The following is a 71,576-nucleotide window of genomic DNA, read 5'->3' on the forward strand; positions in this document are numbered from 1 at the left end:
GGTCTGGGAAAGTACCAGCAATCAAACTGCATTTGTATTTCTTCAGTGAAAATTGTTCACCTCAGGGGGAATGAATTAAGACCATACATGGTCTTGTCACATGAAGTCCAGTTTTGTCACTATAAGAGCTTGAGAACCTTGGTTTGCAGAGCTGTTTTTTGTTTTTGTTTTTTTTTTTCTAGAAGAATAGGTATTGAGCACCAGGTAAGTGCCTGACCCATGAGAGTCCATGGAGATCGTGGTTTACTCTCACCACTCCCCTATTTTCAAGGTCATCCTATTTTATTCTCCATGCAAGTGATTCTTAAGAATCTTAAGAAGATTCTTTTGACTGAGAGGCTAAATGATCTGCCCAGGGTTTTACAGCTAGTAAGTAGCAGGGCAGGGACCGGAACTCCAGCCTCCGGAGCTGGCACTCTCATCCCCAACCCAACACCCTCCTCCACTAGAGGAAGGAATGCAAAGAAGTAAGCAGAAAAGTTGAGGCTGTGTCTACACAAGCAAAGGTAATTGGAAAGAAGCAGGAGATTATCCAGATAACTCAGAGAGTAGCAATTTTTTTTTTTAAAGTTTCATAGTGAGGTAGCCTGTGTTTCTAGACTGGCTGTACGGGTGGGGCAAATTCTCAGGTTTATGGCCCTTCTCTGGGATCCTCTGCAAACTACCTGTGGATTCTGGGGCTCTCCCAGGAGAATCCTCCCTTCCTTGGAAGCATCCCTTGGGAGCTCCATTCATTGTTGGTTTATATGCTGGCACTTTTCATGCCTCTGAGCATGGGCTGGGTCTATGAGATCCGCACCACCCCTGGGGCGGAGCTGCGGTGCCTTCTCTTGGGCACACACTCTCCCAAGGGAGGAGAAATCTCAGCCTGTGGGGCACAGAAGGCTTCCCAGGGTTGATTTCTTAGCCAGAGACTCTTTCTTATAGCCACCCCCCATTCCACCTCCTCATGGGCAGATCTCAGGCTAGTTTGGAAAACTATAAAATGTCCACAGCTTGATAAGTAATAGTAAAAGCCTAGAGAGAGTGAGAAGAAGGGGGAGTTAGGAGGAGAAGGGAAATATCCTGAGGGGAGCTTTGGGGAGCTTTGAGAACCCCGGGCTGCCCCTTCTTAAAACTGCCTTTGCCCTTGATGAAAGAAAGCAAGGCAGCTAAGTAGGGGCAGTCACCACTTTAAGTTTGTGGGAAGTTGACACGGCCATCTTTGCAGTCAGAAAGGAGGTCAGGGCTGGGGAAGGGTCCAGTCAGCTAGGACAAGTAAGGACTGGGAAGGCATTGTGGAGGGTGGGATAGCATAAGGAAGCCTGTGCCTCTGCATCCTGCAGTGGTCAGCTGGGAGCTGGGGAAGGACAGAAGGAACAAAAACAAAACAGCCACTGTGGTCAAGTGTATGCCAATGGATGGAGAAAATTAAATCGTGCGTGTGTGTGTGTGTGTGTGTGTGTGTGTGTTCACCTTTGATGGCTGGCGGATGAGGGTGATGGAGAACAAGAATGACACTGCAGTGGGAGGCACTGTTTGGGGGTGTCGCCCTGGCCTGCTGTAGGAGGCTGGCGCACACATCTACCAACCGCTCCCCGCCGAGTCCCCCCAACCACAGGCATCTATCTGGAAGTGTATGGAACTTTTGGCGCTCTGAACTCCGTTTTGCTGAACCTCACAGTCTTCTCACCTGAGGGCACCCGCCGAGATCCGCGTGGCACAACCACGCATCTTGCCCAGATGCTCTGGGCGGGAGCCAGACGAGCACTCGCGCACCGCAGCACCCAATCCTTACTACGCTGAGGGAGCTGCGGGATGCGCCCCTACCCTGTCCTCCAGGATTCAGTACCCTCCCCCAGCGATAAGAATGAAGAGAGGTCCCCCACGAGATTCGATGTCAGCGCTGCAGTCTCCGTGGAGCCCCAGTGGGAGCAGTCGGGGATATATGAGCCAAGAGGTCCAGCCTGGAAAGTTGGGGTTCAACCTCCCGCGGATCGGCAGCTTTTGAAAGAGCGCAGACAGGCTGACGGCAGGCAGGCAGGCAGCGGCTGCGAGTGGACCTCTCTACTTCAGCAGATGCCTGGGGGATGGGGAGCGTAGAGAAGGGGGCACTGGAGAAGGTGTACCCCGCCTCCCTGCACCCCAGCCCGTAGTACAGCTTTAAAATCCTGCGGAGTTTGTCATAGGTCCGCTTCATCACGCATGCGCATAGGCAAAGTTGAGTTTTTTCCTCCCCCCCACCCCTTCCCTCTCTCTTTCTGGCCGCCTTTGGTTCTGAAACTTTAAAGATTCCCCCCCTTCGGAGAACACCAGGGGAAAAAGGAGTCCGGCGAGAGGGAGGGAGAGAGCAAGGCAGTTGGCCAGAAGGGCCGGGGGGTGGGTGGGGGGGGACGCGGTCCCAGCGGTCGGTCAGACTGTCTGCGGGGCACTGGATCGCGTGGAAAACTGCTGCGAGCTCCAGGGCGCCTCCTCCGTCATCCAGAACCTGGTTCGGTGCGGCAGCTGCCCAGCGAGCCCTTCCGCCGCCGCCACCGTGCTGGGGACCGCCCGCCGCCCGCTCTCCCGCCCCTCGGACCCGGGCGCCAAACGAGGAGGTGGGCAGTCTCACCGGCATGGACTGCGGGAGCTGAGTCGCCGCCGCGGAACCCCAAGCTCTCGCCCTTACCCGGCCCTGCGCCCGCGGTGCCCTTTCTCTTCTTCGCCCTTCGTCCAGAAAAGGCGGGGAAAAGAGGGAGATTAACACGGAGAAAAAGAAGGGGGTGAACGGGGGGGAGCTAGCGTCTCCCCTGGGGTAGTCGCCCATCGCCACCTCAGCCTACCACACAGCAAAAAGTTCCGGGGGGACTTTCACCCTTTGTGCACCCCATTTTTGCCAAACCCTAAATCGAAAGGACAAAATCTGGCGCTGACTCTTGCAGCTCACATGAAGACTTGTGCGTTTCCAGCGGCATCTCCCGGAGAAAAAGGCGTGCGCGCCTGATTGTCCTGTGGCCCAAAGCTGCAGTTGGGGTGTGTGTGCGTTTGGGTGTGTGTCTGTGTGTACACAGACGTCCACACTAACTTGTGGCTGCAGGATCAGCTCCTGGAAGCAGACGTTTCGGCCAGACCCGGAGAGGAGGAGTTGGAGATCAGGAGGCGTGGGCCGTCCGGAGTTTGCAGAATCTGTGGTGTGAATGAACTGGGGGCACCTGGGCGCACGGATCACCCCCCTTCCCCCGCCCCAGGCCAGAATTGGGTAGTGGGGCTTTTTTTTCACCCTCTTGTGAAGAATTTTTTTTATTATTTGTTGTAAAGTCTTTTGCACAATCACGCCCACATTTGGGGTTGGAAAGCCCTAATTACCGCCGTCGCTGATGGACGTTGGAAAGGGAGCGCCTCGCCGTGGAACAGTCGCCTGCGCGCCTTCGCTGGACCCGCGGCTCCCCAGTTGCGCCCTGGCCGGGCCCTGCCCTTTCTGCCCGTCTGCTTGCTTCGGAACCCGTTCAGTTCTTGGGTGCATCCCAGCGCTGTCCCAACTCGGGAGCCTAGGCCGGGGCGCCAGTGCCCGATTCCACTCCGGTTCACTGCGCCCTCCTGACGCGCCTGGGAGGACTTCTCAGCCCTGCTCCCGATCGTCCCCCCAGGCTTAACCCGGCCGCTCTGCTAGGATTCCTCGGCTGCCCTAGCTGGGGTGGCGACTTCCTCCCCTTGCCCCCTCCCCCCTCGCCATGAAGGTAGGTGTTCAGAGTGCTGCGGACTCTCGCTACTTTTTTTTCTTTACTTATTTTTTTCCCCTCTTTGGAAGTTAACTGGGTTCCCTTCATTTCTTCCTACCCCCCATTTCTCCTACCGCCTCGAGAAATAGGAACCCCAGTGTCGCTGGCAGGCACCCTTACCCCTGTCCTCCCACCTCTGGTACCTTGTCTCTGCATCCTAGGAGGTCTATTCTCGTCGTACAAATCGTTCTGCATCTTTTCACTTTGGAATAAAAGTAGAGGAGAGCTATGGCTGAAAACAGAGTGGGGTTCACAAACGTCTTCCCTTTTACCCGCAGAACCTCGAGTGCAGTTTACTATGTATATTTCAGTAACAGGATAATGATTCAATTCAACAAATATTTACCAAGCGCCCACTGCGCAGGCACCCGGAGGGTGTGTGGCCAGGCCTCCAAAAGAGGAAAGGGACTCTTTGGTTAGGAGAACCCGCAGAGGGCCTATGGGCCAAATACCCTAGAGCAGCGCACTTCCCCCACCCCCTCGATTGAGGCCAGGTTGCGGGCTAGTCTCGGAGGGGTAAACCGAGCGCTGCAGGCCCCTGTGCCTTTAAGAGTGCCTGGCTGGGGGCCAGCGCGCACCCCGGCGGGGAGGGCAAGGTCGCGTTATTAGCATTATTAGCGGCCACTGGGTGAGCTCCGGCACTTTGCAGCAGTGGTGGGGGCGGGGAGTAATGGTGGTAGTGGCTCTAATCTTGTCCTCCGGGAGAGCGCTCCTGATCCCCTGAGCCGAGTCTTACCTTGTCCTTTAGGAACTCTTGGGCCTCCGCCTTGGGAGAGTGAGCGGGGGCCAGTTTGTGAACTCGTGTTTGTTTTAATTGTCAGTTGTATGTTAAAGCCGAGTCACACACTCCGAGGGTCACTGAGAGTTCACTTTTACGAAAAGTTAACGTTTCTTTCTGCTAAATAACTTGCTGTTTTCTAAACAACTTTTCTCATCTGCCCCCCCAAACTTCGATCCTTATTTTCATTTTTCTTGCTCTTTCCCATTTTCAGTTTCTTAGAGAACAAGGTTAGAATTGGAATTAAAATGTTTCCTTAGAGAAACAACCCCTCTACCAAAAGCTTTGTTAAAAAAATATTTTAAAACCCAAATCTAGAGGTTCCACGGCCCTGTTTTACTTTCTAATCCTTGTCTGGCATCAGAGCCCCCTCTCCTTTCTCGTCTTCCTTTAAGTGGACAACTCGCTGCTTGGAAGTAACTTGGGCCCTGCGGGGGTGGGAAGGGGGTCCGCACCTCCTCAGCCCCTGCCCTCCGGCCAACATTTGCACATTCACTGCTCAACCAGCCAGATGCGGACAGCCTGAGCCGAGGGAGTTTGAGGGGACAATTCTTAGAATGCTCAGTGAAGTAAGGAGCAGACGAATGTGGTGTGTGTGTCCTAGTTGCCTTGCATGTGTGGAGAGGAATCAAAGATCTTTCTCGGGTCCTGTACAGACTAGCCTTAGTTTCCCACCCCCACCTCCGACCTTCTCAACGGAAGACCCTCCCCAGGAGGCCCAGCCCTAGCGTCCCTGGTCTTCTCCTCCCTCAACCGAGCTTTCTGGTGCACAAGGGGTTAGCACTGTGAGCGCAGATCTCGGAGCCTTACGCGCTGCCTTTTCTTCCTCTCGGTGCGGTGCCGGCTGCCCCCTGTTGTCGGCTCAGAGGTAGGACGCCTCTGAGTTGCGGTTCTTTGGGGCGGGCCGCCAGCTGCTTCCCTCTCCCTCCCGACCACCAGACCACACTCTCCCAGGAGGCCCCGTCAGAGGCCCCCAGAGGACTGGCTTCGCTGCAGCGCTGCGATACGGAAGGGGACACGGGTCTGACCCAGCAAATGGGGCTCGGCTAACTGGACGAAGGGTTGGTACCTCTTCTCCTGGGCGTAGGAAGGAGAGTGTCGCCCTAGGAGGCCTTGGGTCTGGCCTCAGCTGTCTCAGAACCAGTTCTCTCGGCTTCAGTTTCTTCGCCTATTAAAAATTAGGGGTGAAAGTACCTGTAAAGAGTGGAGGTTGGACTATATAATTGTCTTTCTCGGTTCACGAACACTGCTCCACCTCTGAACAAAGTTGAGCCTGTGCCAAGAAAGTTAGACATCCCATGTGAAAAGGTGTAAGTGGCTGTGTGTGTGTGTGTGTGTGTGTGTTCGCGCGCCTTGGTTTTTGGAGAGCCCGGTGTAGGGAGTGAACGGGGTTAGAAAACTGGACAGCCAGGCTAGACCATTCTTTCCTTTGAGCCTCTTTCTATTCAAGGACCTGCCCTGGGCTGGGAGGCCAGTGGGGTCAGAAGCTATTCGCGGTTCTTGCCTTGATTCTGGCTACGGGAGCAACCTTCCTCTCCTCTATCTGGCCATTCCTCCGCCCACCCTGCTCCATGCGCACCCACACAGGGCTGTGGACACACCCGTAGCGTGGGGCGGCCCTGGTTCCCTTGTGCCCAGGCACGAGGAGAGGGGGAGCAATGGTTTCTTTGTCTGCTCCCCAAAGCGGACCTCCTACCGGCCTCAGCTGGCCCCTTCTCCAGCTTCTCTCTGAGTACCCTGGGGTAGGACAGCTTAAGTTTGTGGCCGCAGCAGAGTTCTTCTACCAATAGTTTCTCCACCTCTTTCCTTGCTTTAGGGAAAGATCAGCTTATTTTCCACCCAGAGCAGAGATTCTTCTTACAGTTTCCTATTGTCTTTTTCGCCACTGCAGTCTGGATCAACTCTCTTCTTCCGCCTAGTTTCGGCCCTCATCATTTCCACTCTGGGGCCTAGAGGAAGAGAGTCTAGCGGAAGCGGATGCCTACAACTGAGTGGCTGAGGGTCGCTCATCCTCTTCGTTATTTCTCTTAAGCGGCCGCCTGCCAAAGACCTGGGTGCTGAATGGACTTGCCTGCGTGTCCCTGATGTTTCCATGCCCCTGAACGTCCTCTGAGTAGCTTTCCTCCGGAGATTTCCTCTCCCTCACCCTTCATCACCCTGACTCACAGGGCAGTTGATAAAGAAGGATTAGGAACACCTTCAACCCAAGGCGAGGGCTTTGGGGCAGAGATGCAAAGGTAGCCACATCATTCATTGAGAAGCTCAGGAATGAAAGCAGAACATGAGAACGTCCACGTTCCTCCCCTCCCCCCTGCGCCGAACCTCTCCGATGCCCTCAGCCCTTCTCCCCATAGCACAGGAGGGATAGATTCCCAGGTCCCTAAAGAGTTGCCTTCCCCAGCCTGAAAGTATTGGAAAACATTTAGCTCGCTCTTTGGGAAACTCAGCTTCTGATCAGAACTTTCGTTTTACCCGTGGTGTGACAGTCTCCTGAGAGGTCTCATTTCACACTGTCTCTCGGATCAGATCTCTCGGTAAACAGGCGGGGATGTTCTACCCTACAGAGTCCGTGTATTTATTAGTGAGTACGCTGTGGGTTCCTCGAGTCTCTCAAATTTATGAGGCCTTTTCTGGGTTGCACCAGGATGGAAGAGGGCCAAGGTGTTTCCGGGCAAACTCACAGGGTTAAGTGGAGACGCGACTGGAGGGGCTCTCTAGTCCAATCCCCTTTGGGACACTCTCGCCTACCTCCACCCCCAAGATAGGGAGACCCTAGTCAAGAGACAGGTTGGCCTGGCTCCCAGTTGGCCCCGGGCTCTGGGAACTGGTGGACTATCCCCGGGGGCGTAGGGCCGGGAGTGGGTTCGGTTTGTGTGGTTTTGGCTCTAACAAAGAGATCCGCTGTAATCCGCCGAATCTGTTATCAATTTCTCCGCTGCCGGCGCCCCGCCCAGCGCACCCCGCCAGCAGCGAAACTCGGAAAGTGCGCAGGGCCCGCAGCTCTCTCTCTGGGCCTCTGACTCGGAAGCACGTCGCAATGTGTGTCTGTGCACGCATATGAGTGTGTAAATGTGCACGGTGTGAGTGCGTATGAGTGTCTCTGCGCGCGGGAGCGGCGGCGGCCGGCGTTGGGGAGAGACAACTTTGCAGCCTGGGCTGCGCGCGAAGGCAGACCTTGCAGCCCACCCCCTCCCCCGCAGGAAACTTGACACTTTGGGCGGGGGTGGGGTAAAGGACAGCCCTCTCCCTCCTAAGCGGGGGAACCCCCAGATTTCCATTCTCTGGGATGCACCCCCAACTTTGCAGCGTTTTGGGGACTACTGGGCCAAGGGCGCGGAGCCCTGGTTAGCGGGCGCTGGGGACCACATAAGCATTTCCTCTCCGAGAAGCCCTGACTGTCAGGGCCAAAGGGGCGGCTCGAAGGGAAAAGCCGTGGCACTCTCCTGATCTCTTTAGCATTTCCACCGCTGCTTGGTTTCCCTCTGTCCCTTTTGCAGCGGCGCGGGTTCCAAGTCAGGTCCTTCTGCTCTCTGGAAGAGGCTCACCTCTTTTTCCTTTTTGAGGAAGGGGCTCCCTGGTGGGCTAAAAGAGACACAGCGCAGCAGGGATGTGAAAGGGGATTTTGGAAACCCGTTCCTCCCACCCTCACCCTCCGCTGCCTAGCTCCGCCGCCGCCTACAGGTGGAGAAGTCACCAGTGGGGAGGAACGGTAGCGGAAGCTTCCAGGCCAACTCCTGTCCCGCATATCCTTCAAGAAGGGAACTTTCGCCGCACAGGGCCCCCTGCCCTCTGGAATTGAGGGGCCCAGCTACAGCTCGGGAGCCAGCGCATCTCTGGCTTCGCCCGAGAACTCTTCCGCAACAGCGGGCTCTGGCCTCGAATGACACCCTTCAGGACTGACTGAAACGAATCTGAGTTGGGTTGGAGAGGCCGGGCTGGAGGCGGGGTGGCAGCGTTCCAAGGCTAGACTCGCAGTGCCGCGATGGCGAAGTGGCCGACAGCTCCCGATCAGGACCAAGGGAAACTGGAGTCCCCTTTGGCTTCTGGTCTCCTTCCTCTGAGACAGCTGCCAGGCGTGGGAGTGGGGGGGAGAGTAAAAAATCAGAATTTGGGAGAAAGTCGTGGGTAGGGGAGGGCAAGAATCCTCTCCTGGGTCAGTGGGACCCAGACTCCCTTCTTTGCTCTGGGATTTCATCCCTGCTCCCACTCTGAGGAGAGGCCTCAGACAGGGGGTGAGGGTTTGGGTGGGTGTGGGTGGGGGGCACTCCTTTCCGGTTTTCTGGGTTGGGAGAGCAGACGTCTCTCTCCGTTATCCCTTAGGCCCCCAGTCTCCTTTCCCCGCCCCAATCTGGCTGAAGAGAGTCCTAAAGGAAACTCAGGGCTGCTTTCCCCATCTGGAAATGGCTTTCCCCAAATCGGCCCGTAAACTGATTAGGAAACATACGATGTTAATTCGGAGTTGCATTTCCCAGCTGGGCACTCTCCCGCGCGTTGGTCCCCCGGGCCTCGCCCCCCATCCCTTGCCCTTCCCTCCCGCGTCCGCCCCCCACCCTCCACCCCCGCGCCGGCCACCCCGCCTCCTCCGCAGCCTCCGGCGGCAGCGCGCTCCACTAGCCTTGGAGCTCCTCTCGCCCATGGAATTAATTCTGGCTTCACTTGTTGCTCGGCCCAGGTCGGGGAGAGGACGCGGGTGGCGGCGGGTTCCCGAATGAATTACAGAGGAGGGACCCAGCACAGAAAACTAGAGGGGAGCAAGGGGGTACGGGACTCAAGCAAGCAGGAAGGAGGCAGCGCCTGGCACCAGGGCTTTGACTCGACAGCACTGAGACATGTTTGTAATCGCTGGCGTGCCCTGCGCGCAGGATCCCAGCGAAATCAGATTTCCTGGTGAGGTTGCGTGGGTGGACTAATTTGGAAAAAGCAACTGCCTATATCTTGCCATCAAAAAACTCTCGGAGGAGAAGCACAGTCAATCAACAGTAAACTTGAGAGACCCCCGGATGCTTCCGTTGTTTAAACTTGTATGCTTGAAAATTATCTGAGAGGCAATAAACATCTGCTCCTTTCTTCCCTCTCCAGAAGTCGATTGGAATATTAAGCCCAGGAGTTGCTTTGGGGACGGCTGGAAGTGCAATGTCTTCCAAGTTCTTCCTAATGGCTTTGGCCATATTTTTCTCCTTCGCCCAGGTTGTAATAGAAGCCAATTCTTGGTGGTAAGTTCATTCTATGGGCATGTTCCTTTTTTTTTTTTGGTAAAGATTCATTTGTATGATGCTGCAATATTTAAAGCTGAACAGTGAGTGTGGGTGCATTTATCTAATGCATATGTATGCAAAATATTTTATTTATATCTTCTTAAGTTAAAATTGTCTTTTAATTTTCTAATATTGTAAGGCTTATCTCCAGCTCCATAGGGAATGGGAACCTATACATCTAGGTCTTTTTCTATGAGGCCCTTGTTCAGATGTGTGCTTGTAGTACATCATGTAATAAAAGAGAACAGAAATTCACTTCTCTAATAATTATAAGCCTATCTATAAAATTTACTTCTTGCCACCTCTGGGTAGTAAAAGTGAGTTTCAACTTTTATTTTCTGTCACTTGAGGTTATTAACTTACAGAGTCTGAAGTAGGCAGAGTTCTAGAACAGCTAAACTCCAAATGGAGAAGTTTTGGGGTTTGAAATTTGATCAAAAGGGGGCTAGCTCGAAGTAGTCAAATGTTTCTAAATGGGGGTTTCTTTCTGGTGGAGGCTTTGTAGATAGACTGCAGTATATCCAGAGGATTATTTTTGACGGCATCCTGGAAATTTTTTCCCTGTAAATGAACAGCATTTTTCTGACTGTCAAACATGACTTCTGTTCACTGGATAGCCTGTCTTGGGTGCCTTACAATCACATAAGCAGCCCTTTTAAAATGTCCAGAAACGGGGTCAATTTTCTTCAGTCTGTGTACTTGTCCTTCTGTTCCTCCACCATTCAAAAGGAACTGCCATCTCCTGCCCATGCCTAATTGTGTCTACTTTCGGCATTCATATGTTTTTGAAGCAGATCAGTCTAATTTGTGGGGCAAAGTGAGTCATTTTCTCTAATGTCGGAGGCCCATCCCCACAACCACTGTTTCCCCCCTTGCTGAGTGGAATTTGGAAATGATTGTTTCAGGTATATGGCAGCAACAGGGGCAAGGGAGTGAAAATGCTAACTGAGGAGCCAGATGGCAGAATGGAGACTGCACAATACCTCCGTTTTCTGAGAGGAGTTTAAACAGAGGAGTTTTATGAAACCCTTCTCATACTTTGTCATGAGGACAAGCAGGAGAGAAAAAGCATCTGTGTGCTTAAAACTATGTATGGCTGACATGCATTCAAGGGGGCCCACCTCGAGAGTTCACGTAAATCTTGAATGCACATCTCCCCCCCTTTGCAGGTCGCTAGGTATGAATAACCCTGTTCAGATGTCAGAAGTATATATCATAGGCGCACAGCCTCTCTGCAGCCAACTGGCAGGACTTTCTCAAGGACAGAAGAAACTGTGCCACTTGTATCAGGACCACATGCAGTACATTGGAGAAGGCGCGAAGACAGGCATCAAAGAGTGCCAGTATCAATTCCGACATCGAAGGTGGAACTGCAGTACTGTGGATAACACCTCTGTTTTTGGCAGGGTGATGCAGATAGGTAGGAAACCATTTAACATATTTTAAAATTTATATTAACCTTTTTCCTAGAAAAGTCATCAGTGTTTACTTACATGCTTGGTAAAGAGGGCACCTTCCAGCTTGGGTGATGCCTTGGGATTTTTGTAATTATAGCAAATGGTATTAATTCCTGTCCCCTGGCCTGATTATAAGTCTTCTGCTTCTTTAATGGAATCGGCAGGGGAGCAACACAGACACCTTAATTTTTCTGAACACTTAATTCTTCTATAAAGCGCTTTGTTGAAAATAGAAGCAGAACCCTTATTTTGGTTTCTCATAAGGAGGTAGGGGAAGCCAAGTCATTTATACCCTTTTAATCTTCAAAACCATTGCCTGTTAGAAGTTTCTCAAGCCACAATTCAAATGGCCCAAGTATCAAACTAAAAATGATCATCTTTCAGAATGCTAGATATATTGGAAGTGAACAAGGTTTTAATTTTCCTAAAGTAGATATTGCCTGAGACTATAAAGATATATATGTTAAAAACTTTATTTTTAGTCCTCTTTAATTCTTAATTAAAGAATTTTAATTAAAAGCGATCCAATTCACCTTTGTGATTTTGGCAATTGATGTTAAAGCACATATTTGAGATCTCAACTAGAACCCTTAAAAAAAACTTTATGTGTATTGCTCACCGTCTAATTCTTGAATTTTAAATATGTTGTCGAACTTGTTCCCCCATTCGAGGAAGAGATGACATTTAAAATGGGCTGGAGTCAAAGATTTTGAAAAATCTATTTGCTTCCTGTTTGGTTCAAATAGTATAGGATACTATTTGACAGATAAGTACATTTTTTAACGTGAACATTTTAGGTTTCTTTACTTTTATGCAAATAAGTCCTCATAATTAATGTGACTAAATTGCTTCTAAAATAAGAATGAACTGAAGGTAAAAGTTGACTTAAAATTCATGAAGGGTGGATAAAATACTTTTTTACAGAAAAACTCTGCAAACTGCCTTCATTGAGAACAAAAAAGAGCTGTCAGTGGATGTTTCAGCCAGGCAGCTTCATAAACTAAAATAATACAAGACTAGAAGCCTGTCCTCTTACTGAATGGGAAAATGGCCCACAGCCTCAGCCTGCCTCGTTTCATAGGGCTTTGTCCTTTCTGTTAATGATTAAAATGTGCTAATGTATATACTGAGATCTGAATATACGGGTTAAGCTTCAGGAACACAGGAGTTTTCCCTGAGCGTGGAATGTCTTATGTAGTTAACTGGTATTTAATTCTCCTGCATTTTGCTATCATGATTGTTTTAAAAGCTTTCTAAAAATTGTATCAGGATGGTGTGTTGTCAGGTTTTCCCCCTTCGTACATATTCCTTCTAAACTGCTGTCCTCTCAAGCTGTGGGGCAACTTTTTCACATGTATATGAGTTAGCAAAAATCACACACCTCTGATGATAACTAGGAAGGAAAACTGCCCTAGGAACAGTTTTTCTGTGTAGTCACTTGCATACAGCTTTAAGATCCTCTTCTCATCTTCATAGATAGGTAGCCTGTTTTGAGTCAAAATGTTCAGAATAAGCTATCATTTAGTAAGTGAATTTGAGTACCTCTGGAGATTTATCCTAAAGGCAGTTCAAGATTCTAAGAGCCTGTTTCTTTAGGGAATGTGCAGAGATCTTGGTTCAAAGGCCCATGTTTAATTGTCCCTCAAAAGTACACTCTCAGATCTTCAGCTGCTTGGTAGTACTGTCTGGGCTGAAGGGAAGCGGGTAGGAATAGGACCATCTGACAGCCTTGTGTAGGGCCCTCTGAGATACTATTATTCAGTCGATATGATGTCTTAAGGATATGAGCGCACATGTCTCATCCTCTCTGCCAGAGGTACCCCAGTGTTTGGTGTCTCAGAGCAGAAAACTATTGTCAGGTGCCTTGTAGTGGGATGCTGATGGGGTCTTCTCTTTTGTACTTATTTCAAAAAGAGATAAAGGGAAGACAAAACCAGAATGGATGTTTATGATCCAATTCTAATGGTGGTATAGTTATATTCTCTTCTCTACTTAATGAGTATGTTTGAAAAGAATGAGCTAAGGGAAAATTTGCAACACCTTCAATGCCAAAAGGTGTATGTGTGCCCACCCCAGAGAGCTCTTAGAACACCAAGGACGTGGAGAGTAATTCTCGTCTGTGAGAATCTGACCCTGTGATGGGGCCAATGTCTGAGAAACTCAGGCTGTCACCTCCGACCCCCTCCTCAACTCATTTTTCTAAGGTGCTAATTGCCTTGGAGTCACCGTGCACAATTGCCTCATGAAGGGCCCACTCTTCATTTTGGAAACTTTCTCATTTTTCATCATGCTACCCTTTCCTTCCAGCTTTTGTCTCCATCTGTCTCTTCTTTGTTTCCATGCTGTGAAAAGATGTGTAAGGAAGGCGCCATTTTTAAGGGGTGCAGGGACCCAAGTGGATGTAGCTTTCTCACAGAGACAAACCTAACTGAACCAGCAATCTTCCAACCAGGAAGATGGAATCCTCAGGCTATCAGCTGAAGGATACCTTTTTCCCTGGTTAGCTTAGAAAGTTCTACCAGGTTTGTATTCTGGGACAAAAGAAAAAAAAAGGGAAATACTCAAGATAGACTTATGAAAAAAGCAGCATTTATGCTTTGATAAAAGGCCTTTTATGCTCTGTATACTCCAAGGAAAGTGCCTTATTTTCCTCTGTCCTAGAGGATGGTTTCATCTCTTCTTCCTCTAGCTACAACCTTTTTATTCCACAAGTGTCCCATCCAGGGCCACATCATTTTCTGTATTATCAGCGTTAATCCTCAGTTAATCCTCAAATAACTCCCTAGAAGCTCTATGTTCTCCTCATTCCTTTCTACTCCCCAGACCATCTCTGGCTCTCTAATTAGATAGATGTAAGGCAGGCACCACAAGAGTTTTCTGAATGCTTCTGCCAACCACCAGCCCCCATCATCCAGTCATTCATATTTTAAAATTCGGGAAAGGGAGGGTCTATGGTAAATCAGAACCATCACAATTCCTGGAAGGGGGTACTACAAATGTCTGTGACTGAAGTGTGTAGCAGAAATCCAAGCGGGGGTTGCTGGCACCTCCATCCTAATGCAGAATGTCTGGGGCGTAGTCCTATCTTCAGCTATTCTCCCCCAGCTCCTCAAAAGAGATTGTTAGCAAGCTCTCAAGTCAGTATAGGAGAAACTCATTCTGGTACAGGAATTTCAGCACCAGAAGGAGCCTTTATTTCCTAGGCATCTAGTTCAATAACCTTATTTTACAGTTGAGGAAAGTGAGCCCCCCCCCCCCCCCATCCTACCCCTATGCGCCCAGCTTCAGCTGGCAGAGGGTTAACCCTTTCTCTCTCAAAGTACACTTTTATTAAGTGGCTTCTTGTTAACATTAAGAATGTCTCCATGTAACAAGTAGAGTTTAGGGTAATCTATGATCACCTACATTTTTCTCCTTATAAATATGGCTCCAAGATATTCTTTACAAGTTTTGAGAAGGAGAAAAAATCTTTTTTTCCTTTTTTTCCTAGGTTGTGTTTTTTTCCTTTTTCCTGTCCTTCTAACACTTTGAGGCAAAGGCTACGGGGGAATGGGCATAGGATGGTTGCAGAAGTGCCATTGAAGAACTATAGGCTGTTTTCAAAGTAGACATTCCTATTCTTGAATGAGAAACATCAGGTCAATCAGCATGGGGTTTAAGAAGAGGCAAATGTCATTTATAACTTAATGAACCGGTTTACAATTGACACTGGGAAAGTAGGGAGCTTGGTCCTGAGACAGACTTTGTGTTGCATGGGGAAGAGGGAGGACACGTTACAACTGCCAAAGGAGAAAGGGTGTGAGGCAAAAACTGGTGTGACGGAAACTGGTATGGCTGCGGGCAGTTTCCGGTCCCCTGACTTTCAGAGTTTCTATAAGCCTAGCAAATTCTATGCTCCTGCCCTATATATAATTGAAATGAAAATAATACCAAACATTAAAATAAGTGCAGGGAAATCTACCCAGATTCTGAGTTTTCCTTCAATGACTTCTTTCATGTGCATTTTTTTGAAATTGAAGTTTTGACTATTTTCAAAGAGGTTATGGAGAAAATCAATCCTGCCCTGCTCCAAATCCTGCCATAGGCCGCTGAACGTCAGAGCCATGGCCGGAGGGCTCTGCTACTCTTTTGTTATTTGCTGCTTCTGTTCAGGGTGCTGGAGGGTCTCTCTTGGCTTCCCCTCCATGTAGCCCGGCCTGGGACTGCGCTAGGGCCACCTCCTTCTTGGTCCCCATCAGGGAGGCTGTGCGGTGGCTGGGCTCTGCCTGCCGCCACCCTCGGGGCCCAGACCCCGCGCGTGGGGCAGGCAGCCTAGTGACCCTGCGTCCTCGCCCGCAGGCAGCCGCGAGACGGCCTTCACCTACGCCGTGAGCGCCGCGGGGGTGGTGAACGCCATGAGCCGCGCGTGCCGCGAGGGCGAGCTGTCCACCTGCGGCTGCAGCCGCGCCGCGCGCCCCAAGGACCTGCCGCGGGACTGGCTCTGGGGCGGCTGCGGAGACAACATCGACTACGGTTACCGCTTCGCCAAGGAGTTCGTGGACGCGCGCGAGCGGGAGCGCATCCACGCCAAAGGCTCCTACGAGAGCGCGCGCATCCTCATGAACCTGCACAACAACGAGGCGGGCCGCAGGGTGAGTGCCCACCCCCTGTCTGCCCCCGGCCACCTCCTGCCTCTCCCTAGCCCTCTGCATGGATCTGTCTCAGTGTCTCCTGTTGCACCTGCTTCTCTCTCCTGTCTTCCTGTCTTCCCCATCTCTTTTCCTGTTTCTCTCTCCTTCCCTTCCTTCCTTCCTTGTCTGTCCCTTATCTTTCCCTCTCTGTCTTTCTCCCCATCCTTTTTTTCTCTTTTATGCAGGCCTTCCTGGAGAGGGGTGCACAGCCTAGGAGGAGCTCCTGGGGGTTACTTCATCCCACTGTCACACCCCCACCTCCACACCCGTCCTCCCACCAAGGTGCTCAGGCAGTTGTCTGAGAAAGATCTTTCCCTGCCTTTTAAATTAGTCCCTAGTGCCACTGGCTGGAGGAGCCTGAAAATAAAAAAACGTTAATAACTTTCTCCCTAGATCAAGTCTGTGGTTGGGCTTGGATTTGGCCCAGTGGGTGCCCAGCTGAGAAAGCCCTCAGCCCACCTTCCAGGCCTTCCTGTTCCCCTCCAGTCTTTCCCCCAGTTCCTCTTTGTCATTAGATAGCAAGCCTGTTGGACTCAGGGTTTTGCTTTGTTTAGTTTTGTTTTCTTTTAAAAGGCTTTTCTAGGAAAACCTTTAGCAATGTGGAATTTTATAGGTTTGACCACCAGGCCAGTCACAGGGTGGCTCTGGAGAGAAGGGAGAGCAGCCGGAGTGCCCTGAGAGGCTATCTTTGCAGCCCTCTCCCCAGTTCCCGCTGTTGCCTTCCCCTGGTGGACATATGAAAAGCTACTTCTCGATAGTTAAAAAGACCCTTTTTTCCCCCTGTGGTTAAACACATGGCACTTTATGGCTACTTTAAAATGAAGGGGTGAAAACTTTTCTTAACTTTGGCAGCATTGAAAACTAGGGCCATTATTTTTTTCACAGAACCCAAGGTAGGTGCCAGGAACTTTCTGGTCAGACATTTTACTCTTCTGTATTTTGGGGTAAGAAAGAAGGAAGATAATCACAGGGTAAACCACAGAGGATGGGAAGGAGCCTAAGAACCTTCTCCCCCCACCCCCATTTGAAAGATTGGGAAACTGAGGCCTAGAGAACCAGGTTGTGACAATGGAAGGAAATTAAGAGATTGAAATATACGCCTAGGTGCGTTTTTATTAAATTCATGCATCTCAGCTTAGGAGTGAAGAATTGGTGGTTTTGGGAATAGAGACAGCTAGGGTAGAATCTGGTGTTATTTTCTATCTCTTGTTTTCTGTTTCTATTCCCACATTTCCACATCTGTTAAATGGTCATGGCAGTATTACCACTTGGGGTTACTGTAAGGACCAAATGAGATCATGTAGTAGGTTGAACCATATGAAGTTGCCAACACTTAACTCTTTTTGACCTACAAAATAATGATTTCTTAAGGTTTTAGTTTAGTGTTGGTTGTAGTAAATGCTTGATAAATACCTACTAAACATTATGCACAAAGGATATAGACACGTCAAAGATTGTGTAGCTAATTCCAACTAAGTTATCTTCTTCTCAAGTTTGATGTTAAACATTTGGAGCTGTCTAGGAAGGATTAAACTTTGTAGAATTTTGCCTGTGCAACCCTGAGGCATTAGATAATTGGGAAGGATGTATGATGTCCCCTTTCTTACTCCCATTGCCCTGGTGCCTGCAGTAGGCCTTGACTCTCTCTCCTGACTATGGAAGACATGAAGCCATGTATTGGGGGTCAGCCGTACTCTCTGGAAGCCTGTGAGACCTTGCTTCCACCCTCATCAGGGACATATGACTTGGCTTCATGTATATGCTGTGCTTAGTGCCTCACATATTAAATGCCTGTAGAACAGAGATGTGTCTGACTTTTCTGGGTCCTATCTAGGACTGTTTTCATACAGTAGAACCTCCATAATTGACTGCCTCCTTAAGTTGACCTAATTTTCAGGGACTAGACATGTACCAAATGTATCTGTCAACACAGTAGGCCGAGTTCCTTATGTTGACCACATACATATGTTAACCATTTGTTATGTACAGTCCCTTGCGTGGTCAACTTATCGAGGTCCTACTGTGTTTGGTATTGTCCTCATCATTGGGACTTGCTTAGGGTTCTCCCATATTGAAAAATCATAAGGGGCTTGGCAACCAAGGAGAGAAGCTCAAAGGACTTACAAGAGAGGAGTTTGAAAAGCAACTTTAATATTACATTTTCATTTTAAAAGTGCATTTTTTAATAGTGAGATTTTTGGAGGGCAAATTTTATTATTGGATCAGTGAGCTGAGTTTGGATCCTGGTGGGCAAGGCTGTATAGAAGATGTTCCCTAGGATAGTGGGAACTAAGGGTGAAAATTTGGGCTCTGCATCAGAAAATCTTGTTAGAATTTCTTGAGGGTATTTAGCTTTTTGATTTTTCTCGAAGGGGAACAAAAGTTAAATACATTTATAAAACCCTTCCTTAGACTAGCTGAGTGCCTGAAAATCTTCATGCCAAAAGAGTACACTTTGTCCCCTTTTAAAAGAAAGTTCCTAATGGATCCCTGGAGGGAAAAGGTAGCTGTTCTGGGTAGAAGTGGCCTACAGGTTCCAGACAGGCCCTCTCCAGCATGCCCACACCATGTGGACTCTAGAAGGTCACTGGCATAAGAAACTGTGGGAAGGAGGGACTATAAATAGGCAACCGCCACCTCCCAGACTGCTGGGCACAGTGTTATGGGGCCAGACCCATGGGCATTGCTACTGGGAGGTGACTGGGCAAGGGCCCAGACACCAAGCCCTCATCACACTGGAGAAAGACCAGATTTATTGACTGTGTGCTAGTGCCAAGTGCTTTCCATGTCTCCCCTAATTTTATCTTTATAAGAGTGTGGGGAGGTTGGTCCCATCACAGTCCCCTTCACAGATGGAAAACAGAGGCTCTGAAAGGTACAGCCAGTTGTCTAAAGGCAAGGGCAAAGTCAGGAACAGAATCCACATTGCCTTATTCCAGGGTGGATGTGCTTGGCCTGGAGGGGTGAGATGAAGAATGTAAGGGTCTTGTGACAGTACCTGGTCCAAGCAGTAATACTAGTGTGGGTTTTAAGATTTGAATTCCAGCCCAGAGCCCCTTGGAACATTTCACTTGTCAGCTGCATGCCCATGGGTGAGTCTCTGAGCATGCATGTAAAGTCTAACTGCCTGGGTTCAAATCCTGATACCCCTACTTCCTAGATGTTGGGTAGCTCATCTCTTTGGCCTCACTTTCCTTCTCTGAAATGGGGGTGATAATAGCACCTCTCTCAAGCAGGCTGTGGGGTAATTCAGGAAATGCATTGGCAACAGCTTCTGGGATGAGCATTCACAGGTTGCTGCTATTGCTTAAAAAAAGAGGCCTTGGAATGATTTTTTTTTTCCTGTTTCCATTCAACACTATGTGGTAGTTGTTGACCATGATGTAATGGGGGGAGGTGAGAATGTATTTATTTGGAAGACTTTTCAAGAAGGCAACATAAAACTTCTGGTGGTGGAGAATGAAGGGGAAAGAACATAGCCTTTAAATCGCTGGTGAATCGGCTTCATCAGGAAGGTGGGGAGAGCTCTGTAAATTCACGCCCCTCCGCGCGTCTGTACGCTGACTGTCTCTGTTTCCCTGCAGACGGTGTATAACTTGGCTGACGTGGCCTGCAAGTGCCACGGGGTGTCCGGCTCCTGCAGCCTGAAGACGTGCTGGCTCCAGCTGGCGGACTTCCGCAAGGTGGGCGACGCCCTCAAGGAGAAGTATGACAGCGCCGCTGCCATGCGGCTCAACAGCCGAGGCAAGCTGGTGCAGGTCAACAGCCGCTTCAACTCACCCACCACGCAGGACCTGGTCTATATCGACCCCAGCCCCGACTACTGTGTGCGCAATGAGAGCACCGGCTCGCTGGGCACTCAGGGCCGCCTGTGCAACAAGACCTCGGAGGGCATGGACGGCTGCGAGCTCATGTGCTGCGGCCGCGGCTACGACCAGTTCAAGACCGTGCAGACCGAGCGCTGCCACTGCAAGTTCCACTGGTGCTGCTACGTCAAGTGCAAGAAGTGCACAGAGATCGTGGACCAGTTCGTGTGCAAATAGTGGGCGCCCCTCTGGCACCCAGCCCCGCTCCCAGGACCCACTTATTTATAGAAAGTACAGTGATTCTCGTTTTCCTTTTTTAAAAAATGTTTTATTTTACACCCCCACATCACAACCGGAACCATGTTTTCTGTTATCATGTAAGAACTCTGTGGTTTATTATTAATATTATAATTATTATTTGGCAATAATGGAGGGTGGGAACCAAGAAAAATATTTATTTTGTGGATCTTTGAGAAGATAATACAAGCCTTCCTTTGTTAGTGTAGGTTGAGGGGGAGGTAACACATACCCTGACTTAGCTGTGTGGACATAGTACAAAGCCAGAAGGTAAAGAAATGCATTTTCTTTCTTTTAAATATGGGGTCAGCTGGGAGGGAGGATCCCATACGGTATGGGTCTATGCACCATTCTGTGTCTGGGCCCAAAAGGAACTGTAAATACTCTGGTGCAAGGTAAAGAGGTCTTGAGGAAAAAGGCTAAAAACCAAAAACCAACCACAACAAAAAGAACAAGACCTTTCCCAGGTACTGCCAGCCTGCGTTTTACATTTTCAAAATGAGAGTTTAAAGTGTAAGGGCAAGAATCTCATAGTCTCAAAGTAAAAAGGTATGTTTTGCGTCTCATTCTTCTCAAATATTCCTTCTACAGATGGTCCTATTCCAGTAGCAACTTGGAGAGCAGGGAGGAAAGTCCCCAGAAATTAAAACAATTTTAAACTCCTACTTGATGGTGATTTGAAGCTGTCTGGAAATCAGGATTTCAGATTGGAAAAGGATCTCTAGATGATTATCATCTGGACACTAACTAGACTTTTTATTTGGGAAGGGGGAGTTGGCTTCAGTATAAAGGAAACTATCTTGTGATTTTCTTAGGGATACTTGGTTAATAAATGATAATAATGAAAATAATACATGAATTCCATTCACAGATTTTCATCCCAAGTGACAAGGTAATTGCATGCAGTTCAGAACTGCAGCGGAACAGAAAACCTCTTTGAGGAGAAACAGTGGAATCCACCTTCCTCCTTGACCCGGAGCCCTCTCTGATTCCTCCCTTCTGTGATGTGAAGCTGGCCATGTTTCCAAACGGCAGCTCCACTGGGTCCCCTTTGGTTGTAGGACAGGAAATGAAACATTAGGAGCACTGCTTGGAAAACAGTTTGCTACTTAGGGATTTTCTTTTTCCTAAAACTTTTATTTTGAGGAGCTCTCGTTTTATATGTTTTAATGACATTACTTGGCTAATGGAGTTCACAGAGGTGTTACAGTGTTTCACTGTTATGATCCTGTGTTTAGACTCTCCACTCAAGCTTTTCCTACTATTCTGCAGGTGCACCCTAAAACTGTTCCTCGTGTACTTGAACAGTTGCATATATAAGGGGGAAATGTGGCTTAATGGTGCCTGATATCTCAAAGTCTTTTGTACATAACATATGTATACATAGATATAAATATAAATATAAATATATCCCAGTGCAGCCAGTGATTTAGATCTACAGTTTGGGGTCATTTCTCTGTCTGGAGCATTGTCATCCTTCACTGCAATACAACTGGGAGTTTTCCAAGAGGTTTTTTGAGTCTTGAGCTTGGGCTGTGGCTTTGCTGTGATCGTACCTTGAGCTGGATGAAGCAAGCTTGTTTTTGAGGAAGCTTGAGGTTCTGGCTCACTGAAATGCCTGTAGGTTTGAAAATTTCTTTGTCTTTTCTGCCGTATCCCCTGTTCTCCAACCACCATTTCTGTACACTTTGTGGCGAGGGCATTACTTGTTCATCACAGACGTGGACATGGAGAGATATTTGAAACTCAGAAGCATCAGCAAGGTTTCTCTTTTCTTATTTCATTCTGCAGAGTGGAAACTGGTGCCTATTAGACTTGGTAGTTCTTATTTGAGTCCCTAAGGGAAATCCAGCCTACTATATATATTCATAGATAGCTAGTTTAAACAAAATTTTAAACAAGGACACCTCTTTTCAAAAAGTACCATCAAACGTGTTCTTATCTCAGACTTACATTGTTTTAAAAGTTTGGAAAGATACCCATCTCTCATACCCTTCATAGGCATGGTGGCCTTCATCCCACCTCAGCCAGCTGTGGCTATTAATTTATTGCACAAGGATATTCACTTCCCTTCAGTTGCAGTGAATTGTAAGCAAAAGATCTTGAAAGTTAAAAAGCACTAATTAGTTTAAAAATGTCACTTTTTTGGTTTTTATTATACAAAAACCATAAAGTACTTTTTTTATTTGCTAAATCAGATTTTGTACCTTTTTAGTGATTCATGTTTATGAAGAGAGTTGAGTTTAACAATCCTAGCTTTTAAAAGAAACTATTTAATGTAAAATATTCTACGTGTCATTCAGATATTATGTATATCTTCTATGGCCTTTATTCTGTACTTTTACTGTACATATTTCTGTCTTGTGTGATTTGTATATTTCACTGGTTTAAAAAACAAACATCGAAAGGCTTCTGCCAAATGGAAGATAGAATATAAAATAAAATATTACTTGTATATTGGTAAGTGGTTTCAAGTGTCCTTCAGATAATTCATGTGGAGATTTTTGGAGAGATCATGAGGGATAGTTTAGGATGACTACATGTCAAACTAACAGAAGAGTAGAGAATTTTACCCAAACCAAACTACTTGGGGACTTCAAAAGATTTTTATATGTAATGGAACAAAAGGGGAATTCTCTTTTCCTATATACGTTCCTCAAAAAAAGAAATCAAGCAGATGGCTTAAAGCTGGTTATAGGATTGCTCACATTCTTTTAGCATTATGCATGTAACTTAATTGTTTTAGAGCGTGTTGCTGTTGTAACAGCTCGGAGAAGACGGAAAAGGCACATGCTTTTATCCATGACCGGATTTTTAGTTCACAAAAATGTATCTTTGTGTTTACCACTGCAACTGTTGCACCTCTCTAATTGACTTTACTGTGGACCACGGGTAGTGTCTCTATGCCTTTTGAAAGCAGTATTTATGAAAAGAAAGCTTCCGTCTGCAGAGAATGAAAACTGATTGGAAACTGAATGTCCGTTGTGTTAAGAGCAACTCATACAAGTTTTTGTGCTTTAAAAAAAATGTACACAGAAATCTGGAGGGTGCCGCACAGATTGATACATTAGCCCTTTGTTTTTTTTCTTTCCGGATAACCTTGTAACATATTGAAACCTTTTAAGGATGCCAAGAATGCATTATTCCACAAAAAAACAGTAGACCAACATATAGAGTGTTTAAAATAGCATTTCTGGGCAAATTCAAACGCCTGTGGTTCTAGGACTCACATCTGTTTCAGTTTTTCCTCAGTTGTATATTGACCAGTGTTCTTTATTGCAAAAACATATACTCGATTTAGCAGCGTCAGCATGTTTTTTCTTCCTGGCATGAATTCAAGATCTTCCCAATACAGGGAAAATTAACAAAAAATTTATATACAGTCAGCGGCAAACAGAGCCATGTTCAAAATAGTCATGATGGGCTTGAGTAAAAAGAAGGTTGTTTTAAGTTTTTATTCCTTTTGAGCTACTAACCTCTTGAGACTGGCACTACACATGTGTTAGTGGCCTACCCAAACTCCTTTTTTTCAGGCAATTTTACAAATATCAATTTTCAGTTTGTTTTACAAAACAGTATTCAAGCCACTGGAATGATCAAATATGATGCTGTAGCGGAATAAGTACCACAGATAAGGATTAGTCTTTGCTAATTTCAAGAGACTATTAGCAAAAATAGTACCCAAAGACTGAGTGGTCCACAATATAAATATATAGAGATAGAAAAGGTACTTATAACTTGAAGCATATATTTAATGCAAATACGCACCAAGGCACAGGTCTAAAATACCACATTATCACTGTAAGCTATACTTTTAAAATATTTATTTTTTTAAGAAGTATTTTCTAGTCTTCTCTCTCCATGGAATGGGGAAAATGAGATGCCATGTTTTGAAAGTAAGATGATGAAATGAATTTTTAATTCAGGAAGCATTCAGTAGTGTACGAAGTAAAATTTAGAAAAGGGACCTTCTAATTTATCCATTCATACAGACATTATACTTCTGTCTGGTGATTGGATAATATTTTAGTGACACATCGTCATGTTAGAAAACTTTAAAGAATGGATGTAGAATAATGAAAGGTTGGTATGACTTCTGAAAACCTGTATCAGTTTGAACCTAGAAGAAAAAAATGCTATCTCAGTATTTCAAAAAGCAAAATAAGAATGGAGAAAAATTGCATCTTAGACCATTTTTATAAACAGTGTACAATTTGCTGGGCTAGAAATAAGATAAAGATTATTTATTTTTGTTCATATCTTGTACTTTTCTATTAAAATTATTTTATGAAATTCGGTGCAGTCACGTGTGTATGTTTAGCAGAGAAGCGTGTTCATCAAAGTTTGATGCGAGCACTCCCCAGAAAACACGTTCATTTCATTTCAGGTATGTAGATGATATTATGGTTGAATCTCAAAAGCAGATTAATTTTGTATGACATTTTAATCCTCATTTTTTCTTTTGCCTATTGCTAATGTTTCCGTTTCCTATCTGCTCTTTTGCTACTAATATGTAAGAGTTGTACTAGGAGATTAGGCACTTAGCACAGTGAGCTGGGGATATTATGAAATTCAAGGGCAAGGGAAGAAAGAATGATTTGGGGAGAGAAATAAAAATGTTCAAGATGAAGAACAGACTGAATCACCTGGAATATTCTGCTAATTGCTTTTTTTTTTTTTTTTTAATCCTGTAACAGTTGCTAGTGAGATCTTTAGGGTTTCTTAACCTTGGCCCTATTAACACTTTGGGACAGATCATTCTTTGTTGTGAGAATTTGTCCCATGCAATGTTTAGCGATATCCCTGGCCTTTACTCCCTAAAAGCCAATAATACCCTTCCATCTGTGAGAATTAAAAACATCGTCATACATTGCTGAAGGTGCCCTAGGAAGCAAAATCACTCCCAGTTGAAAAATGACAGTTTTAATTGGAGGTACTGAGGTTCTGAGTTACAGGCTGATCATAGAAGTGCACTATTACTTGTCTGGGCTGCCTCATGAGTGACAGCAGTCACTGCGAGTTTCACTGTGTAGAGGGGTGGCATCTCCTACAGGGCAGCCTAGTTTAGCAGTTAAGAACATAGCTCTGGAGCCAGACTGCCAGGGTTGAAATCCTAATACCCATTTCACTTTGGGAAAGTTGCATAACCTGTGTCTGCCTCTGAGCCCTTTGTCTTTAAAATGGGAGAGAGTGTTACTATCTACTTCTTAGAGTCCTTGTGAAGATAACATGAACTAACACTATGGAGTGCCTAGAACAGCTTTCTACATAGTAAAAGCTCAATAAATGTTAGCTAGGAGAGAAAAGTGGTGAGGAAAGGGATGCTGGAATAAGCCTGAGGGCTAAGCCAAGGCACTGTGGGGTCCGTGCTGTTTAACACACCTAACACTATTGGCTCAACACTGGGAAGTCACTCGAGTTTTGGAGAGGTTGTAACCTTAGGGCCTAATGTCTAATCACACTTTCAGATGAGTTTTGTTCAACTGGCATAGCATTAAAACAAATAATAAATTAGCTGCTGACATTTAAAACGTATTATTTTCACAATAAAATTTGGAGTTTTAGTTTGAAAAAGTAAGAGCAGGCTACCTCTCTGCATGTGTCCCAGGTCCCATGTAGCAACAATCCACTGGCTCCAAGCAGCTGCTGCTTCCTTTTAGACAGGGCTGGGCATGCCTAATTAGCCAGTCATTTATGTCACCTAACTGGCCCCTGCAGGCTTTTGCATTTGTAATGGTTTTTAAAAGTGTTCTCCGTGTAGGTCAGAGTTTCTCAACCTTATTTTTAGAGTAGAAGGTGAGGAGACAGGGATGAGACCAGATGCAGGGACTTGAAGACGAGGTACAGGTGTTAACGTAAACAAAACGGGCTGAGCACTGGCTTGAACTGGCTTGTCAGCCATCTCCATCGTCTTCTGTGAATTTTGCTAATTACAATATCATTTACATGGTGTTTAAAAATATTTTCCACCTTTGAAATCACCATGACAGTTCTGAGACAACCATCTGAAGTATGAACATTACAGGGAACCCAATTCTAGAAATCACTACCCAAATATTTAGTAAAATCCACCCTTTGGCCATGAGTACTCCTCCCTTCAATTAGTAAAACTACAGAGATCTAAGACCACGTCCTCCCAGCGCAGCTGCTCTCTTTCAAGCTTGTCTGCTCTTCTCTTTCCTCAGTGTGTACCTCCACCTTCAATAAAATCTGTCACTTGCTTGGTTTACACGGTATGTCCTGAAATTCTTTTCTAGAGAAACACCAGAACTTGGGGAAACCTCCAATTGGACAGTAGTAACGTGATCCCTTTGGCATTTTGTGCAAGCTCAACGTGGGTTGCAGGGCTGGTCCTGTGCCCTGCAGGATGCTTACCTGCAACCCTGGCCTCTGCCCACTAGATACCAATAGCACCTTTTCATTTGTGATAACGAAAAAGTGTCCCCAGACACTGCTAAATGTTCTCTGGAGGGACAAAATCCTCCCAGGTGAAAGCCATTGATTTAAACCAAAGAGATCTGTACCTATTTATAAGCTAGCCATTGGGGCTAAAACAAAGAAATGAAACAAGATTAGTTTCTAAGTATAAAGAAACGCCTGGCATATGACAGGAACCCAGTGTTTAATGATTGAATGAAAAACAACCATTCGAATGTTTCAGCCCTACTCCTCACTTACAAGGTGACTTGGAGCAGATTGTTAAATCTCTCTGATCTCAGTGTTCTCAGCGGAACATAGGGACAAACTGCTCAGTTAGGCTTGATATTTAAATTACGTGATATAACCCTGCAAAAGGCCACTTGCAAAGCATCACAAGAATAGCCACTTACTAAGAGGTGGAATCAGTGTTAAAAACAAAGGTAAATTATCAGCTAAATTTTCTTAACCAGTCCCCCCATACCCAAATAAACATGAGCTCTGTTCTAATATTTGTCATTGAGTTGCAATTTCTAAAGAGCATTCCCTCACTTATAGACTCAGGAGACGCTGGACAGGAAGTGTTTGATGGTCAAATTTGGAAATGAGAAGCAATGGATGCTTGCCCCATTGAGAAAGGTACAATGTTACAATATTGGTGATGTTAAAATCAAAGGGCTGTAGGAAAGAGACCTGCTGTTTGAGTTTTGTTGAATGTTTTTGATTTTGTTCATTGAACACCTGTTACTGTTACCGTCCTCCTGGTGAGTTGGGAAGCCCTGAATGGAGCAGCCCTGCCTGGCAAGTTTTGTAGGCTTGTGCTTTCTTGGGGTCAAGAGTTGTCTGGCTTGCTGTTTATGGCTGCAAAAGTAGGCAGTGGCACCTGGTGACATGTCTGTCCCTCTAATGGAGAGGCTGGACCCAAGCTGAGGTTCATCTGCTTTATAGCCTGGGTGATTGGGATGGGAGGCAACAAGGAAGAGTCCAAGAAATAGACAGACCAAAAGGCAGGAGAGGGATGAAAGAGAAGGAAAACAGAAGAGGGTAGAAAGAGGGGAAAAAGAGAGGTGTAAAATGCTGAGGCAGCAAATAAAGGAATGAGAAGCTACGGCTGTTCTCTGATGATCCCATTCAGACAAGTTTCATTCCTACTAATTAAAAAAAATGAATGTGGCTTAGGAAGGTAATATTTGACAAGCACTTGTTCTGTGCCTGGTACTGGTTAAGGGTTTTATCTTTCATCCCGCTTAATTAAGAGTCCCAAGAATCTCCTGAAGTAATGCTGTCACCCTCGTTTTGTAGACAGAGAAATGGAAGTTTGAAGAGCTTGAGTCTGATCCAAGAGCCTATTTGCCCATCAAAAATGCATGCTCTCCCTTTATCAATGTGGCCTTGATTCTGGAAAAATGGCTGCCTACCTGTGGGGAAGATAAGTCAATTAGGCTTTCTCAGCTGAAGGCTGTGAGGTGCCTGAGTATTTTGAGTAACCATGATCAACCAGCAGGTGCTGTGTTATCCTAAATAATCATCATTCGTGCTTAATTTAGAGCCACTGTTGTTCTGGCCACTAAGGCTCTGAGGCCTATGCAGACTTCCTGGGGCATGGATTTCCCAAGGCGGACTTCCATGGGGGAATGTTTCCGATGCTAGCTCCCTGTCCCAAGAACTGGATGAGAGTGATGACCCCATACTTGCTCATCGGCCTCCTCCATAGAGTGAGTAAAGGGCATGTCCAGCTATCTTTGGCTCCTCGGGTCTTCTTCAGTCTGACTGAATCCCGGGCGAACCTGCTTGGCCTCAGCCTCTGGTACTACGCTAACCAAAGACATTTCCCAGGCTTCATTGTGCAGGGCTAGAGGACTGAGTGAATGGAAGGTGAACAGAAGTGAAGTGTGTCAATTCTGGAGCTCAATTCTTTGGGAAACTAAAGTGAGTTCCCCATGCTTCTCTCCCTCCCACCAGTGGTGAGCAGAAGACTCTGAAGTCCTGGGGGCTGATGGGGCCACAACATGGCAGAAACCTGGGTCCGCGACTTGCCACGTGGAGGAAAGCCTAGTGCTGAAAGGAAACACTCCCCTTAAACTTTTGTGTAAGTACTTTGTGAGCTTTTCTTGGGTTAAGTCAGTAATATTTTGGAGTTTGACATAACAATTAGTAATTCTAACAGATTGCCTCTCCTGGCACTTCCCAAGGGTGTCACTAAGTCTCCAAACTCCCCCAGCCAGAAGATTCATAGATCAGGAAGGATCCTTGTAGGCCATGCCACCCCCCTAGAGTTCTAGACCCCTGAGAAACATGCCATGTCATCTGGAGAGTTCTATGCCCTGGGAAACTGGGACATGTCCTGACTAGGTTGTTGATGAGGATCAGGCTGGAGAAACAGAGGCGGGGAGGCAGAGGATGGGCTCAGCCTCAGCTCAGACATGCCAATTCTGCCCTGCTCCATGGGAAATGCAGCAAATGTTTTCCCATGTCTCAGGGGAGACCTACAGCACCAGCAAGGATGAGGACTTACTCTTTTTTACAGAGCAAGATTCTGAGTTTAAGAGGAAGTGACATTGCTGGGAAGGTACAGGTACAGAGCTGCAGATTATCAGGCACACCTGTCACTGGCCCCCACATGGCTCCCATGGATAGCAAGCTGCACCTCCTTAGGCAAGCCACCAAGTTTCCTCTGGGCATCAGTTTCCTCCCCTTCAGAATGAGAATAATGAGACCTGTGCAGCCACAGCACAGGTTTATCAGCAACAGCTACTGTTTACTAAACACATCTATTGGGCTCATGTTGAGTGTTTTGATTCACATTACTTTGTGTGATCTCCAGGCATATGAAAAAAGGGAGTGTCTGTCTTCCCATTTTACAGACTAAGGATATAGAACCCCTGGAGTTGAAGCATCTTTCCCCAAAGCACAGAGCTAAGGTCTCTGGTTATATAGCCCTTGTTTTCGCCCCCTCGGGGAAGTGCCTCAGTGATGGGAAGGGAAAAATGGAAAGCTAGAAATGCTAGAAACCTAAGGTCGAATTCCTCAACAAAGTCACCTGGCCTATTTTACCAGTTGAGGACACCTCTGTTCCTCTAAGTTCTTGCTCTTGTCTCATGAGAGGGTCCCAGGGTTTGTCAGCCAAGGAGGCGAACCCTTGTACAGGAACAAGGGCTGAGAAAATCTGGGACTCAGACTTCATAATTGATCCAACAGGACTTTCAATATCAGGATTCTGGTCCCACTCTGGCCACCATTTTGATGTGCGACCTTGGGCGAACCTCTCTGGGCCTCATTCTCTAAGGGGTCATATGGGTGAGTTTGATTTCTTGTTCAGCAATATCAGGAAGTCAATGCTATATCAAGGTGGAGAATAGAACCTCAAACCCTGACATTTGGATAAAGAGAATGCAAATGGAATCTGGCCTACACTGCTTTGGCCCAGGCCTGGCATGACTCCTTCCATACAAACTCACACACCCACCACATCCCGACCAGGTGCCTATCCAGCATGGAGTGGGGGAACAGGAAAACCAGGAGCTTTGGAATCAGAAACACCTGTGTGATCTTAAGCACGCTTCTTGACCTTTCTGAGCTTTCGTTTCCTCGTCTGGAGAAGGGGCAAACCCTCTCCGCTATGCAAGGGTTTTGTGAGGTTTACACAGGAAGGGGTTTGTGCAGTGACAGGCACGTGTAACCACTGGATAAATGGTAGCTATTATATTATTATCTTAATACACAAGCCCTCACTTCTACTGGGACTGCCTCTGCCCCGGAGAGGGAAGCTGGATGAATTATTTAGTGTCAGATAATTCATTAGTTAGTCCCATACACTATTCAGCTCATCATCTCCTGAGCCTGTTTGCAGAGAGAATGGATGGGAAGAGGGCCGTTCTCACCCCTGCCCCCCTCACCCACTTCAGCAGTCTGTAATGGAGGGATTTCTGGCACTGAGGTGGATTTCCTTTCCCGGGGCCTCTTCTGCCTTCCACGATTCAGGCCGTGCATGGGGGCTGTCTGGGTTTCTTCTCTCATTCCACATTTCCCTAGTGCCTCCGTGTGCCACGTCTTTTGCTGGGTGCAGAAATGAGTAAGACCCTCTCCTTCCTTGAGGAGCTCAATGTCTGGATCAAGGTCTATACAAGCTGCAGTTCTAGGGGGAACTAGGGATGAAGACTCAACTGTGAATTCCCAGGGCAGCCTCTATGTGCTGGCAGAAAAACCACACTCCAAGCACGTTTTCAACTAGCAGTTTAAACCACTTGAATTCGAGTCTCGAAAACCAAAAAACCAGTTCTAAGTGTTTTCACCTCTCCCACTGCTTCCTCCTAAATTTCATTAGGGCTGACAATTTGTATATCCACTTACAGCATAATGTGATTTAAATGGCTGACCGTAACTGTTAGAACTGGAGTTTTCCCTGGGCGCGGTGAGCAGAGGAGGTGGCTGAGGATGCTTCCCAGGGAAGCAGGGCCCTCTCTGCAATGGTGTGGGACTTTCAAGGCCTGAAGGCGGCTGGTCAGACATGGTGTCTGCCCTAGGAGACGGGAGGGACAGCCCCCTGGCCCTCTTCCTTCTTCCCCCTGCAATCACTTTTGTTCTTGGAGGCTGAGCTATCTCAGAGTTTTCGGTGTGCAATAAAACATGCTCAACCACAAGGCCCATGTTGAGCCAGGACGGCTGGAGGAGGAAGCCAAGCCTGCTGGCTGGACCGTCTACATGGTTAGGAGGAATTGATAGTGTGTGTCCTGCTTTGTGGCTTTCCTTTTTGTTTTGGCTTTGTAACTAAAACAGAGCTGATGCCTAAGAGATGGGATGTTCAGTTTTATTTTATCCCCATCAAAGCTTTACACACATTGTTTGAATGTGTGTGCGAAGCTGTTCTTGCACCACGGATTCAGTTTGGGTCTGAGTCCTCGCCCTCTCCCTTGGTGACCTCAGCATGTCAGTTTTTCCTTTCTCTCTAAGCTGGTGCTTCTTGCCTTATAGAATTAATTTGTTAAAGTGTCTAGAAGTTCAACATCCAGTACAGAAGCCATTAGCCACCTATGGCTATTGAAGTTGAAATTAAGTAAAATAAAATTCTTCGGTTGAAGTAGTCTCATTTGAAGCGCTTAGTAGCCCCAAACCTGAAATGACAGTGTAGCTATGATTTTCCCTCACTGTAGAATTTTCTACTGATAGCACCAGCCTAGAATCATGCTTGCATCCACTAGGTGCTCAATACAAATTTAAACAGAAATTGTGGATTTCACTGTCTTCATCTGGTAAAGCACCAAGGTCAACAGTGGGTTGACCGAGTTCAGAAATAGACCTTGCAGAGAGCAGTTTCCCCTAGAATTTGGAAATGGAAACTCTTAGATTAATGGTCTTGATCTTATGGACCCCTCTTCTTGTATGCAGAATTCCCAAAGGAGAATACTCCACAGAAAGGCAGATGAACCACAAGAAGAAAACTGCGAAACCAAGGGCTGTAACGCACAGGTGTCCAGAGTGTCAACAGTTCTGGGCCGTATTAACGAAGGTTCTTCTACCTGCAGCTACAGAATCCAACTCCAGCTCCAGTAAATAAGATGCAAAGTAGCTGGAGGAATGTTGAGGTGTTTCCTGGAACCCAAGGGAAGAACTGAGGTGGCTCCGAGGTGTCAAGTCAGGAATTCATGATTTTTCATTTGTTGTAGTTTCCAAATTGGACAGAACTTCAGAATCAACTAGGATATTGGTAAAATATAGATTCGAAGGCCCTGGCTTGTTCAGACTCATATGTTGGAGTGGGTTCTGGGAATCCTTTGTTCAGGGTCCTCAGCAGCTACTCAAAAACCTACACTCAAGTCGGTGCTCTTGGGGAGCTTACTAGCTCGGAGGTGCGCAGGTTTCAGAAGGAGAGAATCTGATTGGCCCAGCTGTCTGCCCACTGTCCAATTAGCATTGTGTGGGGATGGGGAGGGGAGTGGTGTCCAGCGTCTCAATCTTGATTCGTGCGGGTTAATTTCTAGAATTACTAAAGACACAGCAATCCCATCACTGGATATATACTTCTGAGAACGGGAATTGAGATGTGAAAGAGATGTCTGCACCCTCATAGTCCTTATAGTATTATTCATAATAGCTAAGACATGGAAGCAACCTAAACGTTGATAGAAGGATTAATGGATGAAGAAAAAGTGGTATGTAGTACAATGGACTATAATGTAGCTATTAAAGAGAAGAAAATCCTTCCATGTGAGATAATATGAATGAAGCTGGAGGATACTATGCCAAGTAAAATATGCCAATCACAGAATGTCAGATGCTGCATGACTCTGCTCATAGAGGGATCTACAACAAACTCATAGAAGCAGAGAGTAGAACAGAAGTTACTAGGGATTGGGGGAAGGCAGAACCTGGGTGTCATTAATGTGTAAGGTTTCAGTCGTACTAAATGAATACTAGGGATTAGCTGTAAGGCATTGCATGTACAGATAACAGGACTGTATTGTAAACTTAAAATTTTGCTAAGAGGGTAGTTTTTTTTTTTGTTTGTTTTTGAGACAGAATCTCACTTTCTTGCACACAGTAATGTCATAGCTCACAGCAACTTCCAACTCTTGCGCTCAAGCGATTCTCTTGCCTCAGCCTCCCAAGTAACTGGGACTACAGGCACCTGCCATGATATCTGGCTATTTTTTTTTTCAGGGGGATGAGGGTGGTGGGGGAGGAATCTCACTCTTGCTCAGGCTGGTCTCGGACTTGTGAGCACAAGTGATCTACCCACCTTGGCCTCCCTGAGTGCTGGGATTACAGTCCTGGCCAAGAGGGTAGATTTTATGTGAAGTCGTCTTAGAGAGGAGAGAGAGAAAGGGGAATTTTAATGAGGTATTCAGACATGCAAAGATGTATCTGTTGAGGGTAATGACATTTTCAGTGCTTCATTTTGTAATGTCTAGTGGTGACTTGTGATTTGTTATGCAAAAATACATAAAGCTAGAGTTTCTTTGGGGGAAATCATTTGAAAGTATTTAGTGTGCTATTGATGTTCTAACATTTTAATGAAAACATTGTTAATCCTGTGAACAGCAAAGATTGTAACATGGAGGGCTCCTTCATCATAGCGCATGTCCTGTTGCATAAAGGAAATGAAGAAGTAAAATACAATCACTCCTGTCCGTGTATGGGGAAAAAAAGCAGTGCACCAAAGTGTTCCCTGTATCTCTTAAGTGGCAGAATTAGTTTTTAATTTTATTAATCTTTTGTTCTGCTGGTTTTTATGACAAACATGAATTCTTTTTGTAATAATTAAAGGTTTTTAAAAATACAAAAATAGATCAATGAGGTAATGATTGTAATTTGTCATTACTCTTCTGAAAATTTTGGGAAAGGATCTCTGTTAATTAAGGGCTATCTTTGTACTCGAAGCTGGGAGTTTTAGCTTCCAAGAGTCCAGGATTGCTCAGCAGTTCAGCACTTTGGTGTCCTACATCTCAACCCCCAGGATGTAATAGGAGTGGTTTGCTGGGCCAGATTCTGAGAGACAAACTGGGGACTGTCAGGGGATTTTCCCTGTATACCTAGGACAGTGCCCGACATCTAGTCAGTGTGCCAAAGTGTTGAATGAAGAAAGGATCTGTCTGAGGAATCTAAGTTGGATTCGTGTCTTTCCATGGTGAAGCTTGGGGATGAGGGAGAGGCAAAGAGGATTATTTGGCACAGAGCATTAGGGTCTCTTTAGTTTTCTGACTTGGGACTAGAAGAACAAGGGACCATTGACGTTGGGGAGTTAAGTGATGGTGTTGGGGAACTGTGCCAAAAAGTAGCCGAAGTCAGGCTGCCTGGCCAGCAGCTGAGGAGGATGAAGCCGCGCTGAGCTTGGGAGGCCTTTCTGCGTGGGGAAGGAGGGGAGGGGATACATGCTCCTAGCATGGTGATGCATCCTCCACCAGCATAGGAGCTTCCCCTTGCACAGCGTGCCTCTTTCTGTGGATGTGCTTTCCCAAGGACTTGAAGGAACAAATGAATTGATGGCAACTTACGCATTAGTTCACTTGACACCTTTTTGCCCAGTGGAAAATTTTATTATATGGGACAACACATAGCATTCCTCTTCATACCTATTGATGTTTTAGACTTCAAAATAGGATATGGCCACCATTGTCTTCTTTTGCTTGGTATTCGTCTGTTTTCAATCCTTCCATTTGATTTCTGTGTCTTTATGTTTTGAGTATTTAAAAGAAATATCCAGGGCAGTGCCTGTGGCTCAAGGAGTAGAGCACCCGCCCCATATACCGGAGGTGGTAAGTTCAAACCGGCCCTGGCCAAAAAAAAAGTAAAAGAAACATCCAGAGTTTTAGATAATCTTTTTCTTTTACTAGAAGAGTTTGATCCATTATATTGATAATGTTCCTTGTTATTACATTTGGAGCTTTCTTTTCCTCCTACTTTTCTTTCTTTTCTGTAGTGTCCTTTTTGGTCCTTTTGCATTGATTTTTGTTTTCTTTTTTATTCCATGTCCCTTTTTTGTTTTGTTTTGAAAATTGCATTTCCTACATCTTTAACATGGCTACTGTGAACATTTGTTTTTAATAAAGTCCAATATTATCTAGTACTTTGATCCTATTCTCAATGTGAGATTCTCAGATCACTGTGTTATCCTTTTTCTAAACGTATGTGCTCTTTTTTGACCAGTCTGTTAGCTGTTCAATCTCCTAAAATAGACTTTGTAGTTATTCTGTTACATGGTCAATTTTTGTTTATGATTTTCCAACTTTTTTGCCAACATTTTGTCTCTCAGAGCTTCATTTTCCTTAGTTCCTGAAATGCAGCCTTTAGGCATTCCTTTAGTGAGGTAATAAGAATTGTTTCAGTTTTTGTTTTATTAAAAATGTTTTCAGTTGACTGTCAGTCTTGAACAAAAGTTTTCCTGGGTATAAAATGGACAACTTATTATTAATCTATTCCTTTTACCCACCAAATATTAGATCATCAAGCTCTGTGTTAGATGCATAGGAGTAATCACAGGATCAGCTGGATGGTTGGAAAAACAATCAAATCATCCCACAAATAAATGTGAAAGAGACATTGATAAGCGACAGGAAGGACTCATGGTGCTCTGAGAGTTTATAATAGGAAGCTTGATCCAACTTGGGAATCAGGAGAGGTTTCCTCAAAGAAATGGAAGTTGAGCTAGGGATTAAACTGAGCTTGACAAATAAGTAGGAGTTACCATGATAAGAGCAGGGCAGGGCAGAAGGGAGTTGGGGAGAGCCTTCTAGGCATAGGAAACAGCTTGTGTGCAAAGGCCATGTAGTAGATGGCACCTTTGAGGACCTGGAAAATGGCTGATGTGACGAGAGGGCCAAAAATGAAATATTTTTAGAAAGTCAGTTACAAGGTAGTTGTGAGTCACTGATATGTTTAGCAGATGATAATTTAGGTGACTTCTAACAAATTTTCCTTCCTAGGGAGAGAAGTTCAGAAGAATGTAGCTACGTAAGCAGAGTGTACGAGGCTAGTTAGTCCTTACAAGAGAGTGGACGGACGCTCACCTTCCCCTTCAGGCTGCGTCACCTCTGTTTCCTCCCATCAGCTGCCCTGCAGCCTGGGGTGGTGGAGTTTGCTCTGGAGCCAACTTGGGTTCGACTCCTGGCTGCACAGCTACTATTTGAGTGCTCTGGCTCAATTATAAATTTTCTCCCAGCCTCAGTCTCAGTTTTCCTGTCTATAGAACTAGGAATAACATTATTTCGTGGGGTTAATGAATAAATGTGGTATTGCATGTTAAAAGTGGGTTCCTTGGACTCAATAAATATTGGTATTTGCTGCCCTTTTGCCTCTCTGTTCTGTAATGATGTGCAGTTCAAACCTCTGCTTTATTTATTTTACTAGTCACAAATTAGTGTCACAAATTGCACAATAATATTGTTTATTTATTTATTTATTTTGAGACAGAGCCTCAAGCTGTCACCCTCCATAGAATGCTGCGGCATCACAGCTCACAATAACCTCCAACTCCTGGGCTCAATCAATTCTCCTGTCTCTGCCTCTCAAGTAGCTGGGACTACAAGCACCTGCCACAATGCCTGGCTATTTTTTGGTTGCAGCATTTTTGTTTGGCAGGCCGGGCTGGATTCGAACCTGCCAGCTCAGGTGTATGTGGCTGGCACCTCAGCAGCTTGAGCCACAGGTGCTGAGCCAATAATATTGTATTTTTTGAAAACAAATATTTAATCCTGGCTGATGTGAATTCAATAGAACATTTCTTCTACTTGTTTTTCTTCCAAACCCAGATTATCAAAACCCAATGTATTCCTCATTAAGATTTGCAATAAGTCACAAAGAAGTATCATAATATATTATCAAAATATTAAAAAGAGACAATGCTTAGTGCTGGTGAACTTGTGGTGAGATGAGTGTTTTTAAACATATGCCACTCAGCAGGGGGTGGGGGATGAGCTATAAAATGGCTCATGCAATCAGTTCCAGCAATCCTCCTTCTAGGAAATCGTCTTAAGAAAATAATCAGGGAGAGGTAGGTAAATAAAAATTTATATGGCAGCATGTTCATGCCAACATTATTTATGGTAGTTTGATATTAGAAACTACCCACATGTCTAACAATAGGAAATGGTTAAATAAATTATGATACAACCAGATAATAACATAGTATTCTATCCTTAAAATGTGGTTTACAAAGCATTTTTAATGATAAGAGAAAATCTAATATAATGTTGAAGGAGAAAAGCCACAGCAGAGTCTCTGTAGCATGAGCTCAGCTAGAGAATCTGAAAGGTCTTTCTCTACATACAGGCCTTAAAAACCTGGGGGAAGTGCATGATATAGTAATGGCTTATTGTCTCTGGATGGGAAGTTTAACATGTGTGTATGTGTGTTTTTTCTTCCAGAATATTTTCTTCCATGTGTGTTACTCTTTTTTTAATCAGGAAAGGAAATGTGGTTGATTTCCTTGATCACCACTATGGTTGATTTTAAAGCATGGGCTGGTTCTGGTATGCGGGAAGCCTTCAAGTAACGCACCATTGGTGGTCAGTGTTCAGGGTGCTGAGCCCCTGGGCTTGTTTTTCATACACAGACTGTTACAACCCCTTTTCTGGGTAAAGGAGTCTGAGAGAGGTGGTGGAAAGACTTCCTGCATCAAGCATTAGGGTGTCCTTGCTGAGGCCCTCTGAGGTTCATAGATCTCTCTGAGGCTGGGCAGCCCATTCCTCACCTTCTGAACTTTTCTACACAAGGAACCAAAGTGAGCCAACCCGCCATCTTCATCAGCTTGGGCTGCCATAACCAAATACCATATAGACCGGGGGATTTAAAGAACAGAAAACTGACTTCTCAAAATTTGGGAGGCTGGAAATTTGAGATCAGGGTGCCAGCGTGGTTTGTTTCTGGTGTGAGATCTTCCTGGCTTCTAGACAGTTGCCTTGTTGCTGTGTCCTCACACGGGGGTGGGGAACAATCTCTCTGGTGGTCTCTTCTAAGATAGCAGTTCTCAACCTGTGGGTCATGACCCCTTTTTTCCATTTGTAACAAAGAGGCTATTAGGAAGGTTGAGAACCGCTGTTCTAAGAGCACTAATCTGAGCCCACTCTCACGCCCTCACCTAGCCCTAATTACCTCTGAAAGGCCCCATCTCTAAATACCATCATATCAAGGGTTAGGGCTTCAATTCAATATGAATTTTACAGAAACACACACATTTAATTCATCACATCCACTCAGACTCCTCTGTTTCACTGTCATGATCACAGCACCCTCAGTGGAGAATAGGACTGAACGCTTGTTAATATCAGCAGCTGCCACTGATCGGACACTTATTACAGGGTACTTGTAGGCACTGTTTTAAATGCAATTCCTGTACCAACTCACTAATCTTCACAACTACTCCAAGATAATTACTCCCTCTTATAGATGCGGGAACTGAGGCACAGAGAAATTAAGAGGCTTGCACAAAGTTAAAGACCTTGAAAATAGTAGATCTGGGATTTAAACCTTTGTTCCTCTGTGCTCTTGTGACACTAATTAGCAGGGATGTATGAAGGCCTAAGCAAGTCCCTCCACCATGCTGAGCCTCTTCGGGTTGTCCTTCTGTAAAACGGGTATGATTCTTACCACATGGGTTTGCAGCGAGGATGAAATGTTGCAGGTGGAAGTGCCGGGTGATTAACAAATGGCCTTCTTTCTGCCCTAGAGCTAAGTACTTGGGGGGTTGCTAACAGTGAAAGTGTGGGCATCATAAAGCTGAAGGGAGGGAAGCCTGGCAGGTGGGGGAGGGCATCCAGAGAAGCCAGAGCCTGAATTCTCGGAGAAAGAGCAGCCAGGGAGATGGTCACCTGCAAAGAAGTTCCTGGGAGCCTTTGCCAGGGAGATGGTCACCAGCAAAGAAGTTCCTGGGAGCCTTTGGGAGAGCAAAGAGCATCCCGTTCCTACAGGCCTGCCCCGTGTCTGTGCCTGACAGGTGTGCGGCTTGGCTGAGGCCGGCTCAGTGGGCCCACCCTGCCGGGCATTAGCAGTAGGCTGAGGTGGGTGTGGCTGGGCAGCAGCCAGCTCCAGACGGAGGGGCAAGTCTGGACCCATGTTCCCTGCACCCTGGGAGCCAGGCACTCATTAAAGAGGAGGAGAAGGAACAATTATGTGCAAACTTCTGAAGGTAAAGGCCAGGAAGAGTGTGTGTGGGGGGAGCCAGGAGTCCTCTATGTGGGGCCCTGGCTTGCCAGGAAGGCGGAAGGGATGAAAGGAGGCTGGAGACCACTTCCAAGGGTCATTTACTGAGGTCAGGGCTGGGGCCAGCGGATCAACCAGGGTGGCCTGGAAGGCTGGGGAAAGCAGTTAAGGTTGATGTGACTTGTAATGGGGAGCCTCGGTGAGCTCTGGAGCAAGGGAAGGGCAGGGTTCAAAGAAGAGGAAGTGGGGCCGGTGACTTAACTGGCTGTATTTGAGGGGTGGCTTTGTCCAGACCCTGGACTCTAGAGGTGATCGTTCTCTTATCCAGGATGGTATTGTCAAAGAGAAATATATTGCCACTCATAGGTAACTTAAAAAATTTCCATAGCCCATTAAAAACAGCAAATTAAAAAATGTGTGAAATTAAGAAAAATATATTTTATTTAATCCAATATATCAAAACTATCATTTCAACATGTAAGTCATATGAAAATCAAGATATTTCATATTTTCCTTATACTAAATCTTCAAGATGAAAGGTACATATATATTTCATGCAGCACATCTGAGGAACTTGTCACACTCCAGGAGTCTCAGGAGGCTTGTGGCTATTGTATTGAATAGCCCAGATCTAGACCTCGCGGCAGCTTGTATGAAGTTCACTGCCGTCATGGCCTCTCTTGGTCCCCTTTTTGGCTGCGTTGGAGGGTGGACCGTGGCTAGAGGGTTGTGCTCTCCCCTGACTATGAGGACATGAGCGGGGAAGTGCCCTTTGGCCGGCCTCTTTCCTCTCTGCTCTGTTGAGCTTGTGGGCTGGGCTGGTCTCCACTGCACGCCCAGAGTTGAACATTAACCCTGGGTTTCTCAGGGATATTCCGAATGAACGAAGTTGTTTTAAAAAACATTAACTTCTCTCTATTCTGAAGGACTCCCGTCTTCTGGGGAGTAGGGTGACTGGGGAAGTGGGTATTTCTGTTCCTTATAGCCTCTCACGTCATATGAACCTGTGGAAAGAGCGTTTAAAGTGTAACATGGAAAGTGGATTTTACAGCTGCAAGCTGAGGGGACTTAATTTAAGACACTTTAGTTAGTTGTCACTGGTAACCAGGCATCAGGGGTAGGAACTTCCCCTCCTTTCTATCTTCTGGATCTTCATGGTTTGGGAGAAATGGGATTGACTTCTAGACTGATTATTTTACATTCCTAGGGTGTCAATGTGGTGTGGAGGTTGTGAAGCAGACTTTGGTGCTGGACAATTCTGGGTTTGAGTTTCAGCTTTATGACCCTGGAGAGAATCAGGTTACTTTTTTAGCCCCCCACTTTCCTTATCTGAGAAATGGGAGTGCAAATACTTAAGATTTGAGGATTTATTCAAATGATAAAATGGACGAATGTGTATAAAGCTCTTTACCTGGTATATGGGGTCTCAGTAGATGGGAAATAATAATTTGTGGGTTACTGATGCCATTAGTACATTATTCACAGAGCAGGGTCTGGGTTGAGCGTGGGGCTTGGGTCAGGAGAGGCAGTAGGAGAATGATAATGTGGGAGGTGGGCTGAGCAGAGGTGTCTCCTTAGTAAGGTCCATCTGAAAGGGAGTCTCAGAGGGATGAAAGTGGGGGTCCCCAGAGGGATATGGCAAGAGTAGGGGTGGCCAGAGGAGCTTGTCCTGGCTGGCACGGAGCAGCACTCTAGCCATAACTGTGAACTCCGTCAGGGTCACGCTCTTCTCCACAGGTTTCCAGTTCCACCTCCCATGTCCACAGTTACCCAAACATTTTCCAAACCAATCTGACCCCTTTCTAATATGTTCCAGATGCATTTTTGAGAAATTGGAAAATGCAGAGCCAAGTGGGAAGTCACACATTTTAGCACCATCTTGGGCCTGAAAGTTTTGCAGTGGGCACCCCATTCCAGGGAGGGGTTGTCTCTGCTCCTTCTCCTCCTCTCTCTCCAAGGAGGAGCCTTCCACAGCCTCTTCCCAAGGTGGCATTTACAGCTACCCATGGTGAGGAGGGGTTGGGCTGAGGCAGGTAGATTGGCCCTCACAACCATCAGTAGGACTTTTGGTCACTCATTTTTCCTACTACAATTAAATTTGTATCTTCCCAATAACTAGTAATTTATTTAAATGGTTTTGGTTCTGTGGACTTCCTTAAGAAGTCCTAGGGAACCTTTCAGCAGTCCAGGGACCACACTCTGGGAACTGCTCCTTTATAGAAGAATATATGGCACTGTGAGAGCTTACAATAAGATAACCTGACCCAGGCTTTAAGATAAGAGTATAGATTAAAAAGAAAAAAGCATTAGAGAGTGTTTCAGCCTTGGGTAAAGGATATGCAAAGGCCCAGTGGTGAGGGAGGCCATGACACCCACAAGAGCTGAAAGAAGACCTCACGAATCCCCTGCCTGAGGTACACTGGGCAGCTACAAGCTCCACACCACCTTTAAATTCCTGTCCCTACAGATTGACTAAGATGCTGTCACATGCCACATGCACAGCTCATCTCTTTCCTCTCGGAAGGGGATAGCATAGCCCTGTTCCCATCGGCATGACTGTAACAACGGTGACACATGCTGAGGTGGGGGAGTTGGTTTGATATGGGCATAAAAACCATATTTGGAATGTCAAGGCAGGAGGGAGGGTCAAGTTCAGGATTGGAAGATGAGTAAGTAGGATCCAGGAGCAGCGGGGGAAGGTGTGTGAATACCACACTGAAGGATGAGAGGGCTCTAAGACCTGGGAGCAAGAAACCACCCGGGCTCTGGCAGGGATGGAAGGGTGTACTGTAGAGAGCTGAGGGGAATTGGGAAGGACGTTGGTTATTCATGCAGCGAGTGGATCAGACCCATCGACTTAGGTCTAAACTCAGTGTGGTTTGTTGTTAGGGTCACAAGCTGGAGTCTAAGCCAGAGCCCGGGTGGTTTCTTGCTCCCAGGTCTTAGAGCCCTCTCATCCTTCAGTGTGGTATTCACACACCTTCCCCTGCGCCTGGATCCTACTTACTCATCTTCCAATCCTGACTCAGTATCTTGTGGGCAGGGTACTTCATCCTTTTGGACCACCTTAGAGAGGCTGCACTGCTTAGAATTTAAGGATTCTGGAGCCTGTCTGCCTGGACTCAGATCTCAGGTCTGCTATGAACTGCCTGGGTGACTTTGGATAAGTTACTTAACCTCTCTGTGCCTTGGTTCCCTCATTCCTATAATGGGAATAGTACTGTTACTTACCACATGCAGTTGTTATAGGGATTCAGTGAGTTATGTGTCTAGGGCTTAATTGTTAACAAATTCCTTACCCACAGCGGGTGCTCCTCCCATCCTACCCACTTCAAAAAATGCTATCATAGCATAGCATCTTAGCTTTGGCAATGACACTGGGGAGTTACCTGGTTCAAAGTCTCATGTGATTCGGAAGATGTCCACTGCTCTTGCTGATCTGAACTTCCTGGGCAGGTGGCCCCTTGGGCCATGCTCCTGCATGCCCTGTGATGTGAGATTGGAGCTGTGAGAGCGTGTGATGAGAAGAGCCAGGGACAGAACAGTGCCCATGTGGATCATGCTTCACTCTTGGGAAGGAAACCACAAGGGAGAAATAAAGACAGAAGAGTACGACTTTAATGTCTGAACCCTTTCCTTCTACTTTAGGGAGATGTGATGCAAATGTATTTCCACCCCATAGAGAAGACCCTCCTGGCGGTCCTTTTCTTTGGGTGAGAAGAAAACCTCCTCTTTTCTTTCTCTAAAAGAGCTTTGAGCCTGAGAGTGGCATGACACAGAGGAACACCATAATGCCATGTGGCTGTGAGGAAGGGAAGGGCCCCCAGAAGAAGGCAGGTAAGACCAGATGTGGCCAACAAGCCCCTCTGCTCAAGGGGGGCTGGTCCTGGAGCTTCTCCTCAGCTTGAGGAGACAAGCTGTCATTTGAGAGGAGAGAGCAGGCCAAGGAGGGCTGCGCTGGGCATGGCCTTTACAATCATATAAAACCTGCTTCTGCAGGCTCTCCCAGGCATAGGCCACACCACAACACCCACCTAAATGTGAGCTCACTTTCCTCACACATTGTGAGAAGAAGTAGTTCATGAATGGTCTTACTGGATTTTGGGCTGTTGAGACTTCACCTGGGCAGATGCTGGGTTCTGTGTTCTTTCAGCCTAGGGATGACTGATTCCTGCCCCACCCCCCGAACTGAGTTACCCACCCATCTGGCATGCCTTCCTGTGTGTCCCCACACCTTTGTTTTGAAGGACAATCTTGAGGATGCCAGCCATGCCCTCCCAGACCTGTCTTACTACGACCCTGAAAGCAGGTGCAGACAGGAAGAGTTCAGTGATAGGTTGGAGTCCTACGAAGGGCTGGGCAACTGGGCTGAGTTACTTACTACAAGTTGTCCCACAGGAGAAGACTGACCCAGTAGGTTGTAAAGGACAGCAGCACCTGGCATGTAGTAGGAGTTCAGTACATGTTTAGCAGGGCTTCCCGTTTGTGGAGTACTTGCCATTTTGAAGGCAGTATGCTCAACCCTTTGCGTTTGCCGGCCTCCCTCCCTTATCCTCATGATAAGGGGCCGTTTCTCTCATGAGTTTGTTCCCAGTTTGCAGTGTCAGGCCAGTTACCTAAGATCGCATGGCTAGGGAGATCCAAGCCCAACTTCTGATGCCTAAGCCTGTCCTCTGACATAGAATCCATTTTGCCTCCAGCTTAATGGTTCAAGTCTTTGCTTTGCTGCTTTCTGACTGGAGAACCTTGGGTAAGTTTCATGTGTCTGCGTCCCAGTTTTCTCCTCCATTAAAAGAAGAAATAGGCCAGACACACTGGCTCATGCCTATAATCTTACCACTTTGGGAGGCTGAGGCAGGAGGATCACTTGAGCCCAAAATTTGGAGGCTGCAGTGAACTATGGCCATGACACTTTACTCCACCCTGGATGACAGAGTGAGACCAAAAATGAAATAATGTTGGAAATGAAAAGAAACAAAGATGAGTGATATAGGGAGAGGAACGAGACCATGAGGTTGAATTTTCCTGAATGGCTCTGCTGTTGATGACTGAAGAGAATTTGATTGGGCCGCTCCAGTGCTCCCCATCCCAGAGGGTTCGCCTGGTGGCTTCTGAGAATCTCGTATTCAACGTCCCACCCTGAGCTGCTTCTGAGGAAGCCGATGTCTGTCTGGGGCTTGAGAGTGCAGCATAGCGCGTGAGCACATATCGTCAGACCTTCCAGAGCACTGAGGGCCCTCTGGGTGCTGGCGCTGGAATCGCAGATGACCCCTCTCTGGAAAGCTGCGCCAGACTGAGGGGTCTTGAGTCATGAGAGCCCAGGTACCAGCATTCAGCCTTCCTGAGACTAAGTCCTTGCTTCTTGCTCTGTCTGTGACCTCACTGGAAAAATCACTTTCTTGAAACCAGAGATAGCCAATCTTTTTTTTTCTCTGTCACCCATTGGAAGAATAAACACACAAACATCTACAAAAGCAGATCAGTCAAAAAAGTCTGCATATACTTTGGATGATACTGACCACCACAGAGAAGCAAAAAACGTCCTCACAAAATTAGCATGTGGCTAATTTAGCAGGTTGGACACCTCTGTTCTAAACTTAGTTTAGAACTAGTTCTAAACTGTTCTAAACTAGTTTTCCTGTCTGTCAAAATGGGGTAGTGAATGTACCTCTTTCATAGGATTGCTAAGTGAAGTGACATCACTTGTATAATGTGCTTAGCATGGAGAGTCTAATTGCATGTGACCTCTGCCCACGCCGCTCTGAGAAATGGACCCAACTTCACCATCAGATATCGTCTACTGATATCTGTATCCTGGGCCTAGCATGGCACCTGGCATGCTCAAGTAAACTCCTTCAAGCTATAGATGAAGAGCCTAAAGAGACAGGATGCTCTATACTACACAGCCAGTGGACAGAAGAACCAGGACATGAACCTCAGCTTCTAGATTTGATCTAATGGTGTTTCCATGGCAGCACACAAAGGCTTAAATTTTGTGTAGTTAGGTGGTTTTTGGTACTTAGGATGTCTCTACTTAGTGCCATGGGGTAGGGGGTTAATGCCTTTGGGTCTGCACTAGACCTTGGAAGCTGGTAAACACTTCTATAAAACTGATTTAGGAGGGTCTTTCAACTTCAAAAATGTAGAGGGGATCTCTGGGGTACCAATTAGATAATTTTATGCTTATATATGTGCAGGATGGGGCTTGCCAGAAAGATGAGAAGCTGGTGCAAGTGTTGCCTGGGAGGTGACCTAAATAAGTCAAAGTGCTCTCAGAAGCCTATAGAACCCTCTGTGTACCCTGGTACTTCCAAGCTCTCCTGCTGAAAGCAGGAGGTAGATTTTCACAGGCCCCACATTGTTTCAAGTTGGGCAGGAAACATTTTTCATGAGCCCTACATAATGAAGTGTGGCGACCCCATGTAATAACTTATCCCTGCTCCAGGAACCCTGCCTATGCAATGTCTTCATGCCCAGGGACACAGGCAGTGACTGGCATGTGTGACTTGAGATAATAGCACTCAAAAGATGCTCAGAAATGTCAGATGGCCAAATGGATGTGCACCAGGTATGCTTGTGGCTGGAAAGGGAGGGCACACTCAGAGCATCTGGTTGCTGTTCTTCATAGATGCCTCATGGACTATGGGCAGGGAATCAGACAGTTCCTGAGGAGTCTCCAGGATGAGTCTGTTTATAGGCACAGCCTCAGCAGGTGGGCTTGTTAGATTTCCTATCTCCATCCCTACCCTGTCCCCTGAGCTCCAGGCCCCAAGTCCCTGTTTGACATCTTTCTTTGAGCATCCTAAAGACAAGTTCTTGATTTCTCCCCCTACTCCTGTGCAAACCATAGCTTTCGGTCCTTCCCACGTCTTTAGTGGGGCCACTAGGCTGGATTAAACTAGAAATCTGGCCCTTACCCTGACCCTTGACTCTTCCCTTTCCCCACATCCAATCTAGCACTAAGTTTTGCGGATTGTACCTCCATAGCACAACTGGATTCTATTCAGTATCTGTATTTCCAGGCCACCACTTTGGTCTTAGCCATCTTCATTTCTCTCCTACACTACAGGAAAATCAGGTGCCACCTGCTTCTGGTCCTGCTCCTGAAGGTTGTGTTACCAACACTATAGTTGAAGTCATTAGGTCCTACTTGGATCCTAGAGTGCAGTCTTTTGACTGAATCCAAATTTTATAGAATAAATCCTTTTATTAAAGGTATTTGTTCTTTAAAGTTTAGATTCGGTCAAGGGGACACAGTTGGGGATCTAAAAGGCCATGTGTGGCCATCCCGGTGGTCTTGGCAGATAGAAGACACTCTTGAAATACTGGAGAAATTAAAATATTTCTAAAAACAAGGAATAATGGAACAGAAACAAAGGAAAGACAATCTTAGAGATGAGACAGCTAAAGACCTATCAATGGAAATCTCAGGATACCAAGTCCATCCTGCCTCCATCCAGGACAATAATTAGTCATCCAAGCTCTGTATTTTCTAGGCTCAGACAGGATTCCAAGTCAAGCAAGAAGCCGTTGGTCCCTGCACAGAATCCTCCACACCAGCAATTCAGCCCAACTGTGGGAGCTCTTCCCATGGAAAGGTCATGGGCACTTTGTCCTGGCACGAGGAATTAACATTTGAATACATTAACATTTCAGTACTTTTATGAAGAAAATGATACTTCATTTTTACAAATGAGAATTAGCCTTTCCATCCCAGCTGGCATTTGTATCATGTGTATCTGTTTTAATCCTCCTCGCCACTCTGGGCCACTGGCTCAGAGTAAATATTTCTCTGATTTTTTTAATAGTATTTGTCCTTCTTGCAATAGCTTTGAGACAAAATACTTCTCTTAATAATACTCTCAGAGGGAAAACATTTGGCTCTGTCCTCCATAATTTCTGATGGAACCTGTTTATTGCCTTGTGGTCATTGCATTGGCGGTCATTTGATGCTGTGGACTGCTGAATGAGGCCCCTTTTGGGCTGTGCCTCTGGACCCAAGTAGAAAAATTTGTGAAACTTAAGAAAACTCAGGCAGCTGGTTGAATTTGGGGGAAAATATAACTAGATTCTATTTCTTAGTTCCTATCAAAATCCTGGATGAGTTAAAGATAAAAGCATATTAATGAACATTAAATAAAACACATAAGTTAGGGGATACGAATGTCTCAACATCTTATTGAGGGCAGCAGCATCAACAGTCAAAGCTGATTATATGTGTTAAATGATCTTTGGCAAAGCATCCCCCCAAAACTCAAAATCATGAGAAACACTAGAAAATTACAAGAAACCACAATCTTACAGAATTATTTGCTGACAATAGGTTAATTTCTTTAACATGTAAAATGCTCAAATCTGTGATGAGAAACTAAAAACAGTTGAAAATGTATAGTGAATATGTAGAGGTCGATTTGTAAACATGTTAGTAGGCTTGTGAGCAAAAGACGTAAGCAGATGACTCACAAAGTACAGCTCATCCACAAGGATTTGGGAAAAAAGTTCCATCTTAGTCGTAAGAAAAAGCACACAAAAACCCTGAGATATCATGGCCTGCCTGTCAAATTGGCAAAGATCAAAAAGAGTGATGATCAGTGTGTGCCTAAGTGTTGTTGAGGCACCATCTCTGTGCACACCCAAAGCCCCAGACTCAAGGCTCCTGACCTTGAGGCTCAGTATTTGAAGAGTTTCCTAGATGGCCATCACCATTAGGATAGAGACCTTGTCTGCCTTAAGTCATCATATGTGCACTCCCAGTAGGTGCTTGGTAATAGCTGGTTGCATGAATGGATGGCTGATTGAATGAATATGGAGAGACACAGACCAAGGATGGTAGAGTATTTGAGTAGGCAAGACAAAGCAAACTTTTTTAAGTTATCAGTAATGTGTGCCTTCAATATATCAACAGTCTAGGTTGCCAAATGACCAGTAGTTGAATGAATTGCCTGGCAGTTATTTGACAAATTGACATTAATTCAGTCAAGATGTCCCCTTGAGGGACTGATGTGTGTAGTGTGTCTATTCCCATCGGGTGTTCATGGCAGCCACGCTACTTGTGCTTCTTGTGTTAAATGGGAGTCTGTGCATATCAAACTCTTTTTGTGTTAGAGCAGTGATTTTCAACGAGTGTGCTTTGGCATACTGGCATGCTGTGAGAGGATCTTGGGTGTGCCGTGAACATTTTTAAAGATCGTTAATTAAGTTACTTTTGAAAGAAGTTCAAAGCAAAGATCATTAGTTAAATTATTTTTGAAAGACATTCAAAGCACAGTAAGTATATTCTTTTTTAATTCTGTTATTTTTTTGATCAACGTAAATTTAAGTGTCTTATAGAAGTTAAGCTGTAGGTTCAAGGGTGCTGTTAGATAAAAGAGGTTGAAAAACACTATGGTAAAGGTTTATATACATTTCTGATCACTAGTTCCTGGATTTTTAAGATACTGATAGACCGGTTGTAAATATGAAGACAATTATAAACCTTCCAGCCAGCCTCCTCTGGTGTCCGGAGTTTGTAGAAAATAACTGTCTTCCCCTATAGCAGGCCCCCCCCCGCCCCCCCGACACACACGCGTAGGTTGGACTTCAGTCCCAAAGTTAATGCCAGCATCAAAAACCTTGGGGAATAACATTCTTGCTTGAGGCAATCTAATTAAACTTCTCCATGTTACTTGAAGTGGCCCCCATGGACAGATCAAACCTATTTTTAGGTTGCAAGTGTTATAAGAAGAAATATTTAATTAGAACGGGGGATATTTGAAATAGCTTTCTCTCCTAACATTGCTGCCTGCTGGCTTGTTTTCCCTGATGTCATTAATCACCAGTGAATGGATGTTAGAATTCACAGTCCGTTATAGTTCCTGTCAAAATCCGCCTTCTGTGGGCAGTTTGTCGAGTGACTCAAAACACCAAATCTCTCTGGATTTGGGCACTTTCCCTTAAGCCAATGGTGCTGAGAGGTTTAGACAATTAACTTTAGGTCATTTCTTCAGAAAATGACCCCCAGGCAGGATATTTCTCCCACAGGGCCTTGGTGGAAATATGGTCATACTCAGTTTGAGGAAGTAGAGCTTGTTCCCTGGTTATGGGACCGTGAAGGGCTTGGTGCTGCCTCGAGCCTTACTTGGGGAACAGTGCTGCACAGTCAGTGATGGGAGGGAGGGAGATGAAAAGCTCAGTTCGGGTTCAAATAGTTTTTATATTTGCCTTTATATTTTTTATGGATCAACAAGTTTAAAATCATCTTTGGAAACTGGAGAACTAGATTTACTTTGCTTTACCTACCAGTTTTGCTATAGGAAGTTCTATATTATACTTGGTTCTAAAAATGACATAATTAAGTACTTAAAACATGCCAAGCATTATTCTAAGGGCTTTGTGTGTTCTTAACTTATACGACCACCACAACAGCCCTTTGAAGGTCCTGCCATTATTATCTCTATTGCGTAGATAAGGAAACCCAGGCACAAAAAGAGAATAACTTTCCCAAAGCTACTCCCTGGGGGGTATAGGAGCCAGGACTATCACACAGCACTTTTGGCCTTGGAGTTGGGTGTGCAGACCTGTCTTCCACTGTATAACCTCACGATTAAGCCAGGATGTTTTTTCTACCATTCCCTGGTGGATTTTTCCTGGAGAGCATACCTCTTAGAACTGCACCTTCAGCTTTTCTTCCCACCAATCATTTCCCATCTCCCAAACTCAAAAGCTGTTAGAAAGTCGTCATTTGTAAGAAGAAAAGGCACTTTTATTCTCCACCTGTGGGATGATGAATGTGTATGATCCTTTTTTTGTCTAATATTTTTACTTCTAGAAACGTATTCGAAGGGAATACTCTAAATTATATAGAGAAATCTGTTTAAAGTTAAAAAGGATATTATTTTTCTACTCCTATAATACAGTAGCCACGGCAATCATTAACAAAATGGTGCATTTATAATTTTAAACAATTTAGTGCAGTGTTTTTTAACCTTTTTTTTTTAATCTCAGGGCACACTTGAACCTATAGCAAAACTTCACATTTAAATTATGTTGATCAAAAAGTAAAAAAAGAAAAAACATACTTTGCTTTGAACTTCTTTCAAAAATAATTTAATGAATGATCTTTAAAACTTTTGATGACACACCTAAGATCCTCTCATGGTACACCAGTGTGTCACGGCACACCAGTTGAAAATCACCGATCCAATAGAATTCATTTTAAAACATTAGTGGTAGTTACCTGTGGTTGGCAAGTTGTGGCTAATTTTTATTCTATACTTTGTCTTTGGAATGCTTTCCATTTTTTCTACAGTAAATATGTGTACGTATTTAATAAGTACTCTTAGGAGTACTTTTGTAATCAGAAGAAATAAATATTTAAAACTATATTTTCTATGGGGTCACAAATATTTATAAAAGCAAGGATTAGGGATAACTAAGGCAAGAAAGAAAATGTTGGTAGGAAAAACACCAAAAGGTTAATAATAGTAGTTGTACTTACCTGGATGGATTGAGATAGTATTTATACTTTTATATATATTTTCCAATTTTAAAATAATAAAAACATGACTTAAACAATATAACATTTCCATTTTAAATGGAAAAAGTAGAGTCTGGGTGGGGAAGTTTCAAAATTGGCTGCAGCATTTGTCCTGGGTTCCACTGTGGTCCTCTTGGCTCTTTTCCCTTTTTGCCTGTGGTAAAAAGTGGTATCAAAGATTTACACTACAATGTGCCTGGCCATCCTGCTGACCAGTTGAGGGCCACCATGTCCCCAGTGTCTGATACATAATAGCCTTTTATGAATTTGCTTAATGACCAAATGAAGTCATTTACAATTTTTACTTTAGTACAATTAAGTAGTTATGGAGTAAATTGTTAGTATTTAAAAGTGTATTATTTTTGCTTTATAAGGCATGGTTTTCTTCCAGTGTCAGTTACCTCTAACGATCTTGTCTCCTGGGTCAATGTCTATTTCCTGGTGGATTTCAAGTGGGTGTGCATTGTGTCCTCCTGCTTCAGGGGTGCAGGGAGCAACAGCCATCCCTCTTCAGGGAGAAGCCTTTGAAGGTGCAGAGAATCACCAAATGGGCTCAGACTCTGCCTCTAATCATACCCCGAAGTTCCTGGTGGGAGTGGTGGGGGCCACAGTTAAAGCTGAGAATAGCACAAAGCTCAATGGCCACTGGGGGTCAGTCTTATGCATGAGAGGTGCCATGGACCCGAGAACTGCCTCCTCCCCAGGATCTTCCCAGCCCCACTAACTGGTAACTGAGATTCTGCCACCAGATATACATATATTTTATGTTTAAGATTTCTGAGAGGGGTAACATTTAAGTAGTATCAAAGTTTTACGCTACAATGTGCATGAAGGTTCTGAAAGCACATTTTTGGGTAGGAAAGAGTTGGCAAGGCTTATCACCTATTCTTGGACAGACTGTACCAGTATGGTAGAAGCTTTCCATATAGGGTAACAGCATAATGAATTTATCATCCAAACTGGGGTGTTTCTGAGAGTGAAAGGAGGTACTAATTAAATGGCATACCAGGTCAACAGGCAAAATCTGGGAGTGTTTCGCAGCCACAGGGTGGTATGATCTCTGTAAGAATGGCTATATCTCATTTAATGCTTGTAGCAATGATAAGCTAGGTAACTGCCTGGTTCTATACACAAGAGAACTTAGGCTTACATGCCCAGAGTGCCTGGTTTCAAAGTCCTTATTCTGATATCCCTTTGAGTCATAAGGTCAGTGGCTTCCTACAGTTATAGGAAAGGGATACCACTGAAGGGAGTATGGCCGAGGCCTTGAATGGAAGACAGTGAGGAACAATTCAATGTTACCTTATTAAATAATGGTTTTTCAAGGACCAACGCTGGGCACAGTCTGAAAGGGCTCTTTAGCAAGGGTCATTGCTAAAAAGCTCCACTGACCCATTGCCACTCGGGCTCCAGCGGGCCTCCTCACCATTGTCAGAGCATATCTTCAGCTATGAGGCATCCCCGTCCCCACCTGGGGGTGTGACCTGCGAGGAGGCCAGAGTTCTGGGATGGCTTGCATTGCTTTACCCCTCGGCAGTTTCCTTTCTGTCCCCACAGGTCGCTATGAGTGGGAGTGTCTCACACAGCTCACATATGTTTAGGATTTTTCTCACATTGTTAGGCTTTAAAATTTTCCCTGCACTTTGCTTCATGAACAAGGAGGAGGAGGGGGAAAAATCTTTTTTACAATGTAGACAGGCTTCCATCACAGACAGCTAAGGAGGGTTTATGGTACCCGTGCTTCAAGTCAGGGCCTGGGGTTTCAGCAGATGAATGACGGTCCTTGACATTTATCTCATAAATTAGTATAGACATTTTTTTTTTTTTTTGAGACAGAGTTTTACTATGTCACCCTCAGTAGAGTGCTCTGGCATCACAGCTCACAGCAACCTCAAATTCTTCAGCTTCAGTGATTCTCTTGCCGCAGCCTCCCGAGTAGCTGGGACTATAGGTGCCTGCCACAATGCCCGGATATTTTTTGGTTGCATTTGTCATTATTGTTTAGCAGGTCCTGGCCAAGCTCCAACCTGCCAGCTTCAGTGTATGTGGCCTGCATCCTAACCACTGAGCTTTGGGCTCTGAGCCAGTATGGGCATTTCCTGAAGGAGGAACACACTTCCCCTCATGCCAAGTAAGTAATCACCTCCCTACTTTGCCATAGTAGGGCTCCATCTCAAGTTAGTTCTACCAAAACAGCCATGTTCACCCTGTGGAAATCATTTTACAAGGGGTAAGGCCAATCCTTACCAAGTCCCACTTTTTTTTTTGGAAGTTTTTGGCCGGGGCTGGGTTTGAACCCGCCACCTCTGGTATATGGGACTGGTGCTCTACTCCTTTGAGCCATAGGCACTGCCCCCAAGTCCCACTTTTTATGGCTACTCACTTGTCAGAGGGTTTCAAACCACAGCCTCCTCCCCATGAAATGGTCAACAGAGCTGAGTCCAAGCTCTTACCTGGAGTCTTTGGGACCTCCTGAAGAGATACTTTGGCAAGAAGAGACAATTTTGCCATTCATCACCAAGGGAACCGTCGTTATGACCCCAGAGCACCTGGCAAACCAGATGACAATTCCTCAGAACACCTCTCAAGAAAGTCCAGAGCCCCGGTGGACACCTGTGTTCTTTATCAGGGACCCCCTTTCTCATGGTCCCCTCTAGGCCTGAGCACCTTCTTTTGCATTTATTTTAAAAATGTGTTATCTCACCATCCTGGATTTTCCTCTTACTTGTATCTAGGCCAAACTAGACGGGCAGAATTCACCCATTTCTGTGATTCCCACCAAAAAAATCAAAACCCAATTCTAGGTTCTGTGACGATAACAGTGGATGCATCTTTTTGAACTTGTTCCAAATGCCTACATATAAAAAGAGCAGCTGGATAAAAATGAAAAAAAATCAGAAACAAATGATTGACATTTACCAAACACACACCCCAACCTCCTCCCCTCCAGATATTCTTAACAAATCCCCATTTGTGAGGATCAATCAAAACCTGCAAGGCCTACATGGTACCAGCAGACCTACATTTCTGCATAGCAGAAAGCCACAGGTAGACACAGAGAGGTGGATGGATCTGCCAACAAGAGTGGCCAAAAATATCCAACAGGTGTTCCTTGGGCAACACAGTGACCAGCTGAGGAGCAGCAGCTGAAACTGGGTGCAGGATCTGCCCTTGCTCATCACAGGTGAGCTTGGGGGCCCTGGGGAGGGTAGGAAGGGGACAACAGCCTGGCCTTGGTGAGCTCTACAAACTGATCTGCTCAAAAATATCAGTGGCCCTCTGTTGTTTAGAGCGTTAATTCTAGACTTAGTTTTTCCTTTTCTTAGCTTAGACATTCAAACCTTTCCTAGTTTCACCCCGACACACCTTTCCAGTATAATTTCCAGCCACGTTTTCTTGATGTTCTCGACAGTCTCTTTTGCATTCCCCAACTTCTTGTTTCTCTCATTTCACCCAGCCATTACGGTATGGCTTGGGTTGATTCTGGACGACGTTGCTGAGACATGCAGGCTCAGGACACAGTTGATGGCTCTCAGTTAACTTTTGGTAAAAAAAAATTTTATAAATACAAATTCCTTTTGGAAGAGAACACTGTTTCTGCCAGACAAAATTCTCTTAGTTCCACAAAAAATAAGAGTGCAACTCCGAACATGCCAGTTCTTGCTTCAATACACTAGTCTTCCTAGACTTTTTCTGTTTTAAACTAATGTTTTCATTCTAAGAATTCTTTGTTACTGTGAACAAAATTTATCGATTTAGGGGAAAAAAGTCTAGAAAGCATTTGTTTGATTTTTGAAATGGTTGAGCATTGCCTTTTTCCCAGAGAGTGCCGACTGCATTCAGGGACCACATTGGGTGCTACAGAGATGTGGAGATGTTTGTGCTAAGGCTCTCGTGTTGACGATTCCTCAGGGATGAACACACATACAGGAAACTCCGGGCAGTAAACATGTTGTCAAGGGTCCTGTGCTCTGTCCTCCACCCACAGTGAATGGGAACATCGCTGCCCTTCTTTAGGGAGGGCATGTGGGCAACATTTTTGTTTTCTTCCACCAAATGTGTATTGATTTTAGAGGATAGGAGAAAGATCGTGATATGTAGAATCTTACTATGTCCTCGGTCAGAGAAACAGATGTACCGTATGATTTTGAGTGTGGCACCCAGGATTTGGGTCTAGTTCAAGCACACAGCTCATAAAACCCCAGACAATAAAAAGTGAAGATGTAAGAGATAAAAGGATTTCTTTCAGATGCCATAAAATATTGTTTAAAACCATTTTTAACCATAGCATTCTAACCTTTACATTTCTATTTTTATGCTAGAAGAAAGGACTGTTGCTATACTAACAAAGCCTCAGGAAATGAACATCTTCTAGCCATTAAAAGCAGGTTCTACTAGTTTAGTAATGACATTGGAATCACTTTGTGATGGCAGGCTTGCCATCATACTTTGGAATGCATTCATTTCCTCATCCTCAGGACCCTGCTAATGCTTTAATTCCTGTGGCAAAAAATAACAGTACATCTGAAATCTCAGATAAAAAGGCATCTAAGTTTTCCTGTAACTTAAGGGAGGTTTGCTGTAATCAGTTTAAGATAGCAGCAATACATATATATTCAATAGGTCTCCACAAGAGGGGTGATGAGACTTGAGCCTTCATTTTGTAGGTATGAGAAGTGGGACTTAGAGGGGGATGAAAATAACTTGTCCAAGGTGCCATAGTGCCAGAGTTTTATTCTAAATCTGCCTGGCCCAAAGAGTCCAAATTCTTAATCACTTTTCATATATGAGGTTGGACAATTAGATTTGAGAACTCATTCTAGAAAAAGTACTACATCCCTCATTGCTGAATATCATTATGGTCACCAGATGGCCAGGAGGAGAACTTCAAAGGTGACTAGGATAGGTTTGTTCACTTAATTGTCAGACCTCATATTGCAGTTTGCCAAGTTCAGGTTTTTCTAAAACACTGAATAAAGCTTTCTTAAAACCAGAAACTAAAATGTAAAAAATGTTCCTCTTCCAACCCTGAAGCTGGAGGCCACACTGTTCCCTGTGCATAGGCACTGTAGTCACAGGAAGTGGTTAACCCCCCACTGCCCTCTTTTAGTTCTCTTATTCGCATAATGAAGGAATGGAGCTAAAAACTCTCCCAGAGCACTTTTTCCTTCTGACGTTGTTCATTTGTCATTTCAACAAATGTTTGTTGAAATTTCTACTATAAGGAAACAGTGCTGGGTGCTAGAATCATAATAATGGAATAATGAGATGTGATCCCTGAGTGTAAAAAGCTTACAGACTTATGGAAAGGAAAAATTCACAAATCATCAGAGTCCAATGTAGTCTGTGCTATAAAAGAATGTGTATGTCTATGTATATAGATGTAGATATATCTGTACACAGACAGATACGTATACATACATACACACAGCCACACACACATATCACGTATACATACAAGCCTGTGGGAGCAGAACGGTGGGACATAGGAGCAGTGTGATTTACTTTATGGGGAGCAGGGGCCTGGGTCTTTTCCTTTTTTGAGACAGTCTCACTCTGTTGCTCTAAGGTGGAGTGCCATGATGTCATCATAGCCCATAGCAACCTCAGACTCCTGAGTTCAAGTGCTTTGCCTCAGCATCCCAAGTAGCTGGAACTATAGGCACCTGCCACAACACCTGGCTAGTTTTTCCATTTTTAGTAGAAATGGGGGTCTCACTCTTGCTCAGGCTGGTCTTGAACTCTTGAGCTGAAGCAATCCACCTGCCTCAGTCTCCCAGAGGGCCAGGATTATGGGTGTGAGCCACCACGCCCTACGGCTGGGTCTATTTTTCAATCTCCACCTGTCCTTGGGCCTGGTAGGCTAATAAATATTTGTTAAATGGTTTTATGTATGAAAGTGAGACACAGTCTGGATTGTAGATGGTCCATGAGGGTCCCCCAGGTGAAGAGTGAGTTCAACACTTATTCCAGGCCCCAGGAACAGAATGTACAAAATTAAGGGGCACATATGTCATGGTGGGTTGAGGAGGCTATGGAAGCTTGGGCCCAGAAGGAGGGTACCCGTGGGCTAAGAGCCAGAGATGAGGTTACATAAGGTAGATTTTGGCCAGGTTCAAGGTGGGTCTGAAGCCAGGAGGTTTGGCTGACATGTAAATCTGCAGAGTTCTTTTAGCAGGGAACTTTTCTTCCCCTCTGGTTAATATGAGTGTTGTTTGTGTTTGTTAGGTTAAGTCTAAGTTGTAGTTGAGTCTTTCCCCAAGGAAGCACCCACATCACAAAGTCCCAAAGCTGCAGTGGAGACTTTTGACTTGAGGAGACCTATAGGGACACTTGCATGGTAGCACTCTGGGTGCCTAACTTATTTACAACTATTAGACCCTAAATCATTCAATATGACTATTTACAGGTAAAGAAGTAATAATGGAAACTCTATCAGGAATAATCACCAAACTTACCACCTAAGTTGTTGACATTAAATAATAGGTAGCAGATTGAACTTGAGCATGGGAACCTGCTTGTAAAGGATCTGTCAGTTTTCTAGGAGGATTGAGAGAGTTAATGCGATGCTTCCTGGGAAATGTAGTTTTTTAGGTCCACCCACCAGGAGGGAGGAGGCTATTTATCCACTCCTTGAAGAAGGGCTGGTTTCTGTTAACTCCTGCATCCAATGCCAAGGCTAGGCCTTAAGAGGCCTTGTTTGCTTCCATTCACTCTCTTGTGCTGCCCCCATATGACTAAGCCCAGCCTAGCTTGCCAGTTGTTGAAACCTAGCCAAGCCCCAGATAGGCAACTGAGGCCATCTTGGACCAGCCAGTCCCCAGCCAACCCGCCAGCTGACTGCAGACTCATGAGCAAGCACAGCCAGTCAAGATCAGCTGAACCTGGCCCAGTTCAGTAGAACTACGCAGGTGACCTGAAGAATTGTGAGCAGAATAAATGGTAGCTAGTTTAAGCCAAAAAGGGGGGGGGGGGCGTGGAGAAAAGGGAGAGAAAAGAAAGCAAATGTGATATGAAATGGTAGTGGTGATTTACCAAACATCTAGTACTCAGCACCACATAGGTGGCGCTGGAATACCCACTTCAGACACCTTATTTCACTTAATTACTTCTTGGTTGCATCATGTGGGTTCACAAATGCCTCAAATCCCTCTTCAAAGGAAAGTTTGATTCCAAAGACTTCTGGCTTGCTTTGTCAAGCTGTATGCCCGCGGGATTTTATACAAAAGTTTTGGAATCATTGGAATCAGATGAATCTGGGTTTGAATCCCAAATCCACCTCTTACCCTCTGAATGATATAATCTTGGTAATGTATTTAACACAAACCTCAGTGGCAATTTCTGCATCTGAAAAGTGGGTCTCAATAACACCTACATCTCTTCTTGCAGTGAGGATTCAGCAAGCCAACTTAGTCCCGATGCCTGTTGCAGTGCTTGCTCACACCGGTGCCCAGCAGCAGCAGCCTCTACTGTCATTGCTGCTTGTGGATTTTAACCAGGCATAAACTGAGGGGAAGAAGTTTTTTCAAAAAAGCTCTCCACCTTTCCCTGGTGTGCACCCTGATGTCCTGTGCATGGCACGGCCACCCCGGAAGCATCCCCAGCATGTTTAAGTTCTTCCTGTACCTCATTTTCTCTCAGTTAAGGGACAGGTCAGTCAAAGTGACATAGGCACCACCTTCAAGTAACTCTCAATTATCAATAAAGACCACAGGATTGCCAATTTGGACAGCTTCTTCTCTACACATCACTGGCAGCAAGCTGACCCCTATTAGGCCCCAGCTGGATATCATACCCCACGGCTCTGAAGGTTTAATCAGGATGCAGAGAGAACCACCACCTCTCTGCTCTCCTGAGCGAGCTTCACCAAGCAAAGCCTGTGCTGGATTCTTGGCACATGGTGTGTTGTCTGGCACATAAAAAGTAATTGATAAATATTTGCTGAATGAATAGCTATATTCCTCCTCTCCAAGGGAGTGAAAGAGCAAAGGTTTTCTCCCCCACCCCCCAGTAAATCAAGGACCCGTCCGGAATTGGAAGGGGAGAATTGGACAGAATATCGCAGTTTGAAGGATAAACACTAGCCTCCCATCAGCAGCTTTATCTGGCCAGGAAGAATGAAAGGGGCTTTGTTACCAAGTGAACCATTCACAACAGGCATGGTTCCCACTGTGAAGCTAGAAGGGGCTTTAGTATCTTTTCAAGTTCTTGTCTAAACTGTCTTTTGAATTTCAAGTCTCAGAGTCTGCTTTCCTTATTGAAAAATCTACTAAAAAGAGGTGGGGGAACAAAGAGATTTAAATAAGGTAAGTAGAGAAGTATAGACTATTAGATGGTGATGAATGCTAAGCAAAAATAAAGCAATGAAAAAAGGATTGGGAGTACTGATGGGGGTTGCAGTTTTGCATAGGAGGGTTAGGGAAGGATTTATTACTAAGATGAACGTGGAATAAAGATAAGAAGTGAGTGAAAGAATGAGGTGGGGTACCTAATGTGGAGAGGCCCAGGCAGAAGGAATGGCAGATGCAAAGGCCCTGTGGTAGAAGCATGTTTAATATGGTTCCAGGTGATCTAGGAGATCCTTGTTGCAGCGTGAGGTGAGAAAGAGCAATAGGAAGAGATGCTGTGGAGGCAATGGACTTCAGGTGTTGGGGAACCTGCCGTGCAATGGTAAAGATATAAGAGTTAAGAGGGTTTAAGGCAGATGGGTGCTGGGGGCTGACTGATGTTTTGATAGAATTGCTTTGGCTGGCTGTTCGGTTGAGAAAAAAATTGAAGGAGGACAAGAATGGGAGTTGAGAGGCCACTTCAGAGGCCACTAGGTGAGGGATGGTGGTGACTTAAAAAATGGTAGAAAATGGTTATAGTTTGGATGTACTTTGAAAGGAGAGCTGATGGTGTTGCTGATAGCTTGGATGTAAGGGAGGAAAAGGAACCCCCTTTAGAAGGGAGCTCCCTTCTGTTAAGGTCTGGCCTATTGTACATGAAGAGGGATATATCATCAGTGGTATATAAAAGATGCCTACCCATTTTAATTCCTCCTGTAGTCAATGGACTTGACTTAATTTTCCTTTTGAAACCATTTCTAAGTTAAGAACTATTTGTAACTTTCACTGAGTGTGAAGAGCCTTCTATCAGCAAGTCACAGATGGTCAGCTGGAAAGGAACTTAGAGATCAATTAAGCCAGCATGTCCCACGGTGTAGGGGAGGTCCCTGCTGCTTAGCCAAGGGATTGCAGATGATACACAGTAATGGACATTATTATATCACATTTTGAGGAAGCAAATTGCTTTTTAACCCTATTTTCATCATATATCAAGAAGTAATCTCAGCATGGTGCTAAGTCTTAAGCACTTCTTTTCTTATTTGTAGTTTTTTAACTGTTAACTATTTTTTTGTGGTTTATTGTGTCATGAGACATTGAAACATCTGAACGAATCAATAGCTGGGTGGTGAGGATGCTGTTTTCTTCTTCACTACTTTGGTTTACTACAGCAACTTGTCCATAAATTACTTAAGTATTTCCAAGGCATTTGCTGCTACAACACAAACTCCCCTGTCAGATGAAGCTAGTCTAGTACCCAAACATCATGCACAACGCAGCAGCGCCCTGCACCCACTCTCACTCCCACCCTGGCCTTGCTCATTTGTGTATGATATTTGGAGCACATCTGGGCTCAGAGTTGTAGTAGGCAAAAGGCTCAAGTTGTCATAGTACTGGGAAGAGGAGGGAGGAGGCAACAGCATGAGTGCCTGGCTAGGAGGAGTTCAGCTGAAGTTGTGCAGGACAGGCCTGAACATGTCATTGGTGCAAACCCAGGCATTGCTGATGTTCTTTAATAGGAACATCTGGTAACCCCATGATGGAGTCTTCAACAGCCTTACTTGGCCCACAACCATGCTAAGGATGCAGCTGTCTGGCTAGGCTGATGGTCCTGTGCCTTGATGCTGTGCTGGCTTCTCTACAATGGCAGCTTTCCCCTAGAACTGCTATCCTTCCCATGTAAGGCACGATGTATCAATATACGTTACACCTAGTTGGGTTCTGTCTTTATCAAATAACTGGTAGTAATGTTGAATGAAGCTGGATTCAGTCTGTTCCCAAACTGGCTTGTCTCCCATTCTGGAGCATCACCCAGCCTTGCTGAGACTGGATGGGCTGGCATGATGCGGGCAGCAGTGCTAGCAAACCAGTAGGGTCTGCCATTTATTTCTGTTTTTAACCAGCAGAAATCAGGTGTTGGGCTCAGAGTTGTAGCAGGCAAAAGGCTCTCACTGGACTTAATAACATGGCTTTGAACACACCAAGTATATTTATTTTTTGCCAAAAGCATACTTACTTGTTGACTTGTATTTACTTATTGCTTGGACACATATTAATGGAGTGTACCACAGGACTATAACATTTGATTCAAATAATTCCCAAAAGCTTTAGGATGATTGCTTGTTTGAGTTTTTAAAAACTTATTTGTTGACGCATATATATTTTCATACGGCAAAATACATAAGTATATAGCTTGATGATTTTTCGCAAAGTAAACACATGTGTGTAACCACTACTCAGCTCAAGACATAAATCATTAAACTTAAAGGATTTCAGATGTCCCCTCCTCTATAACTAATATCTCCCCACCTCCCTGCCTCCAACAAAGACTCTCACTGTTCTAACTTCTATCACCTTGCATTTGCTTTGCCAATTTTGAAATTTGTGTAAATGAACTCATTTGGTATGAATTCTTTTTGTAGTTGGCTTCTTGCAGACTACATTATAGTTAAGAGTTTTAGCTATGTTGTTTATGTAATGCTAATAAGTTATTTTTCATTGTCATATACTATTCCATTGTGTTAATACATAACTATTTATGATGGGTGGATTCTATTTCTAGTTTTTGCTTGTGATTACATGTGGCTATGAACATTCTTTTACATATCTTTGAGTATAAATCTGTACGTTTTTGTTAGTATACAATTTTCAACCATTCTTCTAGGTGTGTAGGTCTAGGTTTTGATTTGCGTTTCCCTCGTAATTAATGGAACAGAACATCACCTTTTTTCCCTGTCTATTGGTCATTTACAATATCTGCTTTTTGAAATACCTGATCAAGATTTTTGCACATTTTTCAACCAAGTTGTCATTTTTTAACTGACTTGTAAGAGTTCTTTATATATTCTATATACTAGTTTTATTAATATCATTATTTGGTTGATCACAAAACAAATACCGCCCTTTACCCTATAGCTTGCTTTTTGGTGTTATTGTGATCCAATTTATCAATGTTTTTCTTTGTGGTGGGTTCTTTGTATTTCTAGGTTTATTTCTGGGCCTTCTATTTTGTTCCATTCATCCACCACATAAGCTGGCACTAGGACTACACTATCCTAATTGCAATGATGCTGACCGTCTTTTCATGTACATTATTGGCCACTTGTCTGTCTTCTTTGGAGAAATGTCCATTCAAATTTGTTGCCTGCTTTTTATTTTTTATATATATTTTTATTAAATCATAACTGTACATTGATACATTTATGGGGTACAGGGTACTGATTTGATAGACAATGTGAAATGTTTACATCAAACTAATTAACACAGCCATCACCTCACTTGCTTATTTGTTGTTGTAAGACATTTCTACTCTATTCTTAATAATTTTGAAATGTACCATTGCATTACGCACATTGGATGAGGTCCTACCAAATACCCTCCCTCCTCTTTTCTCCTTCTTTCTGGACTATAGTTGTATTTTACCATTTGTGTAAATGTGTAGGTGATTATATATTGATTTCATAGTAGTATTGAGTACATTGGATACTTTTTTCCCCATTTTTGAGATACTTAGAAGAATATGTTCCAGCTCCATCCAGGCAAACATGAAAGGTGTGAAGTCTCCATCTTTTTAATGGCTGCATAGTATTCCATGGTATACATATACCACAATGTTCCCTGCTTTTTCATTGACTCTTTTATTGTTTAGTTCTAAGACGTCCTTTACACATCCTGTATACTAGATTCTTACCAATATAAGATTTACATATATTTTTTCCCATTCTGTGGGCTATCTTTTCATTTCCCTGATAATGTCCTTTGATGCACAAGGGGTTTTATTTTTGAAGTCCAAGTTACCTGTTTTTCTTTGGTTGCTCAAGCACTTAGTGTCATATTTAAGAAACCATTGTTTAATACACATGAATAATTACACCTGTGTTTCTTTCTAAGGGTTTCATTGTTCTAGCTTTTACACGGAAATCTTTGACGCGTTTTGAGTTAATTTTTATCTATGATGTTAAGTACAGGCCCAAATTCATTCTTGCTCATATGAATCTTCAGTTGTCCCAGCACCATTAGTAAAAGAGTACTCTTACCCACATTGAACAGTCTTGACACCTTTGCTGAAAATCGATTAGTATATCGATTTATTTCTGGATGCTCCATTCGCCTCCATTGGTCTAGATGTCTATTCTTATGCAAGTCCACACTGTTTTGATTCATTCTAGTTTTGTAAATGAGCTTTGAAATTAGAACAAATGAGTTCTCCAGTTTTGATCTTTTCTTTCCAGATTGTTTTGACTATTTAGGGTCCCAAAAGTTGCATTTCACGTGAAGGCTAGGATCAGCTTTTCCTTTCAGCAAAAGAGACAGTTGAAGTTTTGCTAAGAATTACATTGAATCTACAGATCAATCAATGGAGTATGGTCATCTGAACAATATCAAATCGTCTAGTTCATGAACACAGATGTCTTTTCATTTTTTTAGAATTCTTTAATTTCTTTCAAAAATGTTGTACATTTTTTTTTTAGAGACAGGGTCTCACTTTATCACCCTTGGTAGGATGTTGTAGCATCACAGTTCACAGCAACCTCCAACTCCTGGGCTTAGGCAATTCTCTTGTGTCAGCCTCCTGAGTAGCTGGGACTACAGGCACCCATTTGGCTAAGTTGTCCACTTTTTAATGTACAAGTTTTGTGCTGCTTGGTTAAATTTATTCCTAAGCATTTAATGCTTTTTTATGGTATTGTAAATGGATTTTTTTCTTAATTTTTTTTCCACGTCACACTTCTAAGCTATAGAAGTGTAAGATAGTATGCTTATGCTGTTCCCAATGAGTCTGTGATGTTTTATTATAGCAACAAGAGAAAGCCAGTACATTCTGTATGATTTTAATTCTTAGATGTTTGTTTTGATATAGCCCAACAGAAGTCAATTTAAGTAAATGTTCCATCTATAGGTGAAAAAATGTGTATTCTATTGTTGGCTATGTACATATATACACGCATATGTAATTGTGTTTGTTACATGGTTCATATCTTCAATATCTATTTGGTTTCTGCTTGCCTGTTATATAAGTTACTGAAAAAGTATGTGAAAATATCCCACTCTGATTGTAAATTTGACTGTTACACATCTTATTTCTATCAGTTTTGTTTTATGTATTTTTGAACTCTATTATTAGCTGTGTACATTTGGAATTATTATGTCTTCCTAAAGAATTAATTCCCTCATTGTTATCAAAAATCCCTTTCTAACTGTAGTTATACTTCCTACCTTAAAGTCTACTGGGTATATTAGTTAGCTCTATTTGCTTTTTTTTTTTTTTTTTTTTGACCAGTGGCCACATAGTTTATACTTTTTAATCTTTCACTTTCAACTTTTCTGTGTTCTTATGTCTAAGGTGTGTCACTTTGAAGCATCATAGAGCTGCTTTCCAAAACTAGTTCAGGTGGGCATTTTGTCTTAGAGTATTTAGCAGTTAAATCTACTATCTAACCATTTTCTTATGTTTTTGCAATTTTTCATTTTAACTTTCCTCTTTTTTGTGTTTTTGATTTGAGGCAGGGTCTTGCTCTGTTGCCTGGAGTCATCATAGCTCACAGCAATTTCAAACTCTTGGGTTCAAGTGATCCTTCTGCCTCAGCTTCCTGAGTAGCTGGGACTAGAGACACCCACCATGACACTGGCTAATTTTTATATTTTTAGTAGAGGCATAGTCTCACTTTTGCTCGAGCTGATCATAACTCCTGAGCTCAAGTGACCGTCCCACCTCGGCCTCCCAGAGTGCTAGGATTGTAGATGTGAGCCACCACCCCCCACCTTGTGTTCTCTTTGGACTTAATTAATGCATTATTCCTTCTTTCTTCTTCTTGGCTTGTTAGGCAACATTCTTTTTTGCTCTCCTTTTAATGGTTATACTAAAGATTAAAATGAGAGTATACACATGTGATGTAAATTGCTCCTCTTACTAGTACTCCCTGGACAAAGTAAGACCATCAGAATACTCCGTGTATACCCCCATATTTTTATGTCGTCCTCGCACCTACTTTTACATATATTTTACATAGTACAATAAATTACAATTACTGTTTTGTGCAGGCAACATTTATTTGATTTTACCAAAGTATTTCTACTTTCCCCTGTCTTCATTGTCTTTATTTCCAGGCTGCCATTTGGCCTAATTTTTCTTCTGCTCCAAGAGTTCTCTTTAATATTCCTAAAAGTGCATGTTTGTTGGATATTAATTCTCTCAGGTTTTGTTTATTTGAACATGTTTTTATTTCATGTACATTTTTGAAGGGTGCTTTCCCTGAGCACGGATTCTAAGTCAGCAATTGTTTGCTTTGGGCACATTGAAGGTGTCATTTCATTGTCTCTTGGCTTCCATCATTTTTGTGTAAATGGTAAATGTCAGCTTTCTTCATTCCCATTGCTCTCTTGAAGATAGGATGTTTCTTGTCTTTGGCTGATTTTAAGGTTTTTTGTTTTTTTTTTTTTGTCTTTGTTTTTTAAGCACTTTGACTATGATATGCCTAGTTGTGGTTTTCTTTTCTTTTTTAAAAATTTCTTATAGTAAACTATGTACATTAATGCAATCATGGGGTACAATGTGCTGTTTTCATATACATTTTGAAATACTCTCATCAAACTGGTTAACATAACCTTCATGTCATTTTCTCAGTTGGGAAAGGGGTGGGAGAGGGAAGGTGAGGGAGTTGTGGTTTTCTTGATCCTGTTTGAGGTTGTAAAGATTTTTGATTCTTTAGCATTGTGCCTTTGCTCAGTTTGGGGGAAAAGTTTCAGATGATATCTATTCAAATATTGCCTCAGTGTGTGCTCTCTTATTTCTCTTTCAGGATGTCCAAAGGACTAAAGAGAAGACATTTGGGAGATAGTAAGGCAGCTAGTAGAGTAGATTTAACTGCTAAATACTGTAAGACAATATGCTCAACTGAATTAGTTTTGAAAAGCAGCTCTATGATGTTTAAAAGTGACACACCTTAGACATACATTTTAGGACTTCTACTCCAAGTCCTACATCTCTTTCATGCCCTTTTGTACATCATACATACATACATTTTTGTTTTCTTTTTCCCTCTCATACTCTGGCTTCTCTTTAGATTATACCCTTTTCTCATTCTAGGCTTATGCTTCTGGTGACCTATATTCCAGTTTATAAATCCTTTCTTCTGCATTGTCTAATCTGCCATAAATCCCATGAATTGAGTTCTTATTTTCAGTTAGTATATATTCAATTTTAGAGTTTCCATTTTTTGTTTTATAAAGATTCCAGTTCTCATGAAATTCTCTAATCTATTTTCTTGACCTTATTAGTGATGGATATATTGAAATTTGCCTCTGGTAAGTTCGTTATCTGGATTATATGTGGATTTGGGTTTATTTTTTTGGTTTTTGGTTATTTGGTTATGCGTCTGTTAGTTACTGGGTAATTCCTGATAAATTCCACACAGATGTATGATAAACTGTAGAGCCAATTGGAAGCTCTAGATTACATTTGCTGTTTCCAGAGAGTATTACATTTACGTTGGCTTCTGTCAGGTGTTTTGATTATTAGTAGGTCACCTTGTTTCATCTTGGTTTGAGCCTGCTTAAAATTGGGTTTTAGTCTTTGTGAGAATCGAGCTATTTCTGTTTCACCCTCACTTCTAATGGGTAGCCAATTCACAGTCCCAGTTGGAAGTTTGAGGTTTTTACCAGCTGCCCCTCTGCCCAATTCTCAATTTTGATCACCATGAATATCCTGACTTTTTTGAGCTTCTGGATCCTATGAGGTTTGCATTCAGCAAGTGCCTGGAAAGAACAGTGCTGTTAAATGCTAGATTTATCTCAATGTGCTCTACTTCTCTCCTGGCTCTTGGCTCTTGGGTTCCCAGCTGCCTTACTATCTCCCAAATGTCTTCCAACAGAGGTTCTTTGTTTTTTATTTTTATATTTTATACATTTTATCCAGCTTTTTAAGTTGTTCTTGGCACAGGGGCTAGTCTAAAACATACTAGGCTGCCATGACTAAAAGCAGGAGTCTATTGTACTTATTTTTGTCATTACCTCCTATTTTAAGACCAGTGATTCTAGCTTTCCTTTCATAGTAATGAAAAGGTTTCCTTTCTAAATAAATGTATTTATTATGAGAGATGTACAAGTTCCAGCAAATACAGCAAAGAGTGTAATAAATACCCACTTCCTTCCACCCAGTGTGTAGCCATGTTTAAAGAAGGAAGAGCTGACATAAAGGAGAATAGTAAATAGCAGTATAGATGGTGTTTGGAAATGGCAAAAAAAGGTGACAATGGGGTTCAAACAACTCGTTTTACATGGAGACAAATAGAAGCTCACAGAAGTGATTGTCTTAGCTCTTTAGCATTACATAACCCTCCGCAGAAGATGCGTGTTAGAGCCGATGTTATGATTCATATCCGTTGGTTTCCAATTCATTATCTTACCTGCTCTAACACATAACTCTCTTCCTGAGGTCTCTTCTCCCTCCCTGACTAGCTCTCATATAGTCTTATAATTTCTGTAGTTTATTTTCCATTTTGGCCTGAATTCTTCCATATGTATCCTAAGCCTATTTTTATAATTGTCTTTTAGTTATTGGGTTGTAAAAAAATAAAATAAAATGTCTAGGCCTAGCCCATGAGAGAGAGAGGGAAAGAGAGTGTGTGTGTATGTATGTTTCAAATTCCCATCAGTTTTTACTAGCAGTTTCTATATAATGTTTGAGCCCATGAGATTTAGGATGATTGATCCTTCTAAATGCTTAGCTCCTTTTAAAACTGTATGCAAAAGAATGGCCAGTTCTGTGGAATTTATTGTTACTAAATCTCCTCTCCATTTGCTTAATTGTATTATTTGCCTGGGGGATGCTGTTTAAATGTGGAGCCAAGTCAGCTAAATGAAACATGATCCTGGTGCAAGAAAATAATGATGTGTCTCTTTTGTTAAGCGGCAGCCTCCCCCCTCATCTCCAGATGCTTGGAACCACACCCTTAGTTTTTTGGAGTCAAGGGAGGGTGGTGCCTCTCTTGGTCTTGGCTGGTAGGGGCACCAGCCAAGAAGCAAGTGAGCAACCCAATTCACAGGGAACTGGAGCTTGAAGTTGGAGGCTGAACAGCCCCTAGGAGCCTGCCATTGACTTTCTGAGACAGGAGGCCCGGGCCATCCCTTTCTTCTTGTATTTAGGGCCATTCTCACCCCCCCCCCACCCCCCGATGAACCAAGCAGCTGAAAACCAAAGCTGTAGGTCAGACATTTAGATGAGGAAATTACTAAGGTTGGAGAGACTTTCAACAGAATCATTTATTTCATTCTTGTCTTAAAAGCTCACGGGGACTCAGCACTTGTGTTTTTTCAAACACATTATTATATAACCCTCCATAAATGGATACCTCTTGAGTCCTCTGAGGTGAAGTGAGAGCATAGGATGCAGTGAAGGCCATTCTACTAACATTAATTGAGCATCCATTGTGTGCTGAGTCCATGTCTAGGTTGTGAAAACAGCAAGGCTTGGGCCCTTGTGTTGACGTTCAGTGAAGGATGTGGTAAGGAGAGAGAAATGAGTAAAATGCATGGATGACATAATGAATGGAAGGCGTTCCAGGTAAAATAACAAAATGGGAGAGGGACAGGGAGGGTTGGGTGGGGAAGGGCTGCTGTGTTAAGTAGGGTGGTCAGGGAAGTCCTGCTTGAGGGGGTGAAGGGACTATGCTTGTGCTCTGGGGTTTAGGGAGCTATCAGGAGTGCTTGTGGAGCTGGTGGCCCCAAATGTCAGTGGGCATCGGGACTATGGCAGTTTTTACAGTTTCTCTGGCCCCACTCCCAGGGATTCTGACTCATTTGATGTGGCACAGGGCCTGGTAATCTGCTTTCCTGGAAAACTCCCCATGTGAGTCTTATGTGGGGGCCCAAGACTAGCCTAAAAAAAATTTATTCCAAGAAAAAAGTGATTTTCACATTACAGAGAGAAAGGATTTTCCTGGAGACTGCCATCTTGTTAATGAATGCAGTTTCTGGTGCATGAAGGATGGAAATGGGCAATTACTGAGTGCCTGCTGTGTGTGTTCCCCATTTGCTATCTACTGACCCTGCTGATCATGTCCAATAAGCACAGTGAAGCTCAGAGAGGCCAGGGAACTTCCTGCTTTGAAGAGGCTGACTCCATTCTCCGTGCTCATTCCACTTCACTGTGACTGTTGGACTTGGAGAAGTGGGTATGCAAGTTTGCTTGACCTTCTCCCCTCTGCCACCTTTACTTAACTGAGCCCAGTCTTTGCCAAGGTTAGCTCCATCCAGAAAGCTACACTCTCAGTGAACAATTTTCTCCAGAAACATTTCTGCAATTTTTGCTCAGTGCTGGATGTTTCAGAATGGCTGACTCTCTGAATTCAGAGATTTTGTAGCTGCCCACGGGCAGGAAAATGTGTTGTATCTGCCCACTTTCTTTCCTCTTCTCTTTGTATCCATGGGAAGCATCAGTAATTGTCGGTGACATCCTTTCTCGAATAAGCCAGATGTGACTTCAGGACTCTCTTCAATGTTCTAGCTAATAGCTACTGATTTATCAGTGTGGCTCACAAAAAAGAAACCTGTTTTCCATCTATTATCTGGATAATGGCTTCTTTAATAGATCAGGAAACCAGGGCTCAGTGGGGTCATAGTTGATTGAAGACACACAGCTAGTTAGTAGCAGAGCTGGATCTCATCCCAGATGATTGCTTTTTACTAGCCATTCTACTTGTTAGGAATCTCACTCCTCAAACTGAGGAATGTAAGACATAGTTCTGTAAACAGCTCTCAACCATATTCAGTTTCTGAATCAAGCTATTGTTGCCTGGTGGTAGCAGCATAGCATCATTGTCTCCCTTTGAAGCTGTACACATTCTGGAAAGTAGCAGAGGGCCAAGGCTTTGCTGGTCCCATATAGTCCTTTGGTCATGTGTCAGTGCTACCAACCGTCCTGTGGTCCTTAGTCATCACCCTTCTGCTGGCATCTTAATGCCTGTCCCTCATCTCATCTGTTCATTGGTCCTTAGAGATTGTTGCCAAGTCATCTCCTATTGCCATTAGCAAGGTTCTTTCACACCTAACTCTCTCCCTTTTAGTCTTCGACCATGTATTCTTGATACTACCCAAGGATGTGGGATCTTGCTGCTATATTTGTGTCTTTCTGGGGTGGGAGGTATTCTGTAAGGTTGTCTTAGGCTTGGTTAGACCAGCCCATCAAGAAGTCACTTTTTTTCTGGAGTCTTGCTTCTCTGGGAGTTCACACAGAACAGAGACCTAGGACTTATCTCTTCTCTGATCCTACATATTAGCCATGGTGTCTGAGGTTTCTTTTCATCCTGGGGGTACTCAGCCTGGGGTGGGGCAGGAGAACAGGTGGTTGGTCTCCATTCTGATGATGCATACTATCTATATATCCATATATCCACATCCAGGTCACCCTCCACCCCTGTCATCCACCTGGTAAGGCCTTTAGCCATGTCTCAGATGGGAAGCTTTGCCAGTGTGATCCGTCACTTCTTTTCCTACATCTATCGTTACACAGAAGTCCTTTCCTCTTTCATCTCTGCATACTGGGGAGAACTAAATATTCCATATTTTAGACTTCGAAAGCCAAGAAGATATTCTTATTTCTTTCTCTGTTGACTTACTTGCCAATGAACTCAGGGTGGCCTTATCTGAATAGAGAAAAGGATAAGAAAATAGTGGATAGTGTAGAAAAACAAAATTAGGCACTATCTCAAAACCTTATCCTATTACATCAAGTTGCTTTGGAAGTCTAGATTTCAAAATTGTTTACTTTCACTTCAGGTTTGGTAAACTATGGCCCATGGACTAAATCTGTCCCCCTGTCTTTTGTTGTTACTGCGTAGAATATATTTTATATTTTAAATGGTTATCAATGGTGAAGTATTATATGATCGCCTCTATTTGCTGCTTGGCCTATAAAGTCTAACATACTTACCATCCAGATTTTTAAGAAAAAGTTTACTGATCCTGGTTTAGCACACTGGTGGAAGGAAATATTTTCTTTCAGCTATCTGGGACTACTGGAGGAAAGGATTCCTGGTTTAACTTTGATTATCCACATTCCAACTCTTTAGTGTAAAAGGCCACCAATCCCTCTGTCCCTCACCAGCTGATCTCAGTTCCCTGCCAGTTGAAAAAGAGGAAATTTCAGAAAAGTCAATGTGGGAGGATCTTCTTAATAAAAGTCCTCTTCGGCATTACTGTTGCCCTTGGTGATCCCAGGAAGCAAATGTTGCCTCTTTGGGGAGCTGCTTGCAACTAACAGTGACATGTGGAAAATCTACTGTGGATATGAAGTTTCCTGCCCATAACCTTGTATTTTGGCATTGTCCCATAGAATACATTGGGAAACAAATGCAATTCTCACAACTCGGTTCTCCCGACAGGAAAATATGTCACTGAGTCAGTGAATAATATATGTGGCTATACATTTTTAATAAAATGAGCAAATTGTTTCTGAGTTTTTAGAAGACTTAATTCTTCATTTGCTAGTTCATTTTGAAACCATTACAGCTCTGCATCTTGCTCCATACAAAGACATGAAATTAACCGTCATATTTTCTGCTGTGGTCTGAAAGTTGAACAAGTTAATGTTTCACCCAAATTAGCTTCTTTCCCTTCACATTTGCTCTATCATTAACCTTCTCTATTTGAGCCCATAATAAAAATTACATCATGATCAAATTCAAGGAA

The 71,576-nt window shown here is 44.3% G+C and overlaps 1 protein-coding gene and 1 pseudogene across 2 annotated transcripts; one reads left to right on the forward strand and one right to left on the reverse strand.

The window, feature by feature from the left end:
- The first annotated feature begins 3,037 nt into the window (after window positions 1-3,037).
- On the forward strand, window positions 3,038-24,294 carry WNT5A (Wnt family member 5A). 2 transcript variants are annotated; one of them, XM_003781695.1, is made up of 5 exons: window positions 3,038-3,695; window positions 9,595-9,728; window positions 10,940-11,190; window positions 15,566-15,858; window positions 19,482-24,294. In XM_003781695.1, the coding sequence occupies exons 1-5, from the start codon at window positions 3,690-3,692 to the stop codon at window positions 19,938-19,940; spliced, it is 1,143 nt and encodes a 380-aa protein (XP_003781743.1). In that variant the 5' UTR covers window positions 3,038-3,689; the 3' UTR covers window positions 19,941-24,294. The 2 variants fall into 2 exon arrangements, with proteins under 2 accessions (XP_003781743.1, XP_012660565.1); XM_012805111.2 differs by lacking the exon at window positions 3,038-3,695 and adding an exon at window positions 9,126-9,187.
- A 36,040-nt stretch (window positions 24,295-60,334) lies between these two features.
- LOC100960943 lies at window positions 60,335-60,688 on the reverse strand (annotated as a pseudogene).
- Window positions 60,689-71,576: the final 10,888 nt, after the last annotated feature.

This window comes from Otolemur garnettii, unplaced genomic scaffold (genome assembly GCF_000181295.1).
Source record: "Otolemur garnettii isolate 467f Iridium unplaced genomic scaffold, OtoGar3 scaffold00002, whole genome shotgun sequence".
NCBI classification, from domain to species: Eukaryota; Metazoa; Chordata; class Mammalia; order Primates; family Galagidae; genus Otolemur; species Otolemur garnettii.

What these genes read in the sequence shown, in the direction of transcription:
- WNT5A (XM_003781695.1), top strand. An exon ending in ATAGAAGCCAATTCTTGGTG is followed by an intron (nt 9,729 to 10,939) that starts GTAAGTTCATTC and finishes CCCCCTTTGCAG; the next exon opens with GTCGCTAGGTATGAATAACC. An exon ending in TGGCAGGGTGATGCAGATAG is followed by an intron (nt 11,191 to 15,565) that starts GTAGGAAACCAT and finishes CCTCGCCCGCAG; the next exon opens with GCAGCCGCGAGACGGCCTTC.